This window comes from Benincasa hispida, chromosome 4 (assembly GCF_027475165.1).
Source record: "Benincasa hispida cultivar pf3 chromosome 4, pf3_genome.v1.1, whole genome shotgun sequence".
Classification (NCBI taxonomy): Eukaryota; Viridiplantae; Streptophyta; class Magnoliopsida; order Cucurbitales; family Cucurbitaceae; genus Benincasa; species Benincasa hispida.
Genome location: NC_143481.1, coordinates 70,464,506 through 70,533,544, shown reverse-complemented (window position 1 = coordinate 70,533,544; position 69,039 = coordinate 70,464,506). Strand labels below are relative to the sequence as shown.

At 35.8% G+C, this 69,039-nt stretch overlaps 2 protein-coding genes across 7 annotated transcripts; one reads left to right on the top strand and one right to left on the bottom strand.

Annotated features, from left to right (window-relative positions):
• Positions 1-19,406: 19,406 nt before the first annotated feature.
• Positions 19,407-32,337, top strand: LOC120076308 (phosphoribosylaminoimidazole carboxylase, chloroplastic-like). Its single transcript, XM_039030071.2, has 16 exons — positions 19,407-20,156; positions 20,291-20,506; positions 20,614-20,725; positions 21,158-21,220; positions 21,329-21,467; positions 22,047-22,102; positions 23,014-23,087; positions 24,694-24,841; positions 24,955-25,128; positions 28,946-29,033; positions 29,119-29,229; positions 30,057-30,154; positions 30,354-30,471; positions 30,742-30,836; positions 31,309-31,415; positions 31,930-32,337. Exons 1-16 carry the CDS (start codon positions 19,930-19,932, stop codon positions 32,012-32,014), a joined length of 1,911 nt encoding a protein of 636 aa, XP_038885999.2. The 5' UTR covers positions 19,407-19,929; the 3' UTR covers positions 32,015-32,337.
• A 1,694-nt stretch (positions 32,338-34,031) lies between these two features.
• On the bottom strand, positions 34,032-60,100 carry SGR2 (shoot gravitropism 2 (SGR2)). 6 transcript variants are annotated; one of them, XM_090312863.1, is made up of 22 exons: positions 58,846-59,193; positions 58,360-58,759; positions 57,363-57,463; positions 55,154-55,339; positions 54,854-55,009; positions 54,551-54,622; positions 54,304-54,456; positions 53,621-53,671; positions 52,325-52,495; positions 52,086-52,235; positions 42,441-42,506; positions 41,832-42,344; positions 41,564-41,642; positions 41,366-41,487; positions 41,149-41,221; positions 39,091-39,193; positions 38,514-38,607; positions 38,361-38,423; positions 36,770-36,818; positions 36,223-36,323; positions 35,169-35,215; positions 34,032-34,640 (listed from the first exon to the last, which is right to left on the bottom strand). In XM_090312863.1, the coding sequence occupies exons 2-22, from the start codon at positions 58,601-58,603 to the stop codon at positions 34,412-34,414; spliced, it is 2,823 nt and encodes a 940-aa protein (XP_090168989.1). In that variant the 5' UTR covers positions 58,604-58,759; positions 58,846-59,193; the 3' UTR covers positions 34,032-34,411. The 6 variants fall into 6 exon arrangements, with proteins under 6 accessions (XP_090168989.1, XP_038884946.2, XP_038884944.2 ...); XM_039029018.2 differs by having other exon boundaries at positions 36,219-36,323; positions 58,360-60,100; XM_039029016.2 differs by having other exon boundaries at positions 58,360-60,100.
• Positions 60,101-69,039: the final 8,939 nt, after the last annotated feature.

Genomic DNA, 69,039 nt, shown 5'->3' with positions numbered 1-69,039 from the left:
TTTGTATTTAGTTCAAAGCATGCTATAATTTATGATTTAATGCATAATCTGTTTAGTATGACTGTAAACGTTTGAGTTCTTTCACAATAGAGTTTGGACGATCTGCTTCCGCTCAAAGGTCCTCTATAACTAGAGTTCCTTCAACCTGGTCTTCAAAAGGCATCTCCCCCTCGACCATCCCTAAAAAAATCTCTCAATTTTTATGCTTTAAATTCGATATCTGCCTTTTAATGATTTATACTTTAAATTGTACCTTTTAAAGATTTTCTCAATTATCTTTTAGACTCTAGTTAGATTTCCATAAATTTCTACACATATTAATATATACATTTCAACGAGTTCATCTAAAAGAAACAAAGAGTGGGAAAATTATTGAAGGTAACTTGATTAAAGGAACAAAAAAAAAGCTCATATTTGGAAGATTATATATGACGAGATAGAGAATAGTGAACTTCTTGGAGGAAGAAATAGGAAGTAATTTATGAAGGTGAAGAAAAAATATTTAAGGGATTGAGATAAACATTTGAGAAATCAAAGGTTTCCATAAGAATAAAGGATTGGTGATTTTGAAGTGATTGGAAACTTTATTGTTCAATAGTGGACGTCGGTTCCAATCTCTCAAACATAAAAGCATTTGTTTGGCTTTGTACATGTCATGACAATTATCTTAGCATAATGATGATGGTCTTCCGTCGAAGATTGTTGAAGATGGGGGGCAATTGTCTTTAAATACAAGGTATTTTGTGCATAATTTTATTTCCTAAAAGTTGTTTTCTGGTCAAGTTAGTACAAAATATTTTGTGCGGCTCAAGTTAAGATATATTTTGTGCGACTCAAGTTAAGATTTTATTTTTTAGTATATAGACATATGTGCATACTCAATTTGATAAAGATTTTAGATGTTATTAAAGGAAATCGAATACCAGGATTTCCATGAGTAGTAGAAAGATCATTCCAAATTACAATCATATATGAACTTTACAATTACAATCTCAAACAAAACATACGGTTATACAACATACAGAAATTACAACATACAAAAGATCAAGGACTAGTAACATACTTTTGTAGACTCATCACAAAACTCCTTGATCACGATCGCTCGATCGCAGCAACACAACAACACACGATGTCACACCCCGCTCCGAGCCCGCACTCCTGAACCCGAGGAGAGGCGTGAAGGACCGCAAATACCACCCTTTTGTGATACCTACTATCCATCTGAACCTCTTTACTACACTGGTAAACTTTAAGTCAAGGAGATAACAATAACTGATTAAGTAGGCCCATTTTATTACAACAATGTAACGTTTATACAACTCCAAGACTTAACTACTAAGTTTACAACAACCAATCTTTAAAACCCTCTGGAAGTGTAACTGTGGCTTGTGGCAGACCTTGACCTTAGCAGCACCCTAGAACTCCTCGCTTTTCGCTACATGGGAAGAAAAACATGAAAGAAAAGAATGAGCTTCACAAAGCTCAGTGAGTGGTAAGCAACTTCTAGAGTCTATTACAACTCATGAATAACAAGCATATCAGAAATACGAGATTACATTCAAACCTCAGCCTCGAATGAGTCTACTCTCAACTCTATCTACGTGCACGGTAGATAGCTAAACTGATAATTATTTAAAATGAGTATGTTGCCTGCCTACACACACGGTAGATAGTTAATTGATACTAATCATGAACGCTTACTCTAATATGCTCCCTTTTTGTTACCATGTCTCCTATGTGTACATAGCTCCCTGCTCGTGGGCTCAGAAGCTAGGCCCATAGGCCCTCTAACCATCCCATACGAGGATCTTCCCACAGACTCAAGAACTAGACCTCTCGGTCCCTTGACCATCCTGTGAGGTTTTGCTTTTGGGCTCAGGATCTAGGTCTATTGACCTCTTGACAATCCCGATCACATAATCTCATTCTCATGCTAGATACTCATTCATAAGTATATAAAATTTACTCTAAAAGATATGCTTTAAGACTTCAAGGAAATTACCACTCACCTTGGTAAGGATAAGAATCTTTCTCTTAGAAGCTCCTGGATCTTCCAGGGCTCCTCTTTTGAACCCTAAATTCTAGATTCAAATTAAAGCTCAGATTACTTATAGTTATAGGCTTAATGTCGAATTAATTCCTTCTACAAATATGCTTTAAATTGTATCAGGAAGCTTACCTCAAAATCTTAGCTTATAACTCTTCGTGGTTTGGCCAGAATCATCAAAACATAAAGACTGGCTCAAGCTTACCCAACAGCTCGACCCTTATGTCTTTTCCTCATTTTTCAGCCTCATTCCTTGGCGCTTCTTCTCTGAAAGACCTACCCTGAAAACTAGACTCTCAGAGCTTTCAGGTGGCTTTAAAATCACTCCAAACACACGAGTATTCTGGGAGACTTCTCGTTCAAAGTTGATGTTATTTCCAGACTTCACTGTCGACAGCATCTCCTCTTCTTGGAACCTCATGACCGATGCATGGTTTCTGCTACCAACGCATGCGTTCCTTCATCAACACATAGTTTCCTCACAATCAACCTTTATATTCTCTTCTTAATGTCCTTTTGAAGAGAACTCGAGTTATGATCTCAGAGAAGTCTTTGGCCCTATTTATAGGCATCCAAAATCTTTCCAAGGCCGACACCTCCTACTTGGCCGCATGTCCAAGTGTCATTTCCCTACACTATTAACATAACCTTGCATCATTGCAATCCAAGGTGTCTTGCTCCCCTTTTGCCAATGCATGGCCTTCAATTTTGCATGTCTTCTTTGTTGGACTTTATGTCCTAAAACTCATAGTTGTTATTAAAATAGTAATCTTGAATCCAATAAACTAAGGTCCTGAGGCTATTTAATGTAGTTTGAACTTTATGTAGTGACATAAATGTGGATCAAGTTCAAATATATAGCCAAAATGGTCTATAGTATATGAATAAGGTTGGAAGCCTTATTCTGGGGACACTATGGATGTGGCCCACTTTGTAGAGATATGTGAGTGGGAGAATCCTATGCAATGAGTTTGCATAAGATTGAACCATGAAATAGTCACTTTTTACGTTCTAAATGCCGTTTTATGTATAAAACTGACTATTTCGTTAATTGATGACCTAGGTAACTTAATCTTAATCTTGAGCTAACTATGAACTCATGTTCACTCGGAATTATCCTTAGATCTGCACAGGTGAGAGCAACTCATCATCGTTGGCCCAATAAGCCTCCCATTTCAGGAGTAAGATCGGGTGGATAGCTAGGAATATAGGGTGCAAGATGGAACTCACTCTTACCCGTTATAGGGATAGTAGATAGGTTGTTCCCTTTAGTACTGAATCCAGGTCTTGAATAAGGGGCCCCACCCTCTCCTTGTCCTGAGAGGGGTTAGGTTTATAGGTTGGACCTTAAACCAATTATTCATTAGAGGATCAGTGGAACTTAAGGAACAAGATGTAGTCCTGGGGGTAAAATGGTTTTTATGACCCAACCGAGATTACGAAAAATCCGTGAAGGATTAGCTTAATGATCGTGGTTATATCAGATGGACAGAAATATATCTACAGTGAGGGGAGTGCAACTACGGGACTTTAGTGAAATGACCCGTTAGTTAACAAATGTTTATTAATTAGGTTAAAGAGTTTTACCGGTTAATCTCGGATTGTTGGAGCCCATGATCTGTAGGTCCATTAGGTTCCCCTACTAGCTCATATGGAATAAACTTAGAACAGTATGATAGAATAATTTGAATTGTTCGAATTAGGTGAAGAGAGAGAAACCGACAAGTATATGTGATATAGTGGTCGGATTTTTCAGTTTAGAGATACAGTTTTAATATTTAAATATGATATCAAGAATATGAATACGTTCATATTCGGAAGCTCGGAAATGATGGAAATGGTCAAAGATGTAAAAAGTCAAAGAGTTGACTTTTGACTTTGAAAAGTCAAACTTTGACCGACCTTATATTCAAATGTGATTTGAATTTTGAGAAAATGAATGCGGATTCATGCTCGGGAGGTCAAAATTAGTCAACACAAAAAAAATCATAAAAAGTCAAAATGTTGACTTTTTGGTCAAAGTTTGACTTTAACCAAATGACTATTTTGCCCTTTGACTAAAGTTAGTGGAAAAATCCAAGGAAAATCCAAACTTTTGTTGGATAATTCCACTAACAAAATAGTGGGCTAGGTGTTGGCTTATAGTGGAGACATTAAGCCCACTAAGATAGTGGATTATAAGTGTTGGGTTTTTATGGATTTGGTTCATGCAATTGTTGCATGGCTTTTTTCTATGAATTGGGCTTTTCAATTTGATTGAAAAAGTTTTGACAATTTGTCAATTTTTGTTTTCAAAATTGGGCTGGAAAAAAAAACCCAAAGCCTATCCAAATTTCATATTCTTTTCAATCTCTTTCTCTCTCTCGTTTTCTTATCCACCGGGTCCCATAATCCGGTTTTGAGTCTAGAGAATAGTAGGTCAACTCTAGTGGTGATCCGTTTGTGTTCGAATCGAGATTCAGCAAGGAAAAGCGGGTTTCGGGAGCTTCAAAGGTAATTTTTAATATTGTTTTTCCTTTAATTGCATGCATTTTTTCCTTTAAATTAAAAACAATTAGAGTGTAATTAGGGCCTAATTCCGCTGCATATGTCTCGTGTTCCATCATGTGGTATCAGAGCATGCTTTAATTGCATCCACCTCATTTGCTTAAGGCCTAAGGTCTCTTCCCAATAAGCCACATGTCTAGATGACGTCCTTGAATGCTTCCATTCACCCTCATATGCGTTCATCCAACTTCGTATGCAGTCATCTAGCCACAAATGCGCCCATCTAATTGTCGCAACATTCCTATGTCCGGGCAGCACCAATTGGCACATGCGTCCATCCTATCTTTGCATCCCTACAGTGTCCTCTAAATCTCCACGTAGCACCTTTCAAACCATTGCCACCTAGCATCTATATGGGACATACTTTCCTCGGTTGTGCCATTTTTTATTAACGCAACCCTACCATGTGCATCCCATTAATGCAACTTGGTCACATATGCTAGATGCTCGCAAGGCTCCTCCTTGGCCGCATGCCCTCTACCGCATGGCTTACTCTTGCCCTATGCGCTCAACTAGGATTATGACCAACCCCCTTCCACTGCATACTATTTGCTCAAGTCTTGTCCTAGGCACCCACATACCCTCGGATGTCCAACGCATAACATATTGTCAATGCATAACAACCCTTTATATCGCAAGCCTTAGCAACGTAAGTCGTTCCACTATGTGCCCACCATGGCTCGTCTCATCGCCACATAGTTCATCGTCTAACATTGTTGCCACATACCACCAACACATAGTACCACCGCATACCTTTGGCCGCATACCATCGGGTAGCAAGGTCGCCGCATCCATGATCAACCCGCGCATGCATCTCCAGCGCATTGCGTCTATGTCCGCACAACTTTGAGGCTACCGCATGCATCTATTAACCTCTCAAACATCGGCTGCCGCATCCTCCGCATACCTTCCTCTCAGCCATACTTCAACCTCTTTCAACGCCTCAACTAACCTCTCAAAGTCCAATGGCCAACACATAGCATAACACCAACGCTTAGCACAAGGCCAGCACATTGTCTAATACTTAAGTCATTTCTACCTTAGCTTCCAATGCATAGTCCCTTTTTGGCATTATACTTAACCAAATTTTTGCTTGTTATGGCTTATTTCAAAGCTAATAAATAAACCCTATTTAAACACTTAGAATTTTCCTACTCTTTAACTTAGGATCTAACTCATACTTAGTTAATTCCTTTATTTCCTACTTAAGAGGAAAAATGGAATTTTGGGTTTCACACACGAACGCTCGTCCAACACAACCACTACACTGTATGAACACCACGACTCGAACTAAGTGATCGTCAAGGTCACAAACAACCCGAACACCATGAACGACCTCCACAGAACCTCGACAATGTCAAGTTAAGTATGACACCACCAAGAAGGTTGCCTTGGTATTCTCAGTGTAAGAATCCAGAGGGTGGGCTCTGTGTGAACTTGGATTGAGGCAGAAAAAGGAGGAACTACAATCGTATAAACGATTGAACAAGTGGTAGATGGAAGAACCTATTGTATAGGTCGATGCCCAATTGTTTAGGAAAAGCTAAGCAATCGTCTAGCAAAAGCTATGCGATCGTTTAGCTCATCACTTAACTGAGTGTCTATCGCCTATAAACATTCCACGATTGTTTAGCTAACTCTAAGCTGTCGCTTAGTAAATCTAATTTACTTGACAACTCTCTATGAGTTATTTCCGAGATTGGAAATCTCAATTTCTTTTTCTTACTAAAATTAGGAAAATATTTTTCTTTTTATCTCACAGTTACCATGAAACTACCAAGAACCTCTCACTCAATTGGTTATTAAAGAAACAGAGATAATTATCCAATAATTGATATTATTATAAATATAAATGATAACTAACTTATCATACTATATTTATAACCTATAGTTTTAATATTTCGTCTCATGAAACATATAAGCCATAGTTCTTTTTCTATTCCATGGCACTTAATGTAAATCTCATTTACATTAATCCTCCACTTGATGTATCTCATACACCATACCGATCATATCTTATATAATCAAATTACCTCTTGTGAATTTGAACATTTCAAATCAACACCAAGAACTGATCCTCAACTTGAATCCATTGAGCTACCAAGGAGACCTTGTGGACTTGTAGCTCGAAGCTCCAACCGTACGTGAATAACTAATTAAACTCTTTAGTCACAGGATCCACCATATGTTAACTGCTAGGCACTCCACTAAAGACCGAAAGCTTTACTCTTCTTACTACATATATTTATGTGTCCATTTTAACCAATCAACAGTGCGACAATCCTTCATATATTGCTCATAAGTACAGCTTGCCAATAATCGTTATGCCCTTATAGTTACATCTAACTCCTTAAGTACCATTGAATTCTCTAATGAACATAAGTCATAGTTCTACTATGACTGAGTCTTCTCTTCCAAAGAGAAGTTGTGGCCACTATGTTCAAGTCCCGGAATTAGCCCTTAAGGGAGCAATCTCTCTAGTTATCCCTGCTTCGAGAAAGGAGTGAATTCCTTCTTTTGTAATGAGTTCTCAGCTCTCAAATCAGACAAGTCCCCAAAAAGGTAGGCATGTTGAATTGGCCATCTGGCCACTCTCACCCATACTAATCAAAGGATCGCTCTCAAAGGTAGAAGTTCCCAAAACACTCAGGATTGAGGTTGTGTCACCTATGGTCATTTAGATGAGATGTAAGTCTCTAGTATCAACGCGTTATATACAGAGTCTAGTCATCTCGTGGTCCAGTCTTATACAAACTCTTTGTATAGGACACTCCCGCTCGCAAGTCTCCACATGAATGGTCAGGATCCACCATCTATAGTAGTTTACAACACTTGCAAACCTCTACAAAGTGGGTCGTATCCGTAGTGTCACAAGGATCAAGTATCCTACCTTAATCCTTATACTACAGACCTATTTATGTTATCACTTAAGGCATGATCCACTTGTATATTACATATACATGCTTAAGTTTACATAAGATAACCATGAAGCTTTGTTTATTGGATATGAGTAAATGCCAGAATGAAATAACAGTTATTTTATTCATAAAACAATGTGTATCATTACAAACAATGAGACTCTGGGAGAATTAGGACACTAATCCAAACAATCTCCCACTTGTCCTAATACCTTAGGAGACTAATGTACAATACAATATAAAACGTGTACAATATACAATAAACTAAGGCATACCCCAGTATCATCTCCCACTTGCCCTAGACAAGGTGCCGCATGTCCCGTAGACCTAGACTCTCCAGGTGACCCTCAACAAGTTAGCCGTGAGAGCCTTTGTAAAGGGATCAGCAATGTTGTGCTCAGCCACACTATAACCCCTCCATTCAGAGTGAAAACTAACCTCGATGTCGATTTGCGAGAATCTCTATCGGTCTGAAAGTCAAAGTTCGTGTATCCTGTAAGGATCAGATCCTTATCTCCATACACAGGCATGTAGTCCCTCATTCTCCGAAGATACTTAAGGATCGTCTTGATCGTCGTATAGTGATCAAATCTGGGATTGGACTGATACCAACTGACAATCCCTACTGCATAACAAATGTTGGGTCTAGTACACAACATTGCATACATTAAGCTTTCTAGAGCTGAAGCATAGGGAATCCATCTCATCTTCTCAACTTCTTGAGGTGTCTTAGGATATTGATTCTTAGAAAAAACGATTCCATACCTGAAGGGTAATAAGCCCCTCTTGGAATCCTGCATTCTGTACCTGATCAACATTTGATCGATGTACGATGCCTAAGACAGAGCTAACCGTTTGTTCTTACGATCACGAATGATCTGGATCCCAATAACATATTGTGCCTCACCCAAATATTTCATTTCGAACTGGGCAGCTAGCTACTTCTTAATGTCAGTCAGATACCTTACATCATTTCCAATGAGTAGGGTAACATCCACATACAGTACCAGGAAAGCTACTGAGTTATTGATGATTTTCTTGTAAACACAAGGCTCATCAACATTCTAATCAAAGCCAAACGACTTGACCACAGTGTCAAATCTGATGTTCCATGATCTAGATGCTTGTTTCAGCCTATAAATAGACCTATTAAGCTTGCAAACTCTTTGCTCTTGATTTGGAACTATGAAACCCTCTGGTTGAGTCATATAGATGGTCTCTTCAAGATTACCATTAAGAAAGGCAGTCTTGACGTCCATTTGCCATATTTCATAATCATAAAATGTGGCTATGGATAGGAGAATCCTGATAGACTCGAGCATGACAACAGGTGAGAAAGTTTCCTCATAGTCAACTCCCTCAACCTGGCTCTGATACCAATTGAAGAAAATCGAATACGAGGATTTCCATGAGCAGCAGAAAGATCATTCCAAATTACAATCATATATGAACTTTATAATTACAATCTCAAACAAAACATACGATTATGCAAAATACAGAATTATAGCATGTTCTACAAAAGATCAAGGACAAAAGTAACACACTTTTGCAGACTCATCACAAAGCTTCTTGATCATGAACGCTCGATCGTTGCAAACACAGCAACACACGAATGCTCGTCCAACACGACCGCTACACTGTACAAACACCGTGCACTCGAACTAAGTGATCGCCAAGGTCACGAACAGCCTAAACACCACGAACGGCCTCCAAAAACCTCGATAGTGTCGAATTGAGTATGACACCACCAAGAAGGTTATCTTGGTATTCTCGGTATGAGAATCCAAAGGGTGGGCTCTGTGTGAACTTGGATTGAGGCAGAAAATGGAGGAACTACAATCGTGTAAACGATTGAGCAAGTAGGAGATGGAAAAACCTGTCGTATAGGTCAATGCCCAATCATTTAGGAAAAGTTAAGTGATCGTTTAGCTTATCGCTTAGTTGAGTGTCTATCGCCTATAAACATTCCACGATCGTTTAGCTAACTCCAAGCTGTCGCTTAGTAAATTTAATTTACTTGACAACGCTGCGTGAGTTATTTCCGAGATTAGAAATCTCAATTTTTTTCTTACTAAAATTAGGAAAACATTTTTCTTTTTATCTCACGGTTACCATGAAACTGTCAATAACCCCCCAATTAATTGGTTATTAGAGAAAAAGAGATAATTATCCAATAATTAATATTATTATAAATATAAATGATAACTAACTTATCATACTATATTTATGATTTATAGTTTTAATATTTCATCTCATGAAACATATAAACCATAGCTCTTTTTCTATTCTATTGCACTTAATGTAAATCTCATTTACATTAATCCTTCATTTGATGTATCTCATACACCATACCGATCATATCATATATAATCGATTACCTCTTGTCAATTTGAACATTTCAAATTAACACCAAGAACTAATCCTCGACTTGAATATATTGAGCTACCAAGAGGACTTTATAGACCTGTAGCTCAAAGCTTTAATGGTACATGAATAATTGACTAAACTCTTTAGACACGGGATCCACCATCTGTTAACTGTTAGGCACTCCACTAAAGACCGACAGCTGAACTCTCCTTACTACATATATATTTGTTAGATCAATATGGCAACCCTAGACCAACACTCCACTAAAGACCAACAGCTGAACTCTCCTTACTACAGATATATTTGTTGGATCGATATGGCAACCCTAGAGGGGGGTGAATAGGGTTTAATTAAACTTTTTTTTCTAAATTAACCCAGTTAAACTAATTAATACACTTTTTATAAATAATAAAAAAAAAATCAATTTATGCAACAAATAAGATGATAAAAATGTGATAATTTAATTCTATCAAATTTTAGCAAATAAATAAGAACAAACTAAAACATACAATAAATTGCTTAAATTAATTGCAAAAATAAACAGGAAAGAGTTAGAGAAGAAGACATCGTAATTTTTATAGTGGTTCAGTCAAACTCGACCTATCCCACTCTCCAAGCGCCTCTTGGGAATTTGAATAAAATCTTTCCTATTCTTTCCACGGATTAGAGCCCAACCGTTACACCACCGCTCCTTTTACGGGTTCAAGAGCAAATCCGATCCTTTCCACAGTTTAGGATCAAATCGTTACAAATGTTGGAATTTTTGAAGAACACAATACAACTCTCACTAGAGTGGATTTACAAGTTTAAGCACTCAACAAATTTATCCTCACAATACAATAACACTCTCTCAAGAATAAGAAAAAAAATTGGAGACTTAGAGAGAGCAACAATTGAACTTTTAAGTTTTGGAGGATTATGAAATGTGAAATTTGTTAGTTTAAAATTTGGAGAGGAAGATGGTTTACATAGAGATGGAAAAATTTTTAGAAACCACAATTAATTTAGACCATTGAATTTTGAAAAAAAAAATCAATGGTGGAGATTTTAAACTAAACTAGTCGTTAGATACAAACAAAATATAATATTAAATTCATTTTCTTTTGAAATTCATTTTTTTAAAAAATTAATCCAAAAAAAAATATACTATGTGTCAAAAACTAGTCGTTAGACCCAAACATAAAATAATATTAAATTTCTTTTCCTTTTAATTCATTTTCTTTTTAAATTCATTCTCTTTAAAGTCAATCAAAAAATAAAAAACATACCATGTGTAAAAAACTAGCCTTAGACACAAACATAAAATAATATTAAATTTATTTTCCTTTTAAATTTCTTTTAAATTTCAATTTTTTTTTATTTTAAATCAATCCAAAAATCAAAAGTCCATTATATGTTAATCTCTTAATGATCCACCATTCAACCAATATGTTGCCACATGTCTACATGTAAATGGTCTGGTTATGTCACGTCATCCACCTCAGTATTTTCTCTATAGACTTGTTTCGGTCATATCGTCTTCATTTTAGCTCTGATTTGAGTGATTCAAGAGGTGTTGAATCGTTGTTTCAAGCTCTATGCTATGGACATATTAAAACACTAAGATTTTCAGTAATCAACAATTGAGTTTGTTATCATTAAAACATTGATTAATTAATTAATTTGAGATTAAGGGCCAAAAAGCCAACAATATTATGTGTCAATCTTAACCAATCAACAGTGCGACAACCCTTCACAGATTGCTCGTAAGTACAACTCGGCCAATAACCGTTATGCCCTCATAGTTACATCTAACTCCTTAAGTACTACCGAATCCTCTAATGAACATAAGTCATAGTCCTACTATGACCAAGGCTTTCTTCCAAAGAGAAGTTGTGGACACTATGTTCAAGCCCCGGAATCACCTTAAGGGAGCAGTCTCTCTACTTATCCCTACTTCAGGAAATGAGTGAATTTCTTCTTGTGTAATGAGTTCTCAATTCCTAAATTAGATAAGTCCCCAAAAAGATAAGCATGTTGAGTTGGTAATCTAACCACTCTCACCCATACTAATCAAAGGACCGCCTTCAAAGGTAGGAGTTCCCAAAACACTCAGGATTAAGGTCGTGTCCCTATGGTCGTTTAGGTGAGATGTCAGTCTCTAGTATTAATGGCGTTATATACAGAGTCTAGTCATTTCATGGTCCAGTCTTATACAAACTCTTTATATAGGACACCCCCACTCACAGGTCTCCACATGAATGGTCAGGATCTACCATAAATAGTAGTTTACAATACTTGCAAACCTCTACAAAGCGGGTCGTATCCGTAGTGTCACTAGGATCAGGTATCCCACCTTAATCCTTATACTACAGACCTATTTAGGTTATCACTTAAGGCATGCTCCACTTGTATGTCACATATACATGCTTAAGTTTACATAAGATAACCATGGAGCTTTTTTTATTGGATATGAGTAAATGCCATAATGGAATAATAGTTATTTTATTCATAAAACAATGTGTATCATTACAAATAACGAGACTTCGGGAGAATTAGAACACTAACCCCAACAATTATAAGATATTTGTGTGGTTCAGCCCAACCAAGATTAAAATTATATTGGTTTTAAATATAAAGTACTAGTTGTGTTGGCTGAGAGTGTATTTGCAATGAAAAATAATCGTAAGTGAGTAAATATTAAGGGAACTTATCAAAATTTCAGGTTATAAATCAATGTTTTTCATGGGGTGAAGCTTACGATTTCTGTCAATTTTGTTTGGAGATGATGAGTTCTGGAACTTCATTAAGAAACGGGTGTATCTGACGTAATCAGAAAATTGAGATTGGAAGGTATTTGGGTTTAGAATATTATTCACCATATTAAGGCACAAAATGTTGATTATGAATTTCTTATGATTTGGATGATTTGCTTTATGATGGTAATTGTTGCATAGAAAGTATGATGGTAGTTGTTGTATAGAAGGTATCTTTCCATTAATAAGTGTTTTTGTTAATTTGAATACGATGTATTTGTAATTCTGGATATGTATTTGCATGAAGGTTTATTTTATTTTCATTTGAATGTTAGATTTTTTTTTGACACATTAGATCTTAGTATTTTTTTTTTTTTTTAAATGGAGGGATTTTTTATTATTATTATTTGTGCTCAATAAGGAAGGTTTAGGAAGATTTTCTAATAGATTTTAGGAAGTTTTTTAGTAGTTTCTAGAATTAAGCGGTTAGATAATAGGATTTTATTTTATTCAACCTATTTTGTTTTTAAATATACCAAGAATATAGCGATTCAATAGGGATATAGTTATCATTGTTTTTTGAATTTTAATGAACCATTTGAGTGTTTTGGTCATTTTTATAAATGGAAACTGCTTTGGCTATTTTTTGAAAAGGTAATTTCGTTTTGGCCATTTGTCCAAAAAAATCCTAAATTATCAAATGGGTCGGTCATTTTGAGTTCATTATAAAGTGGATTGGCAAATAACAAAATATAATGGTATTTTTAAAAAATGGCCAAACCGATTTCAATAAAATGGCCGAATAACTAAATCTTCTACTTGTTAGAAACTAGAAATAAACAAATATACCTTGTAATTTCTATTAAAGTCATTTTGAGTGCATGCACCATGCACTAGATGTTTTTTTTAAAAAAAATATTATTTATATTTAAATGTGTAAATAGTATTTGCACATTTAAAAATAAATAATATTTTTTTAAAAAATAAGCAAAAAAAACATTTACTGCATGCAAATACTTGATATTTTCAACTCATCAAAATCTCAAGGGTTAAAATAACAAAAAGCAAGAGAATAGTGTAAATAAGAGTTTAATAGATTTGAAAAAAAAAACATGCAAATGCCTAGTATTTACAAAGTTCTAATAAAAATCTCCTATCAAGAACACATTTTATTTCTGAAGAGAGAGAAAAACAACACCTTTAGGAGAGCTTTTGGCCCTCAAATTTGTCCACAATCAAGTATTTGACAAACATATTCGACAATTATTATACACTTTTTAACTTTTTCTTGTACCCTACAAAATCCAAACCTCTCATTCTACTGCATGCTCTTGAAAACGATCAACAAAATAATACCCCATTGGACATTATCCTGTATCATGCTATGTTGCACATAAATTTTGGCTTGAAGATTATACAGCAAGGTTTTGAAATCCTAGAGTTGCCCATTGCCAATCTAATACCTTAATTGAAATCTAATTAGTGACGTTGATCTAAATCCTCAAAAAGCAAGAAAAAAACCCACATTGTAATCTTAATTTATATTTAAAATCAAATTAAACAAAATGAGAAATTTTGCTATGGGTTTTTCTAAAACCATGTGTTTTTTTTATTTGATACCGTGAGTTTTCCTAGAATGAGAAAAACATCTATCATTCGGGTATATGGAAGGCAAGGGTAGAATTGGAATACTACACCTGCAGATGAGACCCTATACATCACGTTTTTTTTTGCCATAAATCATTCAATTTAAAAATGGTCATATTTTCAATTGGATATTCTGCTTTGGCCATAAAGCACAATTTCTCTTCATTATATATATATATATATACACGCGCATATACATATATATTTGTGATTAAGTTTTATTTAATTTTCTCATACCATCTTATTTTTTTCCTCCCATTATATATATATATATATTCATTTATAATATCCTCTTGTTTAAATAAATACAACATTATATCAATGTTTTCTTTTTTCAACTGAATTATATATTTATTATCTTAATATATATTGGCTGGTTTTCAAATTAATTCTGAAACCTTTTTATCATATTCCTAAACGAAATGTTAAACTTTGTTGCTCATCTTGTCCACCCTTATTTTCTCCAGTTTGATCTTCACTGTGACCTAAAGCTTTCTACCTCGTGCCTTATGTGTTATACCTTAGTTTTCATTCTTTATCCATCTATTGCAAGTTTTGTGTCCCATCTCATTTTGATGTGCTCAATGCGATTATTATTAGTTTTAGAATTTTAATCAAACCAAGTATTTTGATGGTAACAAGTTCAATTTGTGGTGTTAATATTTTTTTAATATTTCAAAATATTTATTTTGTAGAGTTCAAAAAGACGATTCCAATAAATCTGAATTATTCGAACCAAGACTCAATTGAAAAATATATGAGTAAAAGAAGATTGGAAACAAATTTCAATGTGATCAATAACATGACAATAATGAAGAGAGAAGAAAAGAAAAAAAAAGAGAGAGAGAGAGAAATAGGATCACATGAGATAACAATGACAATCCAAATAAAAAAAAAAATAGAAAAAGTGGAAAATCGTAAACATCTCTATAATCCATCCTAATTTTTTTTTTCTAAAATTAATCTATTTTATTTTATCTCCATGTTTAATCTCAATCATCTATCCTTTTACCTTAGATCCAATGATTGAGGTTAAATCCTTCATTTTTTTTTTTTTTTTATAATTAATCATTCATCATTCCTGGTGGCCATCTTCTTGAGGAGAAAAAATCCGACATTTAAATTTCTCCCTTGATTCATCCTTCAAGTGTTCAAAAGCTCATAATTCTCTCATTATTTTCAAATTTTTACAAGTGTAATAGTCGAGAGAAAAAATGTTGAAATGTTGTAGAACAAAACTTGTGAATCTTACCTATTTAGAGGCGACTTTTTTTCTTAAAAAAAAAAAAATCGTTGTGATTTTGTATTAAAGTGTGTGCACCTTGTGTTGTGAAAAAGAAAAAAAAAATTAGTTAGATCTTGAACCAGCAAAAAGGATCCAGGTCGTATAGGTTTTGTTCTCACTGCAAGATAATAAAATAACCAATGGGTCGTATAGGTTTTGCACTTAGTTTATTTTCTAATTTTTAGATTGCATGTTAGGATTATTTCGTTCTACTAACTTGAATTGGTTGCTTGATGTTTTTTTAATTTTCCTAAATTATATCTCAAGTCTAGTTGTCCCACTTAGAATTTTAAAACTAAAATTGATAGACAATCCTATTCATTCCATCTAATGTTTGCCATTAGATCATTCAACTATGAGGCCCAAAACTATTCTCTCGTTCTAGTCCTAAGGCTTTGACTTTTTGGGCTTCAGATAGCTTGACAAGTTTGATTTGAGTCTACTTGCTTATTACGTGTGTTGACTTTCAAGTTCACCTACAACAATGTTAATTATCATCACATAACTTAGTTGGTCAATCTGCAACTCTCAATTATCGAACTAAAGTAAAATATAATAGTAAACAATTAAATCTCCAATTTATTAAGTTAGTATTTAACAACTCAACTTCAGTGTTAAATACTATTGAGGTACATATTTTTCTTATTTCTCTATCTTTCACATAAACTTCACTCAGGAAGCCAAATGATCATTTTTACGATCATGCGTGTTCGCGCGTGCATGCATGCTTGCGTGTGAATTTTCGATGGCTATTTGTACTTGACTATCTGTACTTACAATGAGTTGATTGACTATTTGTACTTACAATTATTTAACCGATTTTTATATAATTTTTAAAATTTAAACTTATAACTTTAGGGGGATTTTCAAAAATAGAAAACCAATGGAAATTATTTATACAAAATAGCAAAATTTATGGTCTATTTGGTAGGCAATCCGAATTATGTTTTATGTTTTTAGATTCACTGAGTTTAACAAATATGTGTTTGATTGGTAGGATTCTGTTTCCAAAAACTATTTCCGGATTCTATGATCCAAATAGTGCAAATTTTAAAAACAACTTTGTTATGTTTTTAGTTTATCCCGATTTTGAATTCAAAATTTTAAAATGCAGAATTATATTAAAAATGATAAAAACAATAACAATTATACTATTTCATATTAAAACTCAGTTATTTTTGTTAAAAATAATCTGTTTAATATATTATATATATTATATGATATTACAAAATAAAAAGTATACAAAAAATTTAACATAAAACAAGTTCAAAAATTAATTAGTAATGGTTTATATTCAACCTACTATTTATTGAATACCTAAATATATTTTCAATCATTTGAAATTTTGTATAAATAGAAATTTAATTTCTGAATTTGATACCAAACACATATCTGAAAACGAGAAATACAACTCTATTTATATTGAATCCCTTGTTTTTAAATTATGTTTTGAGATTGCTTAACAAACATGTCGATCAATGTCTATCCATTTTTTTTTTGTTATTTTTTTAAATAGTTTGATATTTTTTTGACTTTTTTTTTTTTTTTTTTTTTAACATCCCTAGGGAAGGGAGTCAAAACTCGAACCAATGAACAAAAAGAAAACCCTAAATAAGGGAAATAAAATATTAGCGATTGAGGAGGATGGGAAGAAGAATAAGACGACGAAGAAGGAATCAAACTGACCAAGACAGAAGTTGGAGATGGAAGAGAGTGAACAAGAGAGAACAAATTATTATTTTTAATTGTATCGCCAAATCATATATTTATTCCATTTTATTTTTGATTTATTTGATTTATTAGTTAAACTACCTTTCAAATTTACGCTCAACCAATCAAATAAAATAGCTAATTTGTACCTGTTTTAAAAAATTCTCTAATTTTCTTAAAATATCTTTATTACTATAATATTATCTTCATTGATACATCGGCTTACATAATTATAAATAATTTGTTATGGTTTGTAACGTTAATTTAATTTTATTTCATTGCACTGTATTCTACGATAGCATCTTCAACTTATTACAATTGGTTGTTTTTTAAAATTTTTATTTATTTTCATACAAGTCCTTAAATTATAGTTTTTATATTTTTAATATAAAAATTGTTTCAAACGACAAAATTACTGAAAATATATAACAAAAATTCATAATCTATCGATAATAGATACTAATACACACTGATAGATAATTTTTCAATATCTATATGTTGATAGTTTAGTATATATCATTAATAGGTTCTGAAAATTCGCTATATTCCGTAAATATTTTGAATTATTTTTCTATGTTTGAAAATGACTTTTTTTTTCTTCTTCTAAGAATCTGATAACTTTGAGCTTGGTTTCACTTTTAGATTTAGTATGGTATCATCTAATGCATTCTTATTTTGTTTGCTTGATCTTTAATCGGAAGTTCTAGTTCAACCAATTTTGATGAAGGTATATATATAGTTTATTCGTGCTCAATTATTTCTCGTGTTATGAAGTATCTTGTATATCCGATGTTGGTTCCTTTGGCTGATTAACATTATTAAAATGTTAAAATTGGTGATTGAGATTTCTAAAGGTCTAGATGATATTTATATACTTTCAATACGTTACACTGATGGTGTTAACAATTCTCTAATGATTCAAAAATAACTCTTGAAATACTATCAAATTTTATTTTAAATACTTTTTATTTAAAATAAAAAGATATTTTTTAAAAATATTTGTTTACTCTAGTCAATTCAAACAATCCCTTAAAAAAGATGTAGACCAAGGAGAGAGAACAAGAGAAAAAGAGAGTAGAGGAAGAAAGAGAAGACAATGTAGACCAAAGAAAGAGAATAAGAAAGAAAGAAAAAAAAAAGAGTAGAGGAAGAAAGAGAAAAGAATATAGAGCAAGAGATGGCAATAGAGATGTCCACGGGGCGGGGCATCCCATCCCCGTCCTCGCTCTCCATTTCATTCCCCATCCCTTGAAATTCTCCAAGGGGATCGGGGCGGGGATTCCCTGTTATATATATATATATATATATATATATTTTAGTAAAAAGTCAATTAATTCAAATCACTAATGTGAGCAAATTTTAAATAAATAATTAACTTTATCACTAAATTAAATAAATAATTAACTTTATCACTAAATTGTTTATTATGGTTAGTTTTATATGACAATTTGAATTTAAAAATAGATTACTCAAATTTTGGCCTAAAAAAGCTAATTAATTTTTTAGTAGAAAGAAATAAATATAAATCAAATTATTCATGTATATAATCTAAATTTAAACATATTCATTATCTTTCCCAATAAATAATCAATTTGAAATTTGAATGTAATATTTATATAATAATAATAATAAAAAAATAACATTAGATAACTATACTAAATAAATATGTAAAAGCTAATCGGGGCGGGGACAAGGTCATGGGCGGGACGGGGAATGGGGAATACATTTTCCGTCCCCGTTTAGGTCATGGAGAATTTTTTTCCCCCACTCCCTCCCCTAATCGGAGAATCGTTCGGGACGGGGTCGGGGTCTGTCCCCGAAAAATGGACATCTCTAGATAGCAAAGATAAAAAAATACATTTTTTTTCAAGCCATCTTTTTTTTTCACATAATTTTTTCTTGACACATCATATATTAACTTTACTTTTAAATTTGTTAGATTTATTAGCTAAGGTTGCTTCTAAACTTATTATTGAAAATTTAGAGACTAAAATGAATAATTTAAAATATTAGAAACTAAATGTAAATATTCTAGAAAATTTAGGAACAAAAGAATATTTTAAAGCGAGAAAAAAAATCAGATTTAATATTATTTTGTCGAAATTACAAAATTTTAAAAGTAATTACTACGTTTACAAATTTAAGATCTTAAAGAAAATATAAATCGAAGAATAATTTATTTTCTGTTTCGACTATTCATCCAGGAGGAGGAGAGAAAAAGCAGAGAACAAAGTGAGCAAGCATCTACTGTCCGGCCAAAAGCATCTGCAAACACTAAACAAGCCCTGCAGTTCTTCCGTCTCTCTCCGCCGCCGCGCCGCCCAACTTCAAAGTTTCTGAATCCCTTGAATTTTCTTATTCTTCTTCATCCTCCAGTCTGCCTCCCACTAAAATCATCCGACCTTTTCCTCGTTCTTCTCTGTCATCTCCCATTGCATCTTGTTACCAGTTGTGTTTTTGCTCAGTTCGGAATTCTATCCCCCAATTTCAGTGTCTTCTTCTTCTCTGCTCAATTCACTATATTTCTTGTTGAGCGGTTTCAAGGTCAATTGATTGCAGGACATTGTTGCCGAGTTACTACATTCCACCAGTACGTAGAAAGGAGAGTAATTTGTTCTTATTTTTATTTTTTTTTTGTTCCCGTTGCAATTGTTGAGGGCTTAAGCATTCCATATGCTACTATCAAGTTCCTCAGTGGCTTCACCTAGCCGCCTAAATTATGCATTAGTTTCGGATATTATACCTGCACCCTCTCTATCTTCGCGAAAAATTCAAAATATAAGTTGGTTCGTTGGTTCAAACATCATCCCTTGTCATAGTTTCCTAAAAATGGCCCATCAACCACAGCGCAAGAATCAGTCTCTACACTGCTCCGCATCACTTACTGACACTCTTCCCCGGTTTGTTTTAATTTCACCGTACCTTTTGGAGTAATTTTTCTGCTTCCGTGTATTTTGCCCACCCAATTCATTTTTGGAAACATGAGAATGAAATAGCTTTTGATTAGAATCTCTTCTGTGGTATTAACATGCAGGAAAGATGAAATTGCTGTTCATGGAGTTTCTGAAAAAATTGTTGGTGTACTAGGAGGGGGCCAATTGGGTCGTATGCTATGTCAAGCAGCCTCCAAACTGTCCGTCAAAATCGCAATTCTTGATCCACTTGTAAACTGCCCTGCTAGTTCGTTAGCTTACCATCACATGGTTGGTAACTTTGACGACAGTATTACTGTTCAAGAATTTGCTAAGAGGTATATTTTTTATCTTAGCCTCATTTATGTCGTAATTTTCTTTTTGTGGCATTGTTTTCCCTCGAATGCTTATGGTGCTAACAGTAAGTTTTGTTCATGGTTGTTAGATGTGACGTACTAACAGTTGAAATTGAACACGTTGATGTGGCCACGCTAGAGATTCTCGAGCAGCAAGGAATTGATTGTCAACCTAGAGCATCTACCATCCGTATAATTCAGGTCTGCGTTTCGTCATGTGTACATTTGGTTTTGAAACCCACCTCTATTTTAAGTTCAAAAGTTATTGTCAATTCTAAGATTGTTAGTCAATCTTTTATTATGGGAACCTGATGAATGATGGCTACCTCGATAATGGAAGTAGAGAAATGCGTAATACATACACCTTTAAAGAAGCCTCTAGCCAGAAGATTGCTTATAGTGCTGTTACTCTGATTACATCTCATATTTCTTGCAGTACTAGTTTCCTCTCACTCTCCGTGCTGGTTGATATCGATCAAAATTACCAATGTATTTGTTACCACATTGTCCCTGCAATCTGCTAAAGACGATTAAATCCTCTGACATCCACTGTTACATTGCTCAAAGATTGAAATCAACTGTCTACCATTTTTGCTTATTATTTCTGATCCTTTATCATTTACTATGTTACAGGACAAATTTCTCCAAAAAGTTCATTTTTCTCAGCATGGAATTCCATTGCCTGAGTTCATGCAGGTTATGTCCTCTGCATGAACTTCTCCCAAATGGTGTTTGTATTCTTGCCCTTGTATTTGTGTTAACAGTAGCAGATAACTCATTGACCATTAATATTTTCTCTTACAGATCGACGATCTTGAAGATGCAAAGAAAGCAGGTGATATATTTGGTTATCCTCTCATGATCAAGAGCAAAAGATTAGCTTATGATGGACGTGGAAATGCTGTTGCAAAAAGTGTGGAGGAGCTTTCTTCTTCCATTTCTGGTGAGATATATCTCATATGTAATTTGTATTCTTCCATTTTTTTTTCCATTGAAAGTTCTGCTTTTATTTTTTCTGAAAAATGATATGATAGTCTATCTAATGGATGTGATTATTACAAATATCCAGGGAGCAGCGCCCCCCCCACAAAAAAATAAAAAATAAAAAAAAATCAAAGTATTGTTTCATATTAAAAAAGAAAAGAAAAGAAAAGAAAAGATTCAAAACAAAATATATGGGGGTGAGGATTTGAAGTTGTGTTGTTTTGGTTGTATGCCAATCTATTATTTTATTCATACCTGCAGGCTTCTTTTTTCTTTTCTTTTCTTCTTCTTCTTCTTCTTCTTCTTCTTCTTTTTTTTTTTTTTTTTTTTTTGGATAAGAAAAATTTTCATTTATGAATGTGGAGTAATCCTAATGATATACAAAAGAGCCATATCAAAGGGAGTCCAAGTAATTCGAGATTTCATATGTTCGTTTCTTTTACTTCTTGGTATCACTTGGGGTTTGAATTTCCCTATAATTTTGTTTAATATCTTTATTACCATTTCTTATTTTTTATGCACTTGTCAATATGTCCAGCTCTAGGTGGATTTGAGCGCGGCTTATATGTTGAGAAGTGGGCACCTTTTGTGAAGGTTAGTTCTGGCATGCTGTTTGTCTGGTTGGTGATTCATCTCACTCTTCATTGCTTTTATCCTCTTATATGTGACCCCCCCTCCCCCTTCATTTCTTTCTTTTCTTTTCTTTTTATAAGAAACCAAACAATTTCAAAGGGAGTAAAGCCAAGTCCTAAGCAAGGAAGCTTAGACAAAGCTCTTCCAGTTAGCTTAGTGAACATTTAAGCTGTAGTTAGAGAGAAAGGGAAGTTTATTTGTGGACTTGCTTCTTCCCGTTAGCTTCCACATGGATTTGCTTCTTTGATGAGTTTAGTCTTGTTTTGGCTTGACAGCATGGTTGTACAGAGATGATTGAGGAATTCCTCATTCATCCTCCCCTAGGGAGAAGGGGAAAGTTTTTATGGCAGGTGGGAGTGTGTGCTTTTTCAAGTCTTTGGAGTGAGAGGAATAATAGAATCTTTAGAGAGAAAGGCCTTAATTCTTTTGATGTCTGGTTCCTCTCTGTGTTTCATGTCCCTTTGTGGGCAATGGTTACGGAACTTTTCGTAATTGTTTGCTTAGTCTTATCTTGTTTGATTGGAGGCATTTCTTTTAAGTAACCTTTGTTTTTTTTGTTTTTTTTTTTTTTTTTGGGCTTTCTTTTTTTATATGTCTTTGCCTTCTTTCATTTTTTCTCAATGAAAATTTGATTATTCAATAAAAAACAATTTCTTGAAAGGAGCATAAAATCTACACCAAGAGAGAGCCACTAAAAATAATATCTAGGATTCTTTCCGTTTTCTTTCTTGTGTAAGAATGTGTGAACGGTTGATAAATGAAAAATAGCGCAGATTAATCCGCATACGAAGTCCTGAACTTAACCATATAAAGTTTCTGTTTGATCTTTGTTCAGGCTGATATCTGATCTTTGCTTTCCTTTTGTGTGATAGGAACTATCAGTTGTTATTGCAAGAGGTAGAGACAACTCCATGGCATGCTATCCTGTTGTTGAAACTATTCATAAGTAAGTTGAAGAATACAATTTTTATATGTTCTTCCCAATCCCTTCTTGCCAACTTCCATTTCTCCCTGGAAACTTTGAAAGAAGTAAATTTACGAGTTGTATTGTAAATTCATCATATATTCATATGCAAGTGTATGCAAATAATCAATTATGAAACCGGTATGTTGATGTCTTACTTGTTATTTTATACCTGTCTTTGTCTGTCTCTTATTCTTAGGAGGATTATGTAAAGGGTTTTGTCTTGGTAGAACCTAAAAGATTCAAAGTGTCAAGGTGAACGGTAAGTTTAGATCTACTTGTCCTAGGTTGACTAAATGGAGGAAAGATAGTTGTTTGCATCCATAAGTTGGAGGATACAAATAAACATGCTACGGTGAGAGAGATGTAATCCGTGAGGTCCCAGTAGTAAATGCATATGTTAGGAGGAGCAGAAGGGGAAATTCACTTTCTAACCTCTTTCATTGGGACTACCGTTGAGGACTTTTCTTTTGTTTGAATAGCAGGGGTCTATGACTCTTCCTAGCAGCAAACTCGATAATTTTGATCTGAGGTTGAGAGTTTTCATGCTTGTTCGGGTTCATGGGTAATGGGAAGAGATCTTACATGTCGAGTCTCGAAAGAAGTCCCCTGGTGGCTTTAACAAGGTGATGGAAAGTTCTTTTAGCTCTTGCTTGCTTACTGGTCCTAGGTTGTTTGGGCTTGTGCCCAGCCAAAGATGTTCTGGTGGCTGATTGTTTTGATGCTTTTTTATTTTTCGGGGCAATTTCTCTTAGAAATCTTAATGATTCTGAATCTTAATGGATCTTGTTCGGAGAATCGACAATCATGCTCATAGTCTACTAAGTTTCTCTTTCCTAGTATTGTTGATGATGGAACTCTCATCCTTGATAGTATTCCTTGTAAATACATTTGGAATAGTTAGTACTATAAAAAGGTGAAAAATTCCCTTAGGAGTTCGGCATTAGGTGGCTTGAATGGTGAACGAAGAAATGGTGGGCCAGAATATTTTGAGTATCAAATTGTAGTAGGGTCTTTTGGAAGTCTTTGATCAACACAATATCTTTTTTGACCTTGATGTATAGTTTCTATATGATCATGCTTACTGGTCCCTTGCTTAATTCCAAAGCTAAAGCTTCTTGTTACAGTGCGGTGAAGTGTATTGTGTGGGAAATTTGGCTCAAAAGAAATAAGACTTTTGAAAATGTTGAAAGATAGGCCGTAACTTTTTGGGACCATATGTTTTTGTCTCCTCTTTCCGGGTTGTGTTAGATAAGAATTTTGTAAGTATTAGCTTTCTTTGATTGTTTACCAATGGGAGCAACTATTTGGAACTCTTGGTTCCACAGGCTCATTTAATTTATGAAAGAAATTTCTTCTTATAAAAGGGAAATTGTGAGATGTAATTGCACTGATCTTGTCGCTCTTGTGCATTTAGACATAACATTGGTTCTAGCTTAGTTTCTGGCTAGCTCCTCTTGCTGGGCTGTTGTTTTGTAGGTCATTTTGTATTTTTTGTATTTTATTTTTTTTCATTTTCTCAATGAAATCTGGTTTTTCCATAAATAATTATTGATTAGACATTAAATAAGAGAACTTATCCTTGTAGGGAAAATATTTGTCACATTGTCAAAGCTCCGGCTAGCGTGTCATGGGAGATCAAGAAACTTGCAACTGATGTTGCATACAAAGCTGTTAGCTCTCTGGAAGGTGCCGGCATTTTTGCTGTGGAGTTGTTTCTGACAGAAGATGGTCAGGTTGTATCATCAATGTTAATATGCTGTATAATTGCAGAAATCGTGTTATTAGCATTTTTCTTCTTTTGGACTCTGGGACTAATGTACTACTTATCTCTTTTTACCTTCAACAGATTTTACTGAATGAAGTGGCTCCTAGACCTCATAATAGTGGACATCACACAATTGAGTCTTGCAAGACCTCTCAATTTGAGCAGCATTTGCGGGCTGTCCTTGGTCTTCCCCTTGGAGATCCATCAATGATAACCCCAGCTGCTATTATGTACAATATTCTAGGTGAAGATGAGGTAAATTAAGGACACTTCATCTCTCTTTGCTTTGTGGACTTCTTAATTCATAGAAGCTATATTTCTTTTTTTCTTTTTTCTTTTTTTTTTAAAAAAGAGGAAAAAATGCATGTTAGGTGAGGCAATTTTATTTCTTTTCTTCATTTTTATATTTTTCATGCCTGTTTTCTTTTCAATGACTGAATTGTATTCCTGCTCAGAGAAATTTGCAGATTTGATGTTTCTATCTTGAGTAAAACAGTTGGATTACTTTGGACATATGCATGGTTATGTGCTTTGTCTAACTATCTCTCGGAAGAGCCATCCTTGAAAGGTTCAAGTATGGAGGTCAAGGCTTAAAAAGTTCTCTTAAATCTATGCATCATATTAGCCAAAAAAGAAGAAAGAAAAAGAAAGGAAAATTCATTGTCATATAATGTGACTTGGCATCCTGAATCGTTGCTAATGTTTGCTATACAAACGTATTACCAACTAGGGAAAAATGGAATTCTGTATGTTGAGCAGCTTAAGAATAAGAGACTACGTACTTTTCTTTCTTTTCTTTTTTTTTTTCAATTAGAAAGAAACATTTCATTGGAAAAATGAAATAAGGGGACCTCAAACACCTAAAGGTGATTACAAAAAGATTTCCAATTGGAAACTAAATAAGAAAGACTAAAGTTCTTAAAATGGTGCTCAAATTTTTACCAATAAAAAGCAGTAGACAGAACAAGATCAATAAAGGAGTCAAAAGATGAGATTGAGTCCCTAAAGAGACGCTTGTTACGTTCGCCCCATAGAGTACAGAAAAAAGCGCGTTGAATAGCCAGCCAAGCAGTCTTCTTTGTGCCAATGAAGGGATGTCCCACCAAAAGGGAGTCAAGAATGTAAAAAAATATTATTGGAACAGACGATTGACCATTCAAAAGCGTCCAAAACATTGTGCCAAAAGTGGGAGGCAAAGGAACAATGCATAAACAGATGAGCAGGGGACTCAACATGAGCTTTGCACATAACATACCATGAAGGGGAGAGACACATATAAGGCATACGACGTTGGAGACGATCCGCAGTATTGATGACACCATGACTAAGCTCCCAAAAGAAAATTTTAATTTTTGTAGGGTAATGATCAGCCAAATGACAAAGTATAAATCCCTTGCAAGAGGCTCAGTAGAAATCATTAAATCAGTAAGAGCCTAAGTACTTATGTGAAATCGGATTTCTATTATAACTACTTAAGAAGGTGGTTAAGGAAATTAACTAAGTAAAAGTTAAATCTTATGTTGAAGTGAAGGAAATTTCTAGGTGTTGAATAGATTTTCCTTGAGTAGTTTTGAGTTAAGCTTAAATTGATGAAAAATTGACTAAGTGTTGGATTAGGTATTGCCATGCGTTGGCCATAAGATCTTAGAGAGATTATTTGGGCCAAGGGAGAAGTGAAGTGGGAGTGACGCATGTCTTGGAGGTTAGACCAACGCATTAGGCTGAATGGATGTGTTGGATGCATTGGATACGTTGGATGATGGATGTGTTGGTGAAGGAAGGAAAATGGAAGGATGCATTGAAGGGTGGCAGGCAGTTGAAGGATGGCAGCCGAGGATGAGGCATTGGGATGGCACAAGGGCTGGAGGGTGCCATGCGTCGAGCAGGCTCGGCCAAACTGCCCAGCCATGCGTCGATGGAAGCGCCCATGCGTCGAGCGACCGAGCGAACGATGCGTCGATGGTAGTGCCCATGCGTCGAGCGGACGAGCAAGCCCTGCCGAGCGATGCGTCGATGCCAAGCTGCCGGCCAAGAGCCCATGCCATGCGACCCATGTGAGCCATGCGTTGATGCTAAGCCAATGCGTTGGAGCCGTGCGACCTTGCGATGCGTTGGAGGTTGGTGATGGCTTGCACGAGGGATGTGTTGGACATAGGCCATGCGATAGACTAGGTTGGACACATGGTGTTGGCTCTTGCGATGGTGCTATATTGGAAATTAAGGGAAACTAAGGGTTGCTATGCGTTGGAATCATACTATGCGTTGAGGACCTACTATGCGTTCTAAGTACACTATGCGTTGATACTTAGGCTAGTTGTATGCATTGAGAATCACCCTAGTGAATGCATATTGAAGGGAATGAATGCATAAGAAGGATGAGCTCATAAGGAAGACGTCATCCTAACATGTGGATCGTTGAACCTCCAGACTTGAGGATTTGAGGTGGAGGCTTGAGGAGACATGCAATTTGAAGCCCATGTGTTGGCTACATAGGAGGACACTTGGATTGCGTTGATCAAAGAGTTGTGTTATTAGTGTGAGGAGGAAACACTTGGACATGCAGCCAAGTAGGAGGTGTCGAATTTGGGGAATGTTTGGATGCCTATAAATAGGGCCAAAGACTTCATTTTTCAGATCACAACTCAAAATACATTTAAAAGAGTGGGAAAGTTTGAGTAAATATTGCATTGAGAGCAAAATCCATGCATTGATCATAGAGCTTCAAAGAGGACGCATTGGACAATGAAGTCTGGAAAACAGTATCAACTTGGGACGAGGAGTTCTCCCAATTTACTCTTGTGTTTGGAGTGATTTCAAAGCCATTTGAAAGCTATGAGAGTCTAGTTTTCATGGTGGGGCTGCCGGAGAAGAAGCTCCAAGGAATCGGGCTGGAGAATGAGGAAAAGACAGAAGGGTCGAGCTGTCGGGTAAGCTGGGCCAGTCTTGATGTTTTGATGTTTCCGGCCAAACCACGTGGAGTTAGGAGCTAAGATTTTGAGGTAAGCTTCCTAAGACATTTTAGAGCATATTTGTAGAAGGAAGTAACTCGAGATAAAGCCTATAACTATGAGTAGTTTAAGCTTTAAGTTGAATCTGGAATTTAGGGTTCAAAAGAGCCCGGGAAGATTAAGAAACTTCTAGAGAGAAAGGTTCCTAAACGATCAAGGTGAGTGACTAAAATGTTTGACTAAAATATTTTCAATGTTTTAAGAAACCATGTGCTAAAGAAAGATCTTTCAGATAAAGACATGTTTTCTAAGTTTTATTAAAGAAAGTCATTGTATGACTAGTTTTACTTGAAACTCGATACCCAAGGACATTTGAAAAGGTATCTGAGTAGCTCGATACTGAAGGACACAGTTGAGAAGGTATCTGAGCAAAAGTACCCGAATGTGGGGTAGTTCTTTTGATAAAAATCAGTCTTCTAGTCACTCACTGGGCTTTATAGCTCATGCTTTCCAAATGTTTTTCTTTTCCCCCCCAGGTAGCGGAAAGGTGAGGAGTTCCAGGGTGCTGCTATGGTCAAGGTCTGCCATAAGCCACAGTTACACTTCCAGAGGGTTTTACAGTTGTTAAGTCTTGGATTTGTATAAACGTTATATTGTTGTAATAAAATGGGCCTACTTAATGAGTTGTAAGTTGAATTTGTTCATTGGTATCAAAGTTATTTCCGCAAGAGTTTTTAGGCAGTGAGTGTCAACAAAAGGGTTGATAACTGCTGCAGTCACGCCCTTTCCTAAGCTAAGAGGGTGGTCTGGGGTGGGGTGTGATAACTTAAGTGACTTAAATAATGCCTATAAGTTTCAATACCAGTGAACGTATCCTGGACAAGCCTGAGATACTTAGAGGCTGTACATGATATGTCACATTGCTACTTTTGAAGACATCGATGGTTAATCATAATTAGGAGTATAATGCTTTACCAACATTAAAGGCAGAGCGTCAGAAAGAACTTCACAGTAGAATAGATTTTGAATTTTGAATATACATGTGGTAGTTGTAACTTGTAAGTACAACCCTAAACTTGCAAATACAAAACTTCTGATAGTTGTTCTGTTGCTGTTTCTTTCAGGGGGAACCTGGTTTTTATCTTGCTCATCAACTGATGCAAAGGGCATTGAGTATTCCTGGAGCTTTTGTTCATTGGTATAATAAACCGGGTTAGACTTTAAAATTCTCTCTTTACATTTTCCCCTACATGATTGCGAACTCAACATTTAATCGACTCCTTTAACAATGAACCAGAAATGAGAAAGCAAAGAAAGATGGGTCATATCACAATTGTTGGCCGTTCTTTGAGCGTTGTTCAAAATTTATTAGCATCAACACTTGATGAAGCTTCTGAAAAGCCTGCAGGTCAGCCTCCCTCCGTGATGCTTTCATGTTTTAGTGCTTTATCTCAGATGAATACAGTATTCGGACATTGGATCACATACAACCTGTCTTATAATCTTTTTATTTAGAATTTCAAGTGCATAATTTTCTTAAGGCGCAAACTCAAACAACATATGGATGATAAACACAGTAGTTTTCTCTCCCTTCCCTGTCTGCTTTCTCTTTCTTGGCCTGTTCCATGTAACCTGCCTAAGAGTATGAAATTATCAACATTTTTCTATAAAAATGCAAAGGTAATTAAGCTTGAATCATGCACCTGGGTCATTGGTAAACAATTTTATTTGGGCACAACAAATTTAATATGTGCTGCATGCTCGTTATTATTATCACTGAAGTAGCAAATGGCAGAAGCTTGGTCTTCTAATTTGTGTTTTCATTGATTCTTCGCTAGGTTGTTTTTATAAATTATAATTTAGAGATCAGCCATTCTCCTACATTGTTTGTTTCAACGATTGGGGGCTTAATATCACAATCATGTTTTCTTTGCTTCCAGTGTTTTATTGAACCAGTTAACTGTTGTATTAACTGAAGTATTGGAATCATAATGGGTTACATCACGCATTATGGATCTTGTAAGAAAATTATATCTTGTCTTATCGGTTAACTTATAAATATAGCTTTTGTATTTCTCAGTTTCTATGGAAAACGTCTTTCCTATTCCTAAAGGAAATTGTTTAGATTAAATATTGGTAGGTAGGTGTCATATCATTGTGCATACATGTATAAGTATAATACAAATTTGATATTTCTTTATTTGATCATTCTTACTAACATTATACTCAACACAGTCGAGCATCGTGTTGGAATCATAATGGGCTCTGATTCCGATTTTCCTGTAATGAGAGATGCTGCAAAGGTCCTTGACACATTTGGTGTGCCTTATGAGGTTAATTTCTATTTTTTATGATTGACATTGTTTATATCCATGATATATATATATTTTTGGTTAAAATACTATTTTGGTTACAGACTAATATGAAATTAAATTCATAGTACAAGCACCAAAATGGGACTTCAACATTTTTTTATGCGATATGGTGTGTGTGTGTGTGTATAATGTTTTTTTTCCTTCTAAAAATATGCAGATAAAGATAGTTTCTGCACATCGGACCCCCGATTGGATGTTTTCTTATGCATCATCTGCTCAGGACAGAGGGATACAGATTATCATTGCTGGTGCCGGGGGTGCAGCCCATTTACCAGGCTAGTTATTTAAATGCTTCATGTATAGTATATAGTATTTGGATAGAACAAAATATCTCATTCTAAAGGGCTGGTGAAATGGACAAAAAATGCTCTGATTACGCAGTCTTTAGTTCAAAATTACCTGAGTTACGGGCTATTGCATGTTATAAATTCAGGGGATAGTTCTTCGTGTGAAATCTGATAAACAAAGAAAGGTTGGGGCTTTATTTATTTTCTCAAAAAATAGGATATTTCCTATTAGTGACTGGTAGCTTGCTTGAGTTTCAGGTATGGTTGCCTCTCTTACGCCATTGCCTGTTATTGGCGTCCCTGTGCGTGCTTCAACATTGGATGGACTTGATTCTCTTCTGTCAATTGTGCAGGTACTCTGTTTTGGTCTTGAAATACTTTTCTGTTGCCATTGGTTTGATTAAAACAAGTTTATGACGTATAAACATAAATTTTGGTGCATTTTTCAAGATCACTTAATGTGATTTGTGATTTAACATTTCTTCATTTTTCCCGTTTTTAAAAGTTGGTCTCTAACCTCTTTCTTGAATGAGACTCAAGTTCTAGCTTTTAAATGAATTATCTAGTATAAGAGTATATCGGCTTTGCAGGATTAATCTTTGTAAGTTTTGGCAATAGATGGCAGATTTATTTAACGTGGATAGAACATGGGATTGTACTCTGGTAGAAGTTTCAAGTGTTATTTTACAGTTTACAGCGTGACCATCGGCTTTTAGTTGGGTTATAAGATATGCTCTATGTAATAACATCATTACTTGCTTTTGGCAATTGTTTGTCGAAATTCTTGGTTCCCATTTATGATTGTTACAAGGACTGCTCGTGCAGATGCCGAGGGGAGTTCCGGTTGCAACTGTTGCAATCAATAACGCAACCAATGCAGGTTTGTTGGCAGCAAGGATGTTGGGGGTGGCAGATGCAGATCTTCTCTCAAGGTGCTACTCTTATTTGCTTACAAATATATAGGAATCTCTTACCCAAAAATCAAAATCACTCTAAAATATGCTTTTAATCATTCAAAGTCAATTTTGATGGTATAAAAATGTTAGGATCCCTCCTAACAAGAATAAACTCAAGAACAATTCAATATAGAAATATAGTGGAAAATGATCAAGATATAACCCCCAGCAATTCGAGAGGGTTAGACTCTCTCAAATTCCCAAATTAGGAAATTCCACTAAATTCTTCACCTCTTCCTACCACTCCTACTCTCTCTATTAATAGTAATATTCACTAACTTCCTATCTAATTACCATTATACCCCTGCTAATAACATACTATTATACTTATAAGTATCTTACAAAAAAATTACATTTAAAATTGTAAAATTAAATATTAAATTTAAAGGCGTTTTTCGGAGTGATTTTGAATACGACAAAAATGATTTTAACCATTTTAAAATCACTTTCAAACATGCACTTAATCTGACATGACACTGTTAATGTGCAGGATGAGCCAATTTCAAGAAGACACCAAGAGAAATGTATTGATCAAGGCCGAAAAGTTAGAAAAAGATGGTTGGGATCTGCGTTGAATCCCTTACCATCAAGTCAAAAGAGCAAAGTAACTTTGCTTTAGCCATTCTTATTTTGAATCTGCACGTAGATGCAGAAATTCACAAGATCTCATGGCAACCATTACATTAAGTGGAAGTCTTGTGAAGCAGTAGAAAGCCCTTACAACTAGTGTGCTGGAGAGCTATGTGCTTTCTTAATCCACAATTTTGCAAATTATTTAACCTTTGAATAAACATCTTAGATGACCTTGTAATGGTAAGGGCTGTTGGCAGTTGAAGTATGCTAACTTCATTGTATAACAAATGACAATTGTCACCTTCAATAAACTCATAATTTTTCATATTGATTTGGTTTTCGTGTTTGCTTGTCTGAAACGTAAAGCTTGTTGCAATTTGATGAATATCAATGGTGGTTTTATAAAACATAAATGGTTAAATTAGAATGTTACTATTTTAATCACTTTCTTTCGATGGCAGAGAAAGCTGCTGACTGCCTTACAAGTGCATCACATTTAGGCTTTAGCTCACATCAAGCTTTACAAGTCCATCACATCTCCATTTTGTTTTCCTTTCCCTCGTATGGACATGGAAGGAAAGGAGAGAGAATCTGAGTTTAAGTGATCACAAGTCTTTCCTTATTTTTGAAGCTGGAACTTGTGGATTTGACAATTGAAAAAAAAAAAAAATCAATTTTATGCGTTATTTACTCATTACACACCGTGTTTCAAAAGTTCACCACTCTACTCCTTGTTCCAACCATGCCCTAGAAATTATAGTCATACCTAGGCTTCAAAGATGTTAGTCTGTCTATCTTTGATTTTTCCTAATTCTCACGGCATTCCTCGAGAAGTTTTATACCACAACCTCATTCTCATAGTTAAATGTTAAAAAAAGTTCCGATTCAGTGCTGTCTTTTCGACCTATCTTTTGAATCTAAAAGTTAAGGAATCTTCCCGATGATAAATCCATGTAGCATCCTGTGTGTTGCTTTTTTAAATCTTTTCGGGAAATTGTACCATCCATATACTTGATTAAACTTCACTGATGTATTCCATTTTTCTTCATTTAATTGATATTCTAGCATTCCTTGAGAAAGTGTTCTTAGTTATCAATTGAATCCATATTTATCTTCTATCCCCACCCTTTTGTTAGAAAAAATCTGATCGAACTCCTCTATTCTCTCAATCTTGATTGGTAATTCTCATTGATAATGGGTGCTTCTAACGTTAATAATAATGAAATCTACAACCTTGTTATTGTAGAAAATTCAGTACAACTTCAAACTAGATGATAAGAAAAATAATTTGGTGATTAGAATTGTAGTCTAATCATCCATGGTAAAGGTATAAATAATCAAGAACGAGAAACAAAAAAGGATTAGAATGGTCCATACACATTCTTGTTTTATACTTGTTAACATATATAGCTGAGTTTTATTCTTGTTTATTTATTTTTGTATTCCAGATTATTGCAGTTATAATTACCGAATTATGATAAGAAGCTTTTATTTATTACCCGATTTGGAGTTGTACTTAATTTTGTACGACAACACGGTTGTGGATTTTGAGAGCAGAATAATATATATAATTTTCCATTTGCTCAAAGAAATTTGATATCCTCATTTAAAAAAAAAATGTGATTGATACTAGTGCAGAAAGAAGTTGATCCTACACCATCCAAACATCGATGCTAACATCCCCATGGGAAATAGCCATAAGGACAGATAGCTTATATTGACTGATTTTTCCAGAAGAGTTGAATTCTAATGATTGATCAGATACATGCTGCAATTGTTAGCATGGAGGAGATGCCTCGGCATGTATCGTTGGAAGGCTTGGAAAATAGATAATAAGATGTTAGAAGGGTCAACCGTCTTGTTTCCAATTTGCCCAAGAAAGCACAATTTTGCAAATTATTTAACCTTTGGATAAGTATTTTAGATAACGTGGTTTCGTAATGGCACAAGCAGTTGGGAGTTGAAGCATGCCGACTTCATTGTATAACAAATAAGATTTGTTTTGATTTTCATGTGTGCTTTCCTGTAAAGTATGTTCCAATTTGATAAATATCAATGGAGGCTAAATCATACATGGTTAAATTAGCGTTTTACTAGACTAATCTCTTCCTCTGTCTTTCAATAACTTGCTTACAAGTCTAATCACATTTAGCTCACATCAAACGTTTTAACTATAAATTTACACGTATACAAGTTTCATGTCTTGATCTGGAATTGTTACATCCCCATTCTGTTTTCTTTTCGAGAGAATTCGAGTTAAGTGACCAAATGTCTTCCCCACTTTCAAATTCATTATCACGTAACAATCCCAGCCGTCCAGTCACCATCAACGTTCGCTAAACCTTGGAAGTGGTTTAGGCCACAGAGATGATGTCATTGCCTTTCGCTATATTTGATGTCTATCTTCGATTTTTCATCATTTTCTTTGCCTTCCTCGAGAAGTTCCGTACCACAGCCTCATCGGAAAATGTTAAAGAAATCTCCTCTTCAATAGTTTCTTTTTTTTTGTACCAGCAATCTTTCGAATTGGGTCCAGTAAATTCTGGAGGTGTATCGGGATCTTCAGGAATATCTTGATATAAGTGTTTCAATATGAAAAGAGCAGTGTCATGATCCCTCCAGTAGTTTCTGCATGCCAAAATCAAACCAGTTAATGGAACAGCTATTTACCAATACACCACCCTCCTTATGCTCAAAACCATTGCAGAGAAACAAAAATGTCATGCAGATTGTGATTGGTAGTATCTACAATTTCTTGCTGGATTTGTCGGACAAGTATTAAAAACTGCACATACCGAAAACTTCCAAGTCTAAGAGCCAACAGCAAATGATATGTACAAAAAGCACCTTATTCATCAGTGATCGTGCATCTATATAATTTTTTCCTAGTGGTCTTAGTACACCCCTTTTGACATTTACATACAAGAAGACCCAGCTTATTCACCATCGACATGAATTAGAAGGTTATAAACTAAAAGCTAAATATATTACCAAGACACTTGTCTACACAGCCATGCAGTTGCAGAGCCCAAATTTTTTTGGCAGCATATGGAAAAAAACAACGCAAGGTTCTTCAGGGAAAATATTGCTTGACATATAGAGAATAGAGGGAAGGGAGCATTATTTCTACTTGATTAAAGAATACAGAAAACTCACGTATGGGATTTAAGGGCTTGCAGATATGGATGCTCAAATGTTTTATCCTGCAAGTCAACGAGCTTTGGTTAAAGAGAGATCAGCAGAAGAGTTATTCTCTCATTATGGACGACAACAATGTCAGGCCAAAATCCAAACAACCGGACAATATTGGGTTGTGGTGGTTGGGGGGGGGGGGGAGACCCAAACCCAGGATAGCCGAGAAAAATATAAAGGCCAAAATCAATCAAAACTAAATAAAAAAGCTCTATCTATTAATGGCATGATTCAAAACCCTATCTATTAAAAATAAGAAACAAATAACAAAAAAAAAATCCCTGTGGTAATATATCCCAAAAAGAAGTGTCTTAGCCTGATCAAATCTCCCCTTTAAAACCCTCCCATTCCTCTTGAACCAAATATTCCAGGAAAACAACAAGAAAGGCAGTCCATAATGTGAGGTGGGGCTCTTTAGACAAACAAGGAACAAAATGCTAATTCAGCTTTGTGCACTCCTATCATGGTTACAGAGTTTTGATCATGTGACCGCATTTCACCCTTCTTTAAAAGAGCATTTTCATTGATGAAGTGAGGTATAGAAAAGAGCCACACCTAGGATACTGCATACAAGTCTTTCAGCTAGTGCACAAGGAGGTATAGCTGTAATTACAAAAAAACTTGATGAACTACAGAAACTATTTCAAATTTTTAAGATGGTTTGTTGGATAAAATGTAAATCGGGAGGCTTAGAGACTACTGTCGGTTGTTCCAGTTTTGGCTAATTACAATCATACTTATTTACTAATTTGCAAAATGCTTCAAGTTAAGTCATTGTATTATTTTTTGTGAGCATCCAAAATGCCTCAAGTTGTGATATCTATGCTAGCTCCTCCATGCCTTGATAGTATACTGTCATACTACTTTCTCAATTTTGGTTTCTCACCCAAAGACTAGGAATGGTATGGTATATAAACTTCCAAATTCTGAATCATGTATCACATGAGAACAAGCAATGTATTACAGACAGATGGAAAATTCAGCATCTTAAGATTATATAGTAAAAGGACATACGTACTTGAAGCATGTGATCAATCCGCCCTCCTTCCCTCCCTGTCAATCTCTCTATCATTGCAACACCATAAGACTTCAGTTCTCCTTGAAAATCCTCAGCTTCTTCTACAATAGGTGCAGAAAAAATGAAAGAAGGAGAATGAGATCTCATTTTATTTATTTTATTTATTTACAAGTACGTAAGGAGAGGGAGAGGACATTCTAAAAGATAGCTCAGTCTTTTGAAAAACGATGACGAAATTGGAAAAAGATGGCTCATAGTTATCATAGAGATCCTGCTTGGCGCTAGTTCCAAATAGTAAGAGACTCCACTCTGGTATGAAGGAAAGCCGTGGACAGCCGTTCATAAAGGAATTCAACCTGATCATCCAAATGATGCTACTGGTAGTGGCAGGAAAGAACTGGATCTCAGTTCAGAGCTTGATCAGTGCATAGTTGGACTCAAAAGCCATATTGATTCTCTTGTCAACATGGTTACGTGCACTCAATTATGTACGCAAGTAACAATGTACAAAATCAGGCAGATACTGCGTTAGGAACTGATATATTACCTTCTGGACCATCTGCTTTTCTAGATTGGCAAACTGTGAGTACTTTCACCTGTCAAATAATGTACGCCAGAAACTTCAGCAATTTCTTACATTAACTCAATACCAAACATATATCTATCGGGAGGAAATTTTTATTTCAACAAAGCTCTTAGAAAGAACCAAAACCAAGCTCAAGTTAAGGCAAGCTAGATAGTAATCACATTTGCAAATACTCGCATGCACATAAAGAAGTTTGTTACACGCTTGAAAATAAAAAACCTTAAGAAACAAATATGGGGGTGACCATATTTAACCACATATTTAACCACAACCATTTAGATAAAAGTATTAGGGGTGTTCAAATGCCCAACAATCTAAACAATTCGAACTATCCAACCCAAATAGTAAAGGTTGGGTTGGGTTAGTTTTAATTTTCGGTTGGTTTGGAGTGAATTTGTTATGTATTTTCGGGCTGGGTTGGGTTTGGGTTGCACTTTTTAAAAATTCGGGTTGACCCAAACCAACCCAAATTTCTAATATTGTTATTATTATTATTATATATATATATATATATTATAACATAAATATAATCCATATATATTTTTATGATGTTTATATGAAGTTTATAATAGATATCTTGAATTTTGATATTTAAGATTTGAGTTTTATGAAATTTTAATTATTAGCCTTTGTTGTAAATAAACTTAAGTATTTTAAGTTAATAAAAAAATGTAATAAAAAAAAAAAGAAAAAGAATAAATAACCCAACAACTCAACCCAGCCCAATACAAATTTTAAGAGTTGGGGTGGGATGGTTTGGAGACCTTATTCGTGTCATTCGGGTTGCCAACCCGACGAACCCGAATTTTTGGGTTGGTCCAAAAAATCTCCCAACCCAACCAATATACACCCATAAAAAGTACAAACACAAAGGAACTGTAGACATATGTGCATACCTTTACAAGAGTAAGTAATAAAATATTAATCTAATTTTTGTACTTTGGCTCCCTTTGGTGGCTTTCTTTTTGCTACAGTCATGTATTCTTTCATTTTTCTCCGAATTCTCATAACATTAACATACATGCACACACACATATATATGTATGTATGTATTCCTTACATAATAAGATACAATTTGTAAAATTTGATTTAGATTTTTATTTTTCTATCAGCTAAAATCATATTATATATTTTTATAAACTAATTGATTGTATAAAGTTAGATTAGATTCATGAATGGCACCATTTCATAGGTTATTCCAAAAGAAATTTAACATTAACCATTTTATATTAATGTAGTTAAAAAGTAAATAAATAAATAATATCAGCAATTAATTTTAATATTCATTATTTTTTGTGCATTTAGGATGGCAATGCCCTTAAAAGGAATTCCACCCAAGAATCTTCTTAGAATGCATTTTAACGAGCAACGCAATTGGAAGGTAAATTCCAAGTACAGCTTTAACAATAATAGAATGGAAGTAATTTAAATAATTTCAGAATGTATTTTTCTTTAATATCAAATGGTGTACTAGTAACTTGTATAGTATGATGAAAAGATCTAAAAAATTGATTGATGAAGGCGCAATCTTAAAAAGTTTATTACAACCCACCCCAAAAGTGTGTAGATTGTCCTTCATTGCCTGGGAACGAAGAGCCAAGTTATCAGCAAATTCCTGCACAACATACAGGAAAATCTATCAGAATCACAAAAGCAAGTTCAAGAATAATGAAATTCACTATATCAATACAATGAAGATATTTACACGAAATCCAATATGCAACCTCCTTCCACCTCTATGGAAAGGTATAATAACAGGTCGTTTAAGCATGTACTCCTTGCAAACAAGTGGCTCTACTCTGTATAAATTCAACAAAACTTCCATTAAACGCTCTCCATAATGTATACTAATCACTACCATATGGAGAAGAAAATGAGAAAATGGAGATTGATTACAAACAAGAAAATCACATCTTATTGTTTTTTTTTAAAGGAGAGAATTTCAATTTAAAATATTATGAATGAACTCAAAACGCAGCAAAGAAATGTTTAGGCATGCATTCACAGAGCAAAATGTCCGAGAGCATGTGGTTGGGCTCTGTGGATAAGTGGTGCGCATATAACAAATGACTCCAAGAATGCATGCCCAAAAAGAAAAACACAGTCAATAAATAGAAAATGACGGTGTCAAACTAAAAGCAGAGGTCAAAGAGGAGAAAGGATGTCGGTCAAATAACAGACAAGTACATCACAAAGTGGCTGGTTATTAAAAATAATCAAGCACTTGAATGGTCAAAAATGCATTTTCTATTGGCGAATTACAAAAGTTAGCTTTCAAAGACCTATATGCTACAGGATCAAATGGATGAAAAATGTTAAACATTTGTCGACAAGCTGGCATCTCTTCATTTATATTTTCTTCATCCCAATATTCTTGCCCTTTTCCTGAAGACCAACAAAAAAGTTTTAGAATCATCAAAATAATTTAGCATATAAACCAAAGTCCAGGAGTGCAACTGAACTCCAGATTCAGAAAGAACATATGGGATACCAATATCAAAATAAAAAGAAACTTGCTAGTTTAATGCCAAAAAGAAACATCAATTTTTCTGCAATGCAAGATGGATTTACATGTACAGCACGTTAATCAATTATAATAAATAAATCTCGTTAGCATGCAGATCACTTCTATGATCTGAAATCAAGAAACAAAATGGGCAGACAGCTCTTACTCCTTTTTTTTTATTTATTTTTTTTAAAAAAAAACATTTCATTAATAAATGAAAAGAAACAAAAAGTTCAAAGATACAATTTCCTAGAAGGGTAGAACAATAACGCAAGCAAAACAAGGGAGATGAAACATCCCCAATAAATCCAAATAAAAAAGGGGAAAAGAAGAAAAAAAGAAAACCAGCATCGCAACAGAGCAACTCTTTCCATAAACACTAGGCCAATTCAATCTTCCCCAAATACCACAAACAAAAAGATCTCCAAACATCACCGAAGCAACAGCCCTCTTAACAACTGAAAACTCACTCAATAAAATCATTTGGAGGGCCTAATGTTTGTAAACTAAATCAAGTATGCAACAAGATTATCCAGCTCCATACTAAATAGTTTAGGCATCCTAAACATTTCAACATAGATAGAGAGTTTACAGGGGCAACTAAATGGTCCTCGTTTGGTAAGGTTTTATAGATACCTGAGAATAGAGAATGTCTGGAAATCAAAGATGGTTGTGTTTGGTTGTGCATGGGAATGCTATCAGAATTTTATGAACAAAAATTATGTTTTTATTTAATTTATGAAAGTAAGCATGAAAATCTTTTATAATTGTAATAGATTAATTTATTAACCAATAAACAACATTCAATATATCAATAAAAAAATTAATTAATTATGAATCAATAATAATTTTAATTGTAAATATTTGAAAAATGAGTATTTATAATTAAAAATTAACCAATTAGTATATTTAATGAACGTCATACTAATTGTAATTTAATACCTAATCATTTTTATAATGAATTAATTTTAACATTAGTAATTTTAATTTTTAATTAAATAATATAAGAACATATATTCTAAAAAACAATATATTTTATAAAAAATAATAAAAAAGATAAAAATATGATATATCAATAAAGAATACTAAATTATTATTTTTTTACATATGATGTGTTAATAATGAATGAAATAATAAAAATTAATAACAATAAATAATTAACTGATCTACATATTCATAACAAATGATCAAATTAAAATTAATCTTAGTAAATAATTACTTGGTTATTAAAAAAACAATAAAGTAATAAATTATTAGTATAGAAATAGAATTTTTGTACTAATTAAATTTAACTAATCCTAGTTTACTAATTAAATATATTTAAGATATTGTTCACTAATAAATTATTAATTTATGTAAAAAAATAATTGTATTCATTTAATAAAATTTTATTATAAAAATAAGTTAAGTAAAAATTTTAATAGATTGTTATTGATTTATGAAAATAAATATTTATATTATTTTTATTAAATTAATATTAATTACTTAACTAATTAACTAGATTTAAAGTGAAATTATATATAAAATAAAAACAGATGATGAAAGGGAAAGAACCCCACAATTTTGAAAGGGAATAGAAAACTCTTATCTGTGGGAAATGAGAATGTCTAAGAATAGCTTATTCCCAGACAAATAGTTGAAAATTGTAAAACAAGCATGGGATTTGGATGCCTATGCCAATTCCCATGCAGAAAACCCTCCAACCAAACGACCCCTTATATCAATGCAAATTTACCTTGTAACGACACACCATTGCAGACAGACGATTAATGATTACAACAATTATTTCCATAAAGATTATAATGTAGCTAGCATGTCAAAAATGCGAGCTTACCAATTCCAATACGGATATTACGAAGTGCAAGAAAGACGCCAAGAGGAGATCCAACAGCAAAAAATGTATCAACCTAAGAGAAAAAAATATTGTAGATAAAATAGTCAAAAACCAGTATTCTCTAACGCTGAACAAGGAAATAAAATATAGCATGAACACATGTATTGGAATATATCTAAAGAATTTTCTCTTGTCAATCACACTCCTCCTGCCGTACCTTAAATGCAAGCTTTTTGTACTTTATACTAGGAGTAAAACTCTTTGAGCCATCATCTTGTTCAGGAGGTACCTCTTCTAACATGGGCTCCTTAGGCATACCTATTAAACTTTTCTTCTTTCCTGATAAAATGTTTCAAAAATTGAAAATATCATTTGTATAACAAGTAAACAAAAAAGTGAAACAATTCTGAGGCACCTTCACTCAATCCTCCATCTGTGTCCCTATTAGCAGACACCAATTCAAGTTCTGCCAACTTGTTTTTAAGATAATCAACCTAACAAACACAAAGTTCAAATAAGACATCCTACACATGGAAGTTGCACGTTGAAAGCATATAGGAATAAGTAAAACATGACACGTGCATGCAAGGGAATGCATAATCATTCTTGTACGTTGGAAGTGTACAAGGATAAATAAAACATGACATATGTCATATGTGTGTAATAACGCTGAGTCTACTGACCTCTTCTTTCAGGGATTTGATTACTTCGTCTTTATCATTTGAATCCTCAAATTGTAGCTCACTGGTTCTATTTACACTAGGAACCTCTAAGTCGCAGTTTTCATTTTTATTTAACCCCTCCACCTCATCGCTTGTTTGAGGAAGCCTTTCACTGGAATCGTAGTCAGCCACCCCACAAGGATTTTCTTGTTTGGTAATGAGATCAGATGAATGTGACGCCACAGGGTCCACAACAACTGAAGGATCTTCCAAATGCATTTGATGCATATTTCTCTCATCATCCTCTTTAGCCAGGTGTAAGTCTGAACATCCATAAACGGCAGTTGAACAGTTATCCTCTGTATCAAAGGAAGAGTTCTGTGCAGAGTATTGATTGTCCACCCCTGAGAACCCTTCACTTCTAGCATGCTCCCCATACATCCAATCCATTGGAAAAGGAGATGACAGATTCTCCTGGTGGCAGAGGATATCATATGAAAGGACACTTCCCAAAGAATGTCCATAGATGGAAACCTGAGTAATAATACGAAATATATAAAAAACCCAATATGCATAATCGAATTTGACGGAAGTCAATGGTAAAAATAAAATAATCATTGAGCCACATACCTTTCCATCATACCCTGGATTCCTTCTAAGGAACTTCATATAAAGTCGATTTAATTGGTTAGATACCTGGAGAGAAATCAATATGCCCGTTCAGTCATAGTTCCATGGACGTTTGAAGAGCTTCATATCATGAAAATCTGTCAGTGCTACATAACCAGTATTATAACACTTCCACATTGTAGACAGTATCCCTCGTATTTGAGTGTACTTCAGAAGGTTTCTTGCAATCACAGCATTTATTGGATTATCTAAAGCTGGGAAGAGCTTAGTGATGAAAATAATAATAGAGGAAAAACACAATATTTACGTGGAAACCCAAGACCAGGGAGAAAAACCACGGTACAGATCTTTTCTTTTATTATTATAAAACTAATACACTGAATACATGAGAACAGGATGAATAAATAGACTTGTAGAGAACCCTAGGGTTAGAGACAATTACAAAAATACCCCTAGAGTAAAAACCCTATTTTCAACACTCCCCTCAAGTTGGTGCATAAATGTCGATAAGACCCAACTTGCTGAGACAATAGTCAAAATTTGGTCTAAGCAACCCCTTGGTGAGAACATCTGCCACTTGTTGATTAGACGGAATATAGGGAATACAAATGCTCCCGTTATCCAATCTTTCTTTAATGAAGTGTCGGTCAATCTCTACATGTTTGGTCCTGTCATGCTGAACTGGGTTGTTCGTAATGTTTATTACAGCCTTATTATCACAGAACAATCTCATTGGAAGCTCCCTGTCTTGGTAAAGATTAGTCAACACTTTATTTAACCAGATTTCTTCACATATTCCCAAATTCATTGCCCTGTACTCAGCTTCAGCACTACTCCTCGCCACTACTCCCTGTTTCTTACTTCACCAATTGACAAGGTTACGCCAGACAAAGGTACAATATCCAGAAGTTGACTTTCTATCAATAACAGAGCCTGCCTAATCAGAATCTGTATAAGCTTCAATCGTTCTTTTCCCAGATTTTTTAAACATTAAGCCCTTACCGGGGGTTCCCTTCAAATATCGAAGGGTACGCTCAACTGCATTCATATGTTCCTCAACGGAGCTTGCATAAACTGGCTCACAACGCTTACTGCATATGAAATGTCTGGTCTGGTATGGGATAGGTAGATCAGCTTTCCAACCAACCTCTGGTACCTTTCCTTTCTCACAGGAACCTCGTTGTTTGTAACACCAAGTTTTGCATTATACTGCACAGGTGTGTCAATAGGTTTACAGCCAGTCATGTCATGTCTGTCTCTTTGAGTAAATCAAGTGTATATTTTCTTTGTGATACTGAAATACCTTCTCTTAATCGAGCTACCTCCATTCCCAGGAAGTATCTCAGCATACCAAGGTCTTTAATTTCAAATTCTTTGGCCATTCTCATTTTAAGCCTCAAAATTTCACTCTCATCATCACCAGACAAAACAATATCATCAACATACACTATGAGAACAGCAACCTTCCCGGAAACCGATCGTTTTGTAAATAATGTATGATCTGAGTGCCCTTGGTTGTAACCTTGTGCTTTAACAAATGTAGTAAACCTATCGAACCAAGCCCTTGGGGATTGTTTCAGTCCATATAAGGATTTCTTCAGTCTGCAAACCTTGTGCTTGAACTGACTTTCAAATCCAGGAGGCGGGCTCATATAGACCTCCTCTTCAAGTTCACCATTAAGGAACGCATTTTTAACGTCCAATTGATACAGTGGCCAATCTTTGTTAACAGCAACTGACAAAAACACACGAATAGTGTTGAGTTTAGCCACAGGAGAGAATATTTCAGAATATTCAACTCCATAAGTCTGGGTAAAACCTTTAGCAACAAATCTGGCCTTATACCGATCAATCGTCCCATCTGACTTGTATTTTACAGTAAAAACCCATTTACAACCAACCGTCTTGTGTCCTTCTGGTAAAGGTACCTGTTCCCATGTACCATTTTTCTCAAGCGCCCTCATTTCTTCCATAACAGCCAATTTCCATTCAAAGTTCTCCATGGCTTGACGGATATTGCTTGGAATTATTATGGTGTCCAAGCTAGTGGTAAATGCTTTAAACTCGGAAGACAAGTTATTCTACGTCAAGTAGCTGTGCATAGAGTACTTTGCACATGAGCGAGTACCTTTCCTTAATGCTATCGGAAGGTCGAGAGAGGCATCATGATTTTCCACTTCTCTCGGTATCTCAGCATGACTGGTCACCTGTAAATCGAGATTTTTAGTAATATCTTCCACTCCTTTGTCAACAATAGGACTTTTATCTTTATTATTCTCTCTTTCAGTTGTTCCTTCATCTGACACATATTCTGTATGGTCATTTCGACCTCCTACATCTTTTTCGTCCCTGCACTTGTCAGTCTCCATACATATATCAACTTCATTAGTTTCAAGAATACACGTACCTGAACCATATGCCGGTTCTAACTTCTGGACCTGAGCCGATGGATTAACAGGTGGCAATTCTTCCTTTCAACGATTCTTCCTATAGTAAGTTATCCAACGAAGATGGTTGGTAGGGAGAACAGGACAGGCTCGTTCAGAACTAGTGGAAGGGATCAGAGTGGAATCCCCTAAGGGAATAGCATAGGTGGACCAGTTAGGCTCTTCACTTGGACTCTCCCCCTGAAGATGACTAACAGGAAAGAAAGGTTGGTCTTCAACAAAGGTAATATCCATGGATACAAAATATTTTCTAAAGGATGGATAATAGCATTTATATCCACGTTGATGAAGGGGATACCCAACAAAGACATATTTTTGAGCACGAGGGTGAAATTTTGTGGGATTTGGGCCATGAGAGTGGACAAAAGCGACACAACCGAAGACACGGAGGGGTACATCGGAAATCAGACGAGTAGTCGAAAAGGACTCTTTGAAAAGGTCTAAGGGATTATGAAAGTCAAGGACACGAGAAGGCATACGGTTGATGAGGTGAGCCGCTGTAAGAATGACATCGCCCCATAGGTAGGACGGAAGAGTAGCAGACACCATTAAAGACCGGGCAACTTCCATCAGATGACGATTTTTACCTCGGCTACTCCATTTTATTGAGGGGTAAAAGCACACGAGCTCTGATAAACAATGCCCTTAGACACAAGAAAGTCATGAACAGAGGTATTAAAGAACTCTCGTCCATTATCACTCCTTAAAATCCCAATTTTGGCATGGAACTGGGTTTCAATCATAGTATAAAATTGTTTAAAGGTAGACGACACCTCTGACTTATCGGCTAGTAAGAACACCCAAGTAAGACGTGTATGGTTGTCTATGAAGGTGACGAACCAACGTTTACCAGTAGAGGTAGTGGTTGGTGATGGTCCCCAGACATCACTATGAATAAGGGAGAAGGGACTAGATGGCTTATATGGTTGAGAACGAAACGAAACACGACTTTGTTTGGCACAAATGCATACATCACAAGTTAAAGATGCTATATCAATATTGCGAAACAAATGTGGAAATAAATATTTCATATACTGAAAGTTCGGATGGCCTAAACGATAATGTCATAACATAAAGTCATTTTCAGAAGTAGAAAACTTTAAAGACATAAAACCAGCGGTGTGATCCCCCTTAGAAGAAGTCTCGTCAGAAAGAAAGTAGAGTCCCCTATCATGCCGGGCAGTGCCAATCGTCATCCCCGACTTCTGATCCTGAAACACAACAGAGTCTGGTGAAAAAATAGCTTTACAGTTCAGATCTCTTGTAATTTTACTGACCGATAAAAGATTATATGATATTTGTGGCGCATGAAGAGTATCACGTAAAATAAAACCATCAAGAGGAAAAATATTCCCTTTTCCTGTATCTGTGGCAAAAGACCCATCTGCAATTCTGATACGTTCATTCCCCGCACTCGGACAGTAAGTAACAAACAATTCTGAAGAGCTAGTGAGATGATCTGTGGCCCCTGAATCTACGATCCAGGGTTTCTTGCCATTAATGCTAACAAGACCAAGAGCTGAGAACGTACCTGATTGAGCAATGGCACTTACTCCGACGGCATTCACATTGGTCTTACTATGGGCTAAAGACTGATGCTGTGAATTTTCAGTAACTGGATCACTGACAGAAGTACGTCCGGAGTTTGATCTATCATGGGACTGTCGTTTCTTACTGTTGGGGGGCCTGCCATGCAGTTTCCAACATTGGTCCTTCGTATGCCACGGCTTTTTACAGTGCTCACAGACAGGTATGGGCTTTTTGTCACTGTCAGAATTGGACGCCTTTGAGACAAAGGCTGATGCATCAACAGAGGCTATCACCGGACTATTCATAGCCTGTGATCGGTCTTCTTCTAGACGAATCTCGGAACACACCTCTCGGAGAGAGGGAATAGGTCGTTGACCCAATAAGCGACTTCGAACACTATCATATTTTGGGTTCAATCCGGCCAAAAACACATAAACCCGATCTGCCTCTTCAAACTTCAAATACTATGCCCTATCCTGTGCGCAGTTCCAAATAATCTCCCGGCACAAATCCATTTCTTGCCAAAAAACTAACAGCTTATTGAAGTAGGACGTAACAGTCATGTTTCCTTGCTTGCATTCATGGACTTGTTTATGTAAAGTGTACAATCGGGATGCGTTTTGTCGTTGTGAGTACAAGTCCCTGGTTGCCTCCCAGATATCTCTTGCAGTTGCTGCATATAGAAGAGGCCGGCCAATCTGGGGCTCCATACTGTTGATAAGAGCAGACCGTAGCAAAGAGTCCTCCCCTTTCCAGATTCTTTCGAGGACCACCTGGGATGGGTTTCGGAATTTCTCCTGTCAGATATCCGAATTTATGCCTACCTTCTAGAGCCATTCGAATTGACTGGGACCATGAGAAGTAATTCTCCCCATTCAGTTTTTCTCCAACTAGAACTCCTGCAGAATTGCCCACTGAACCAGTTAAGTAATTTGTATTGGGCAAAATAGATAACGAGTTTACTGGATTCTCTGGACCAGTAGACGGTTGGAAAGTTGTGCCAAGCATTGTATCTGAAATCTGCTGATGCAAAAAGGCCAACCGATGACTCACATCATCGGAGTAATGAACCGAACTACAACCGGCTGGAAATCGAGTCGCCATGGTCGCCGGCGGGGCACTGGTAGCCGGCTGAGAGATCGCCGGTAAATGAGAAGGCCCCGGTCGGCTGCACTGCTCAAGATGGTTGCCCGAAAAACCCTCAATTCCTCTGGTCAAACGAACTGAGAACAGAATCGGAGAGATTCTGCTCTCCTTGCCGGACAGAGTAACTCATCGGGCCTGTCGCGACTCCTTGGGTGTACACCGGCGACGCGGTCGTGGTTCTGAAGGAGGTCGAAGATCGGAAAACCGGTGTTGCTTCATCGATCGGAAAAACGGGTTCGACAGAAGACGAAACCCCATAGTTGGCGACCGGAAACTCAGATTGTCGAGGAGGAGCGATCGGAAGCTCATCTGTTGCCTGCACATCGGAAACACCTCTGTCCGTCGATGTTCTTGGGCTGTTCCTGATCAGCAACTGTGATCCCGTTGCAACTGGATGGTTTCCTGAAGAATTGGTTGCCTGCAATCGGACGGCGGAGATTAAGTCTGGTAGGGCAGCCTGAAAACATTCCTTAACCACAACCCTAATAGCGGTTTGCATATCAAAACTTGAAGATCCACCAGCGGAAGACGATTGTGGATGGTTTTCTTCCATAATGGCTAGAATTTCGTCCCTTTGCTCTGATACCATGATGAAAATAATAACAGAGGAAAAACACAATATTTACGTGGAAACCCTAGACCAGGGAGAAAAACCACGGTACAGATCTTTTCTTTTATTATTATAAAACTAATACACTGAATACATGAGAATAGGGTGAATAAATAGACTTATAGAGAACCCTAGGGTTAGAGACAATTACAAAAATACCCCTAGAGTAAAAACCCTATTTTCAACACTTATGTAATGGTTTCGTCCAAAGGAGGGAGTTCCCCTGGGCTTATAATTTGTATCTTCTCTTTGGTTTCTGTAATATCCCGCCATTTATTATCATATATATATATATATATAACTACCAAATAGACAAGATTTGAATTGGAAATAACTATAGGGGATGGGACTCGACAGAAGAAGGACAAATACAAACTTTCCATATTATATCCAAAAAGAGGAACCTCTACAAAAGCAAAGGAGTTAGAATAAATCCCTATTAGATAGGTAATGATAAAGCAAGTGGTAAATAAAGAGTGAAAAAATAACAAAACAGATCACGAAGAGTACAAATAAAGCAAACCAAAAAACATCAAAAATCTGAATTGGAACTCTCACAATGAGGGGAGAAAAGAGAACAGTGAGATGGTTAATTTACAAGCGATTGAGTGAACGAGCCCCAAGAAAAAGCTGGCAAAGAGAGCCCGAGAGGCCAAACGCAACATGAAAGACTGCCCTCTGAAACCATACAAAAGGCCAGAAAAATCATGAAACAGGCACCTCTAGAGCACCAGAGAAGCTCAGAAGATAAAAAACCAAAAACCATAAAAAACCAAAAACCATGAAAAATACAGGAACATGCTTCAGCTTCAACTACAAAGAAAATCTTCCAATGAAAAAGGCAAAGCTGACAACTTGCTAACAACCAAATGAGAATCACTGAATCCGAACCTCCAAAAGAAGCAAAAATGGCAATGGAAAGCTTTCAAAACTTTTTTTTTTTTTTGGGAGCGGGGGTAATGAGAAACAAGGGATATCACGTGAAAGGATCCAAAGCCTCAACAAAACAACCTAAAGGACAAGATCACAAAAAGAGGAAAAAGAAGACAACTTATATGAAAGCTTTCACAAACCTCGAAGGAGTGAGTGAACAACCATCAACCAATTTATGACCTCTTCTCCAAAAATAATGCCTACTCCCTCAACTCGTTCTAAAAAAATAGGAAAAGTCTGATCCTCTTATAGATTATAATCCAAGAAAAAATATTGGATGAAGAGATAGGGGAAAGTAAAACACGGCTTAAACTGAACTCTTACATGGTTTCCTATTGAAATCATGGGAGAAATTTCATGCTATCTCAGGACCAAAAACTTCAATGAGAAGCAAATAAGCAAGGTAGGGGGAACGTCACATCCTTGAAATGATGAAACTAGATCTTCAGCTTAAGAATCTTCAAATCAATATCATCCATGTTATTTTCCGTTTGGCTATAAGACTGGTTCCACACTACTCAAGCTAGCTTGATTCAGCATCAGAATCATCATCAAAACATGAAGGACACTGGGAAGTTGAAGAGTCTTTTGTTGAATGAAAGACTCCTTTAGTGGAGACAAAATCAGCATCTGCTTAAAATAATTCTTTCTGGCTGCAATGAATGGGGTGTAAAGACCAGGAGGAGACATTGTTGAGAATTTCTGAGTGGCTGCTTTCTTAACATAGGAGACCAAAAGACTTGAAACATTTTCTTCAATGATATCTGGATTCAAAGGAAGAACGCCAATGAACACTGGTCGATCAACTATCAAGAGAAAAGTTTCTGTAAATCTAGAGAAGTTAAAAAATTATGAAGTAAGAGCCAGCAGAGTGGAAAAGATTTTAAAAAGACCAGCAGCCAACATTGAAGTCAATTCCCAATGCTCTGAAAACAGGACAACAGTTCGTACGACTACTGGAAAAGTACGTACTGGAGTGCCAAAGAAGAAACCATCTGCTAAATAACCATGGATAAAGATAAAGAAATAATCTTCAACCGCATCTAACCATCTGCTAAATAACCATGGAAAAAGAGAGAGAACCTTCAGTGACGTCTATCTAAGAATGAGAGACTAAGATCACTGCAGGGAATAAGGATGCCATAAGACTCCCCACCAGCATCCAACAAGGCCTCAGATGCTTTTCCGAATGCCAGATAGGTAGGAAGATCAGTCCAAATCGCAACATCTTTGGATGCCAAAGTTGAACAGGAGCACTGAATGTTATTTCTGAAGCTTTGTAGGAAATTTAATTAACCTTCTACCTACAGAAGAATTTCCTTCTCTTCTCATGTTTGAATTCTTTTTCTCAGGCTTCTTCTTCACGATAGACTATACAGAAATCAGATATTACTGGCTCAGAGCCATTAAGCCACATGACCGTCCACCATCATACTCCCCGTACTAAGAAACCCCTTCTTTTGACTAACAGCAGAGAAGTGAATGATGACTGCTCTCTTCTGTAAGAACAACAAATTTGAAGGAGTATCACAAAATGGACAAGACATGGGGGTAAGTTAACCTTCACAATGCTGTCCCCCTCTTCCTGAAGTGCCTCAACTAAGGACTCTCATCTTCACTGTACACATGACACACTTTTTCCACATCAACATCTTCTGGTTCCGAACGAAAAAATATGGAAGAGAGGCTCGTTGCCCATCTACCATCTCCAGGACCATATGGAAGAACAGAACAATTTAGTGATCTTATGTTTACCAATGCCCGGGAATCCTGTAAGAGTAGGAAGATCACTTTTTTCCAACAAACTAAATTAGATGCCGCTTCACTTTTGTAACCTTCTGATGACTTCAAAAGAGAGAGCCACTTTCTTTAGCATGAGAAAAGTATACATATATTATGTGGGGAGCTTGGAGAGAGAGGCCTGAATGTTTATAACCTTCCACCCGTATAAAGAATGGAGCTTTTCCAACTTTGGTGTTTACATAAGGATATTAATGTGGATAATAAGGGAACAAAAGGATTGGCTCTTGGACTTTCAAATGAGAGGAAGGCAAAGGTAGGATTTAGAGGAAAAACATCCACTTAAGACCCAACAACCCAAATCATGGTCATCACAATCAATACCCACAATCACTGTTTTATCAAGGTTCCAACTGAGATTGATGGCTTAGTGCCATCTAAAAACGAAATGAGATTGATGGCTTCCCATTTTAAAGCTTACAACTCAATCCAGATCAAGCCCTCTGAGGAGAAGTCTGTAGGCAGTCCACTACAATGAGTAAAGAGAAAGGAGAGACAGTCTCCTTGCACAATACATCTACAAGCTTGAATTTTGGCTCTAGGCTTCCATTTATTAATTGGAAATAGAAATATAAACATGAACCCCTTCTCTCTGGCAAGAACCAAAACACCCTTGCCAGTTTCAAGGACGGTATCATGGAGGCCGAAGGTCTTTTCCAGACCAAGCTTAAAGGAAACACCTTTTATTTTGCCAAATCCACTCATCACAATGAGTTCATTTCTTATAAGGCAAGAATTAATGGTTTTCCTTCCACCAACAAAAGTTGATTCCGGTGCAGTAATGTAAACAACGAAACCTTGTTAAATCCTAACTAACCTTAGTGTCTGATCATAATTTTATAGAGCCATGTAAGAAGATCAATATAGCATGGCAGATCATAAGCCATGCAATGAGATAGCAACTCTTTTAGCATCATCCCTTTTTATAACATGTAGGCTATATATTTCATTAATGTTAGCATATTAGTGCACAATAAGAGGACGGAGTTCACAAAGTAGATCTAGGTTTCACCCTTCTATGATGATATGTATCAGTTGCATAGAATTATACACACAATAATGAAAGAACGAAACAAACAAATCTTATGTCAGTTAACCCATCAACAAAGGACTTGGGAGAACAAGTATGGATAAAATAGAAGTATTGGACGATAGCAGTCTAAACAAAACATGCACTACCGAGTTGATGATGTCCTGACAATATATGGGGCTCATGTAATATAAAACATCATGAGCAGTCGCACCCAACATGACACGCAAACCCTTCACTCCATCTAAAGTAATTTTTTCAACAGCAGCTTCACCACTAAGCTTCAGACCCTTCCTCCACTGGAAAAAAAAAATGTTCGATGAAAAGAGTCAACAAAACTAAAAAACTCACCTGAATGTAGGGCGAGAAAAAAGAGCTTCTTAGCTACCTGGCAGGGGATAAAGAGGACTCTTTGAGTGCTACGTTGGTGTAAAGTGAGGTGTCGCTCTCCAAGACTGGATGTGATATGCCGAAAATTCCCAACATCGTCAACTAGATTAGATTTCTCCAATCTTTGACCAATACCATGAACCATAAACACAAGATGTCGAACAGGAACCTAGAGGAACAACCTCAGTTGAATAATGGCTTCCAAAATGAAATGATGTACGTACAAAATTTTACAAAATCAAGTTAATTATACAATTATCAAACAAGTTCAAGATTAACGAGAGAGTTCTAATCATTAGATTAGATCGAGTAGTTTAACAATTTTCAGAAATCTTTGTAGCTTTTCGCATTCACTGTTGCTGGTAAAACTGGAATTTTATTAAATAATTCCTCTTTCTAACTTTACAATATTACAAATGTTTATCTTAAAGTAGAGACACGACATGACAATTAGCATCCCAGTCCTTGGAGATTTTACTAAGATATAGCAAATTACAGGCTAATATAATAAAAACAAATGTTAAAGTGTAAGTCAACAACGGTTATATATGGTAGTCAAGCAGATTAAAATTTCAAACAAAGGTTCTACACCTCATCCATCTAAATTAGTGAGCCATCCAAGCATGTAGAGAAAGGATAAATCCTCAATGCCAGGCCTTTATTATCTTTATTTTTTAAAAAAAAGTAAACAAAACATTTTATTGTTGAAATGAAAGGAGAATAGTGTTCAAAAATACGAAATCTCCAAAGAGAAACAAGAAGAATAAAAGAAAGTGATAAAACACGGGACAAATTATTATACTTAAAATGAATGAAATTATTTTAGAAGCCATAAAACATCATTTAGATATTTAAAGGGCATACTTGAACGTCAAGATATTGCTCCAAATCTCAACCTATTATCAAAGAACTTCAAAACACGATAGATAGATATATATATATATATATATTATTTTTTTGGGATAAGGGAGGAGGAGGGGAGGGGGTGCAAAGGAGAACTGGAAGGAGGAAAAGAAGACAAAGAAATCAATCATAATGAAATTTGTAAGAATGAGAAATTTCAACTACCATATGTTACTATATTATTTTGAAACTAAAATCAAGAGGATAACTATTGATATAGCTTACTAGTAATTTGAAAATAACTAATATTAAATTAAATTGATGGTGACATCATAATAAAAGAAAACAAAATCCTGGTAGGACAGATACATGAAAGAATCGTGATGACATATCCTAAAATTCTGAGAAGGATATAATATGGATACAAGAAGCTCAATGCTAGTAGACATACCTGTGAACAGTAATCGTCCATTTCTTCTTCCCTTTGCTGACGCAAATCATCCTTGAAAATTAGAAGAAATAAAAATGTGAGGGAGAAAACATTGATAAAAAATCTCATACAAAAAAAAAAAGAAAGAAAGAAAGAGAATTGATAGAATGTTTTTCATTTTCCTCCAATTTGGAGTAAACCTAACTTTTTTTTTTCTTCGGAAGGAACCATAATTTCATTTCCTCATTAAGTGCAATTTTTTTATCATTCAATCTTGGATCCTGCTTCGCAGCTAGTTATTTTTCATGTTTAAGAGGAAATATATGTACTTTTCCATGAGGGAGACCCATCTTTAGTGTTTTTCAAGTGTATGGATCAAAGTGAGAAATGTCTTCAATGTAAAACAAAATACACTAGAGGTATATGGTGGAAAGAGACCACATAATTCTAAAGAGATGAAGAGAAGATGGACAGAAGTTAGAGTAGGGTACAAGTACATTTTAATGAGCTTCAAAATTTCAAGGTAACAATATTAGAGCTAAGGTTGTAATCAAAATGGTAGTTTTCCCCCCATGTCCCGTAGGATTCAGAATCTCCATTATGATCCTTTCTTGTGAATTGAAGTTTCACATCAGAAGGGGTGAAATATTAAGGCAATGGTAAAATTATACTAACAGAACTGCGAGAAAGAAAGAAATACAAACCTGAGTGGGTTTAGGCGAATTAGATGGGGAGTAGCCACGCCTTAACTTAATTCCATTGCCACCCAAACTAATAACACTAGAAAAAGCAGAAGCATCAACATTCAGCCAGGCCTCCCAAGTATCATCTTCTCCAGTGAAAAGGGCATGAAGTCCCTACATTAGGAATTCCAAGATAAATCACTTTCCTAAATTTCAAGTAATGATGAGACAACAAAATAAATCTCCATGCTCCAACTAATTTACATACTGGGGTAAATCCTTGTAAATCAACCCGGGATGCAAAAAGTCCAGACGGCTGAAATGTTCTCCGGTGCCACACCTAGACCAAAATCATCTCCATCCATAACTTGCTAATCATTAAGATATTTATAAAATTGTAAGTTTATAAACGAAGATAAACTAGAAACTACACAGCAATAAAGGGAATATTTCAAATGGAAGCATTTTCTTCAACGTGAACTTCGAGATGCTTTGCATACAAAATTTTCAAACAATAGAGAGATTGGATAAAAATAAGAGAAGATGATCTATTCGAGAAACAAAAATGAACCCGACTACGATAGGCAATTTCCAACTGTTCAGCAACATCCTCCCGAAGTGGAAGCCAATCAAGTCCTCCTTTACGAGCAAACCAATGGCCTCTCATCACCCGACGATTTTCTGCATTCCAATAAACAGGAAAACAATGTCTCTTCACTAAATCTACCTGCATATATAATACGACTTCAGTTGCAAGTAATTGTATGTTAAACCAAAAAAAAAAAAGGCAACAAATTGGAAAGAATAAAAAGAAGGCAAAAACATGAAACAAGGAGAAAATTCTTTAAATTATAGATTACATCAAATTGACCTCATAGAGTCCTCCTTTGACAGGGACACCAACTCGCTCTTCTTCAATGTCATACAATTTAGCAACCTCTGAAGCAGATTCATTTCTTTGTTTATCAAGCCTCAGACTAGAGCCAGCTCTTTCTTTTGGCCCCTCGCTACATTCTGCATACTCTTTCCACCAGATAGAAAGTAGTTCATCCTCCCTCTATATTCAAATCCAAAAAATGTGAATGATATTTGAACATTTTTTCCATTTACTTCAAATAAAGAAGCAGACAAAACAAACCATCATGTATAAATAAATAGTTAGGATAGAAACACACACACAGAATAATATATAAAAAGAAACAATAACTTCTTGTTAAAATAAAAGACTAAGCCAAATGAACATATAAAAGGGTGCTCCAATAGGCATATAAAGGGGAAATTACAAACTGAATTCGAGAGAGTACACCAACTTGAAAGTGACGATAATGACTAGATAAAAATGAACCCCTCCCTTCTATGTACAACACATCATCAAATATCCAACAATTCCTTTCTCGGCATAATTCTCATAAACCAGTCAAATAGTGTTCTCTTTTTTTTCAAAAAGGAAAGAAGGCTTTTCATTTAAAAGAGAATATGAAGGAAGAAAAGAAAAGAACACCAAAAGAACATAGATAGAGGAAAATAAGCATCCCAAAAGTACATAAAACATTCCAGCATGCTTAATACTGTTTCCAAAAACATTCCAGATCTCCTCTTTCAGTTTATGTCCATACAGAATTGACCCCACCATAACTTCAACTGAAATAGAACAGTGCGCCAAGTTAAACTTATTAAAGATCTAATTCCAAAATTGGAACGATAAATCTAGACCCTTTGAGGACATCCAATAAAATCAGAACGGTGTAGAAAAATCTAGTTCCAAAAAGAGTAGGCAAAGTAATAATGAACAAAAAGATAGCATTGATTCTTCTCATCACGGTTTTTACAAATAACTCCTGATTTAGAGATAGTTGGCAACCAAAAAATGTCTTTTGAAACTTACCATTCAGCAATCAGTTTCCTCAATACTAAGGTATAAAAATTTTGTCCATATTTTTAGAATTTTAAGTAATGTACATTTAGTCCCTGAGTTTGAGTATAGGTTTATTGATCGGTAAGTTTCGAAAGTTTAGTCCCCGACCTTTAGAAAATGGCTTGAAAAGGTCTTTAGACTGTTAGTTTACTGACAAAAAGATGATTTGACAATTAACTTACTGACTACATTTGTTAACATGATTGGCAGTTGGAAAATTATACAAAATTTTTAAGCTCATGTGATATTTCTCTCTCCATCCTTCTTCCTCTCCTTCTCCTCCTCCTCCAGTGGTGTCGCCATTGTAAAGTCTCTTCCTCACAATTTGTTTCTTATCCCTTTTGTGAGTCCAAATCTTGAAATTTGGAAGGCGAAACAGAAATAGTCTCTGAGTTTGAAATTCGGATACCTCTTTAATAAACTGAACATCGGTCCAGAGACCTTATATAAAACAATTTCTTGAAGGTCAGGAACTAAACTGTTCATTTCTTTTAAACACTTACAAAACAAACCTATCATCGAACTCAGAGACAAAAGTGGTGATCCAGAGATGGTCCGAGAAGAATCCTCCATTGAGATTCATGTATATAAAGAAAACAATTTTGTTGAAGAATGAAATGAGAAGAAAAACTCCCAAATACACAAAAGGGTCCATTACAACAAAGTTTTCCAACTGGAAATTTGAAGTAAAACTATGATCATCGAAAAGCCAAATACTTTCGCACTAGTAAACAGGATGGAATACAATTAAATCCAAAGAAACCATCAAAATTGGAGGAAAAGGCCCAGAAAAATTATATTTTACCAGGTATGACCACTCAAAAGCATCCAGCATTAAAAACCAATTACAAGAACGAGTGGCAAAAGGGCAGTGGGCAACTTCAAGTTCAGATAGTGCTTTGAACTTAGGCAAGGTGTAATGATAAGTTAATTACACTATGTTATATGTTTACATAATGGAATTCCTCCGCCTTCACTTACTTAAAACTACAATTAACATCCAAAAACGAATTCCATAAACATGCAGGTGAGTGGACAGTGAACAATATAATGAGTTAAAGATATTGTAGAATAGAAGGCAACTCTAAGGTGGTTCACTGGAAGCAATTCATGAAATATGGGTGAACATACATTAACTAACTACACAAGAGGTTGAAAAATACACCTGCAAGAAAGATGCCTCTATTGCAAGAGAATCCCTCATGCCAAATCGAAAATAGTCACCCTTCCCTACTATTTCAGTCTTAGGAACAGATGCAGCTAGCTCTGTTGAAACATAAGCAGCAGAAAATCATCAAAAGGTTTGAAAGCCCTTTGATTCAAAATCTCCTAGCAAACTCCTATTTTTAATGAGAATATCAACTATATTACAACAAAAACACAGAGGTGACATGTATAGAAGAAGACCTTTATAAGAAGAATAGAAATAAGTACAATGTTAATTATTTCAAATAGTGATAAACAAAATATATACACCAATGGCTGGATATAAAATTTTAATGTCTTCCTAAAATAGGCTTCTTAGTTTCCTCAAATATGATTCCGAGTCTAAACTTAAACTTGAATTGGCGGCCGTTCACCTCCCCTTCCCATTAGTCCATGATCGATCTACTGCTTCCAGAAACCTACTGTCATTGTTTGCTTTATAGGAATTTTTGAAGAGGTATTGTAATTAAAGAGTGAGCTGGGGGAATCGAATCTCAAACTACGATGTTGATAGTATGAATATTATGCCAGTTGAGATACGCTCTTGTTAGCTGCTTTAAAAGAATTTTAGTAAAGTTATTTTGTGTTGTTTTGTTCTGTCTTTCCTTGGTTTGGGGGTTTACATTCCCTTGTAATTGTTTTGATTCTACTTTTGATGTTTTGGTTGGTGTTTGTTCCAGGTTTGTAATTGTGGTTGGAACTTTGATTGTATTCCTTTAGTCTTATTGGATATGATGATGCTTCAACCTAGTTGAAATCTCCGATAGACCTCCTGATCCTTAGTCCTTATTGTAATAAAAGGATTAGTCTTATTTCATTACCTCAATGAAAGGCTAGTTTCCTGTTTCAAAAAGAAAATTATTATCATCTCGGTTTTCTACCACGTTTCTCGTCACTCTCGCAAAGGTCGCATTCGAAAACTATCATTGAAGACGAAGAAAATGAAAAGCACTCACCATTCCCAAGCAAAGGTACTTTACAGAAATACCAGCGGACATCACCGCCATCGGAAGGACTCCTCGTCTGTGCAAGATACTTCTGCCTACCTTCGCAGTGCTCGATCACATCCTCCAATTTTGCAATGTTAGATGGCGTGTTTTTTAGTGAATCAGGGGACGCTTCTGGAACTTCAGCAGAACCTATAGCTGCCGAAATCAACATGTCATCGCCACCTATATCCTTCGAACTATTTACATCCATTCCGGCGTCTGATTGAATAGTTTTTGCCTCGGAACCTGTCACTGAGAAAGAGGTTCCGAAGCAATTACAGGGCAGGTTAACTCAGAGGATTGTGCAAGTTTTCTTCCCTCGAAAGAATCGTCGACTATGACCCGAATCCAACACCCAGCTGGAATCCTTCGAGAAACCAGAAACAGAACCACATAACGTAACAATTAAGAAAACCAGACACAGAAGGCACCCAATTGAAGTACCACACACACCTTCCTGCAGAGCAATTTGGAATAGCGAAACAGAGTTTGACTGGTGCGGTTTAAGAATTTCGCTTCATCAAACACAATGTATAAAAGCGGGAAGGAGACGACGTTCAGTTACAGATGGAATCATTGCCCTGCATGTTCGATCCAAGAGAATCGGCGGAGAGAGCTTCGATGGGGAGAAGGATGGCGGTGGGCTGTGGATGTGACTTCTGGTACGGTTTTAGACAGGCGGTGACAGACGGAACCGCACCGGTGCGGTGGTTTAAAAATTTTCAATTATTTTTGTTGCGTAGTCGTTTGGTTCTTTCTTTGGCAAATTTTTTAGAAAATTTCATAAAATGGCCGAAATCCAAAAACTTTTTTTTATTCACGACCTCTTTCTAAAAACTTTTCTACTACTTATCTTTCCTCTATGCGAAATATCAAAATTATTTCTACTTTTTAAAAAGCCTTTAGACCGTCACATTTCTTCTTCATTCTACGATTTCCCCAGTCCTTCATTCAATATGCATTCAATACACCACCAACATTCTACCAAAACATTTATTTCCAACTAATATTCTGAAGAGAATGGAACATCTCTCTCATTATTCATTTTTTGTCATTGAACTCTCCACAAAATTCTCTCATTATTCTCTTGTAGCTTTCTCTCAGAGTTTCAATCCAACATCTTCGGATTCTCTGGTAGCTTTCTCTCGTAGCTTTCATCGTCGGATTCAGTCCACATTTCTTCTTCCTTCAACGGTTTCTTCAACCCTTCATTCAATGTACGATTTCTTCTATTAGATCGCTTTCATAATAAGTGTCGTTTAGCATTAAATTACTACACGATCGTTTATAATTTACTATACGATCATGTACACGATCGTTTAGTAAATTATAAACGATTGTGTAATAATTTATACACGATCGTTTAGTAATATATGCAATGAGAAATTATACACGGTCGTTTAGTAATTATACACGATTGTTTAATAAATTAGAACGATCATTTAGTAAATTATAAACAATCGTTTAGTAATTTATTGTACGATCGTTTAGTAAATTACTATGCGATAATTTACTAAGCGATTATGTAGTAAATTATAAACGATCGTGTAGTAATTTAATTATACTCATTGCATATATTATTAAATGATCGTGTATAATTATACTCATTGCATATATTACTAAACGATCGTTTATAATTTACTAAATGACCTGTTGGGGTTTGTGCCCTAAAGTCTCGTGTCATGTAGTTTGTAAACAACTTTGTACGAACACTTGTGATGTATAATATATATGATATTTACTTCGCTACTTGACTTTGCACATTTAGATATTTTTTTATTTTACCACAAACCAATAAACTTAATATCCCTGGTTGTCTTTATGTAACTTAAGTATGTATGTAGTGACATATAAGTGCATCATGTCTTAAGTGACAACCAAAATAGTCTGTCGTATATGGATATAGGAGGGAAACCTTATCCTGGTAACACTACGGACGCGAGCTGCTTTATGGAATTGTTACAAATGTTGTGACTTGTCACATATGGTCTGATCCTGATCATTCGTGTAGTGGACATGCGAGCGGAGCCGTCCTATACAAAGAGTTTGTATAAGACATAACCTCGAAGTGTTAATGTCTTGTCATATAACTCCGTTCATGACCGAGACTTCACTTCACTAAGATGACTATTGGTAACATGACCTCAATCCTGAGTGAGTTGAGAACTCCTGCCACTGAGGGTGGTCCTTTGATTTGCATGGGTGCGAGTGGCCAAAGTGCCGACTCAAACCTACCATTTTGGGGATTCGTCTGATTTGGGAGCTGGGAACTCAGCTTCACAATATGGAGTTCACTCGTTCCCAAAAATAGGGGTAAGTAGATAGATTGCTCTCTTAAGGGTTGATTCTGAGGCTTGAACGATGTGGCACTACGCACCTTCTCATGTCCGAGAGGTGTTCACACATAATAGGACTATGTTGTATTATTCATTAGAGGGATCAGTGGTACTTAAGGAGGAAGATGTAATTACAGGGGCAAAAGGGTAAATGGGCCTGTTATAATTACGAGCATCTGTGAAGGGTCATCGTACTGATGATTGGTTATATCCAATGGACATAGAAATATATCTATGGCAAGAAGAGTTCAACTATCGGTCTTTAGTGGAATGCCTAGCAGTTAACGGATGTTGGATATTGTGACTAAAGAGTTTAGTCAGCTATTAACGTACCGTTGGAGCTTTGAGCATCCATAAGGTCCCCTTGGTAGCTTTGTGTCAGTTTGAAATGTTCAATTGACAAGAGGGAGTTCGACTATTTATGATATAATTGAACGAGTTAATTAAAAATGATATAATTAACTTTATGTATGAGATACATTAATTTAGAGGAAATTTGATATAAATATGATTTATATCCAGTAGAGGAAAAGATTATAACTAATATATGATATTAATTTATATGTTATGAATATGATGAGATCACATTCATTGGACGGTTATAAAGGAAATAGGGCAACGTCTCTTCTATTATAAATAACGGATGAGTGTATTGAAAGATCATTTTGAGATGCATAAATAGCTGACGATGGGTTGAGCATGGAGGTGCAGACATTGTGTTAAAGAGAGTGTCATTGTTTAGAAAACCAATGCCTATACGATAGTGCCTGCACGATCGCTTACCGATTACACCTTCGCGCGTTATTAACTAAACGACCGTTTACCTTTTCCTAAGTGATCGTTTAGCTCCCGATATTTACTAAACGATCGTATAGACGATTGCTTAGTTTTTTCTACACGATCATTTAGACAATCGTTCACCCTTTTCCTACACGATCGCTTACCCTTTTCCTACATGATCGTTTAGATGATCGCTTACTTTTTCCTACACGATCGTATACTTCACCTAAACGATCAAGCATCTTGTCTATGTGATAGACGACCTCATCTCCCACTTGCGTGATCGTTGTGTATGGCCTCTCTTCCTTCTTTCCTCTACAAAATCCGAATAAAGCCCACACTTTGGATTCTCACTCCAAGAATACCGAGGGCTCTGAGTGGTGGTGTCATCTCCATTTCCTTCTGTCCGAGTGGTGATTATTCGAGGTAGATGGTTGGGTTTTAGACTCGCTATGAAGAAGAAATCTTCATCTGATATGATCTCTCGATCTCTTTAGCATTATGAATGCATATTAGTATGTTTTGAATGTATATGTGGTAATTTTGTCACAATGAATTGGAAAGATCCGCTCCCTCTCATAAGTACTCTTGAATAAGAGTTCCTTTATAAAATGAAATTATAACTAAAATAATTAGTAAGAGATTAATATGTAGCAAGTCTATCTATTAGACCTTTTGTTGAAGGCAGGTTCTATCTAGGCTGGGGTATTTAAGATGATGGCAATGGGACACCCCTACTTGAGAACCTACCTAGAAAGGTAATTTAGATAGATTTGATGCATGCATGCAAATTAAGGTCAGTCCATTAAAGAATTTAATGTGACTACTTGGATTTTTATTTTTATTTTTTTTAATTTCAAAGACAAAAGTTGTTTTTTAGCAAACTTAATAAATGACTTAGATCATCATCAGTAGCCGGATTTTCTAGGTTAATAAATCCCTAGAACATTAAGTGGGAGGTTTTTGAGGCATTTGATGCTTCATTTTCACCTCTCGCGTTTCTCCCTCATAGTCCACATTGTGAGATCTACCCTCAACCTCGAGGCACCTTTGGCGTGTCCCCCTAACGAATGGTGTTTGGGTAGGTCAATATCAAGGTGGATGGAGAGAATATTCATAGTAAGTGGGAGCAGGAAGTGCGACAGCATATCCCTCGGTCTCCCTCGTTGGATTGAATAAAGTTTCTGCGCATCGCCTCGTGGCACCCTGGGTGTGTCCCCCTATAGGATGGTTTGCACATTTCTTTATTTGATCTCCTGTAAAAGGATAAGGTTACTTAATCTCTTGTCCTAATCTGTTTTTTTCCCTACGGTGGGTGCATCAAGGCGGGAATCTGGGGCCGAAAACGAAGGGTTACACTTACGCAGGATTGTTAAGGGTTAACTATTCTTGACCGAAAAAATAGTGGCTATTAGGTTTAGTTCCAAGAGTTAGTTCTGTCTAATGATTGAGAATGTCTCATCCTAGTGAAGCGACATCTGATCACCTCACTGGTGACATTTGTCCTTCCTCGCTGGGGCATCATTGCAAAATACAAATCTTTTCAATCAAGGTACTTGGAATCTGTTTTGCTAAAAAAAATAATTGGTTAATTAAAAATGTGGTTTTTGCAAAAGTCTTATAAAAGGTTTTTCGTTTTTTTTTCAACAACGGTTTTTAATGACATCAGCGACTATCAATTTACTTAGTGTCAAAAAACTGAATGGCTAAAACTATTCAAGTTGGAAACATATGCTCACGACGATACTCATTATCGAGGATCTGAAGTTTGTCCTTATGGAGGAATGTCCTCTTATTCCACCTCAAGACGCTACTCGAAATGTTCAGACGGCATACGAGCATTAGACTCGGGCACACGAGAAGGCCCGAGCCTATATTCTGGCCAGTCTTAGTGACGTGTTGGCCAAGAAAAATGAGTCCATGGTCTCAGCTCGTAAGATCATGGAGTCCCTGTAGGGAATGTTCGGACAGCTGTCTGGACATCTCAAGCATGAGGCTCTAAAACACATCTTTAGCTCCAAAATGGAGGAAAACACCTCTGTTTGTGAACACGTGTTGAATATGATGGTCCACTTTAACGTGGTGGAGATTAATGAGTCTAAAATCGATGAGGGCAGTCAGGTTAGCATTATCCTGCATTCATTGCTGGAGAGCTTCCTCCACTTTGTTAGCAATACGATTCTTAACAAAGTGGACTACTCCCTTACCACTCTCCTCAACGAGTTGCAGACTTACCAATCCTTGCTAAAAAGAGAGGAGAAAAAGGGAGGTGAGGCAAATGTTGTCTCGTCTTTAAAAAAGTTCTATCGAGGTTCGACCTCAGGAACAAATTTTGTACCTTCAACTTCTAACTCTAGAAAGGGGAAAAAGAATAAGGGTGGTAAAGGGAAAGGGAATGCGCCTGCTAACCCGCCACATGTCGTCCAGAAGAAGCGTCCATCGCTGGTTGAAAAAGGAAAATGTTTCCACTATAACTAGGATGGACACTGAAAGAGGAATTTTCCTTGTTATCTGAAGGAAAATAAAGTTTTCAAGGCTAAGGTCAAGGCAGACAAAGGTAAATATGATTTGCTTGTATTAGAAACTTGTTTAGTGGAGAATGATGATTCTGCTTGGATAGTAGATTCGGGCGCCACTAATCATGTATGTTCTTCTTTTCAGGGGATTAGATCCTGGCGACAGTTGGAGCCTGGTGAGATGACGTTGCGAGTAGGCACCGGGCACGTCGTCTCAGTTGTGGCTGTGGGAGACATCCAGTTTACTTTACATAATAGGTTTCTTATATTAAAAGATGTCTTTGTAGTTCTTGAACTAAAAAGGAACCTTATTTCTGTAAGGTGTTTGTTACAATACAATTATACTATTTCTTTTAAATCGAATAAAGCGTTTATTCGTAAGGATGGTGTTGAAATTTGTACAGCTAAACTGGAAATAACTTGTATGTGCTAAGACCTTTAGCCTTAAGTTCCCTCCATAACATAGAGATGTTTAAATCTGTCGTAACTCAATCTAAACGCCAATGAGTTTCTCCAAAAGAAAATGCCTGACTTTGGCACCCTCGATTAGGCATATCAATCTCAAAAGGATTGAGAGATTGGTGAAGAATTACATTCTAAGCAAGTTAGCGGAAAATTCTCTACCAGTGTGTGAATCTTACCTTGAAGGTAAGATGACTAAACGACCTTTTACTGGGAAAGGTTATCGAGCCAAAGAGTCTCTTGAATTAGTACATTCTGACCTTTGTGGTTCTATGAATGTGCGAGCTCGAGAAGGCTATGAGTATTTTATCAGTTTTACTGATGATTACTCGAGATATGGGTATGTCTATCTGATGCAATGAAAGTTTGCATCTTTTTAAAAGTTCAAATTATTTAAGGCCGAAGTTGAGAATGCTTTGGATAGACGAATAAAAACACTTTGATCAGATCGAGGTGGAGAGTTTTGGATTCTGAGTTCCAGGACTATTTATTAGAACATGGAATCGTTTCCTAACTTTCGGCATCGAGTACATCTCAGCAAAATGGTGTAGCAGAGAGAAGAAATAAAACCTTGTTGGACATGGTTCGTTCGATGATGAGTTACGCTTCCTTACCGAACTCGTTTTGGGGTTTCGGAGTGGAGACTGCGGTATACATTCTCAACTGTGTTCCTACTAAGAGTGTTGCAAGAACACCTCTGGAGTTGTGGAACGAGCGTAAAGCTAGTTTACGTCACTTTCGCATATAGGGTTTTCCAGCACATGTGCTTGAGGCAAATCTTAAGAAGTTGGAATCACGATCGAGGTTGTGCCTTTTTGTAGGCTACCCCAAAGGTACACGGGGAGGTTACTTTTATGATCCGTCCAAAAATAAGGTGTTTGTTTCCACGAACACTACTTTCCTGGAGAAGGATCATATCAGGGAGCACAGTCCACGTAGTAAAGTCGTGTTAAGTGAGCTTTCCAAAGAAACTACTGAAACTTCAACAAGAGTTGTTGAAGGACCTGCTTCATCAACCAGAATTGTTGATGGTAGTTCATCTGATAGGCTGGTTCCACCTCAAGAGTTAAAGGAACCTCGACACAGTGGGAGGGTCATGAACCCGCCTGATCGCTATCTGTGTTTTAAAGAAATCCTAGCTATGGTGCAGATGGCGAGGTTGAGGATCCGGTATCCTATAAAAAGGCAGTGGAGGATGTTGACAGGGATGAATGGGTCAAAGCCATAAATCTCGATATGGAGTCGATGTACTTCAACTCAATATGGGATCTTGTAGATTAGCCTGATGGGGTAAGACCTATAGGTTGTAAATTGATCTACAAGTGCAAACGAAGTGTTGATGGGAAGGTGCAAACCTTCAAGGCTCGATATGTGGCAAAGGGTTATACCCAGGTGGAGGGAGTCAACTATGAGGATACTTTCTCACCTGTTTCTATGTTAAAGTCGATCCACATCCTCCTGTCCGTTGCAGCTTATTATAATTATGAGATTTGACAAATGGACGTCAAGACTGCTTTTCTGAATTATAATCTCGAGAAGACCATTTACATGGTGCAACTCGAAGGATTCATCGCCCAAGGTCAAGAGCAAAAAGTTTTCAAACTGAATCGGTCCATTTATGGGCTGAAGCAGGCGTCTCGATCTTGGATTATTCGATTTGATACTGCGATCAAATCGTATGGCTTTGACCAAAATGTTGATGAACCTTGTGTTTACAAAAAAATAGTCAATAGTTCAATAGCTTTCTTAGTATTGTATGTAAACGATATACTACTCATTGGGAATGATGTGATCTACTGACTGCAGTTAAGAACTAGCTAGTGACCCAATTCCAAATGAAAGATTTGGGAGAGGCTCAGTTTGTTCTGAGTGAGTTGGGAACTCCTGCTCATGAGGGCGGTCATTTGATTTGTATGGGTAAGAGTGGCCAGATTGCCAACTCAACAAGCCTACCATTTTGGGGATTCGTCTGATTGGGGAGTTGGGAACTCAGCTACATAAGATGGAATTCACTCTTTCCTCGATGTCATGGTAAGTAGATAGATTGCTCTCTTAAAGGTTGATTTTGGGTCTTGAACATAGTGGCCACACCCTCTCTTGGCCCGAAAAGACTCAGTCATAGTAGGACTATGACCTATTGTTCATTAAAGGAATCGGTGATACTTAAGGAGTCAGATGTAACTACACATGGCAAAATGGTGAATTGGCCCAATTGTATTTACGAGCGATTTGTGAATGGTCATTACACTATTGATTGGTCATATGGACACATAAATATATATGTAGTGCGAATAGCGCAACTGTCAGTCTTTAGTAGAAGGACAAATGGTTAACAGATGGTGGATCTTGTGATTAAAGAGTTTAATCAGTTTTTCATGTACCGTTGGAGCTTCAAGCTACAGGTCCATGAGGTCCACTCGATAGCTCAATGGGTTCAAGTCGAGAATCGGATTTTGGGATAATTTGAAGTGTTCAAATTAACAAGAGGAAATTCAATTATATGTGATATAATTTATATGATGTATTAGATACATTACTTGGAGGAATTAATATAAATATGATTTATATTAAATACCATAAAATAGAAAAAGAATGATGGTTTTTATGTTTCATATGATGAAATATTAAAACTATAGGTTATAAATATAACATGATAAGTTGGTTATTATATTTATTTATAACATATTATATGATAATTAATTATTCTTTTTCTCTAATAACCGAATTGAGTGGGAGGTTATTGGAAGTTTTATGATAACTGTGAGATAAAAGGAAAATTGTTTTCCAAATCAGTAAGTTGATGTTTCATTCGAAGTAATCTCACAAAAAGTCTATCAAGTAAAAGTGTTTTACTAAACAATAGCATAAAAAACATACACGATCGAGTTATGAGTTTACTATACCATAGTTACTCGTTGCTATACGATTGAGTAGAAAAGTCTATACGATACGCTTCATCTTTCTTAACGATTGAGTATTTCGTCTATACGATAGACAACATTCATCTCCCACTTATTCAATCATCTATTCGATCGTCTACCTCTTACTTTTCTCAATCCAGAATCATATAGAGCCCACAACTCTTGGATTCTCACACTGAGAATACCAAGGTAACTATTGTGGTGGTGTTCTAGTTCCGTTTGAGGATCGGGTTGAATTCGATTGTGATCGAGGTGCATGCAGTCGTTCGTTGAGATCGTGTTCTGATCGTTGCGTTCGAGTTCATACTATTGAACGAGTTGTTGAACGATCGAGGGATACTTGAAGAAGAGTTCTTCAAAGGTTTGCATACTTTATCCCTTGTTTAGTCTTTTAAAGAAGCATGTTGTAATTTACTGTTTATGCATAATCGTTTCCGTTGAGACTATAATTGTTTGTGTTCTTTCTCAATGGGATTTGGAACGATCTGCTTCCACTCACTGGACATCTATGTTTAGATTTCCTTCACGCATAATAAAATCTAAACGATCACATAATAAAACCTAAACGATTGTAAAACAAAAACTAAACGATCGCATAACAAAAACTAAATGATTGCAGAACAAATATCTAAACAATCGCATAATAAAAACTAAATGATCGCATAATAGATATCTAAATGATCACATAACAAAAACTAAACAATCGCATAAACAGATATCTAAACGATCGCATAACAGTTAGCCAAACGGTCGCATAACAAAACCTAAACAATTGTATAATAAAAACTAAACGATCGTATAACAGATATCTAAACGATCGTGTAACAATTAGCTAAACGATTACGTAACAAAAACTAAACGATCGCGTAACAGATATCTAAACGATCACATAACAGATGTCTAAACGGTCGCGTAACAATTAGCTAAACGGTCGCTTAGTATTCTCTATACGATTGCTTAGTAATATCTAAACTCTCGCTTAATATTCTCTAAACGCCCGCTTAGTATTCTCTATCCGATTAGTTAGTATTCTCTCAATTATCAGAAAATGAACGAAATGAGGGAGACTCCATTGTTGTAAAGTATTCATAGAGACGCGCGTTCACCAAACGGTCTTAAGGCTTTTAAAAATTAGGGGTAATTTTGGAATTTCGCATGGGAAAAGGTTGGAAAATTTCACAAAATGACCCAAAACCCAAAAACTCTTATACCAATGACCTATTCCTACAAACTTTTCTACCATTGACCTTTTACCCATGTGAAATTCCAAAATTACCCCCAGTTTTTAAAAGTCTTTAGACTGCACCACATTTCTTCTTCCTTCGATGATTTCTTCAGCTCTTCATTTAATGTGTATTCAATATACCACCAACATTCTACCAAAATATTTATTCCCAACTAATATTATTCCATTAGTATTAAAGAGAATGAAACGTCACTCTCATTATTCACTTTCTATCGTCGAACTCCCCACGAAATTCTCTCATTGTTCTCACGTAGCTTTCTCTCAGAGTTTCAGTCCAACATCTTCGTTGATCGCTTTCATCGTCAGATTCAGTCCACATTTCTTCTTCCTTCAGCTCTTCATTCGATGTATGATTTATTCTCCAAAATCGCTTTCACAATAAGTGT

Excerpts from the sequence above, each read along its gene's own strand:
- LOC120076308 (XM_039030071.2), top strand. The coding sequence starts at position 19,930 with ATGCTACTATCAAGTTCCTCAGTGGCTTCACCTAGCCGCCTAAATTAT. Across the intron at positions 30,155-30,353 it reads CATTTGGTGTGCCTTATGAG|ATAAAGATAGTTTCTGCACA; the intron begins GTTAATTTCTAT and ends AAAAATATGCAG. Across the intron at positions 31,416-31,929 it reads GATGCAGATCTTCTCTCAAG|GATGAGCCAATTTCAAGAAG; the intron begins GTGCTACTCTTA and ends GTTAATGTGCAG.
- SGR2 (XM_039029016.2), bottom strand. The coding sequence starts at position 58,603 with ATGGATGTAAATAGTTCGAAGGATATAGGTGGCGATGACATGTTGATT. Across the intron at positions 41,488-41,563 it reads AGATGGAGGATTGAGTGAAG|GAAAGAAGAAAAGTTTAATA; the intron begins GTGCCTCAGAAT and ends ACATTTTATCAG. Across the intron at positions 41,222-41,365 it reads ACAAAAAGCTTGCATTTAAG|GTTGATACATTTTTTGCTGT; the intron begins GTACGGCAGGAG and ends TTTTTCTCTTAG.